This window comes from Taudactylus pleione, unplaced genomic scaffold, assembly GCF_031769625.1.
Source record: "Taudactylus pleione unplaced genomic scaffold, aTauple2 ptg000479l, whole genome shotgun sequence".
Lineage (NCBI taxonomy): Eukaryota > Metazoa > Chordata > Amphibia > Anura > Myobatrachidae > Taudactylus > Taudactylus pleione.
The window spans coordinates 2,404,310-2,476,398 of NW_028284881.1; the positions used below are offsets into that span (position 1 = coordinate 2,404,310).

Sequence of the window (72,089 nt, forward strand, 5' to 3'; positions counted from 1 at the left end):
CCTGTGGGGGGCAATGTGGCATAGTTGCTTTTTTCTGTGGGGGGCAATGTGACATAGTTGTTTTTTTCTGTGGGGAGAAATGTGACAGTTGTTTTTTTCTGTGGGGAGCAATGTGACATAGTTGCTTTTTTCTGTGGGGAGAAATGTGGCATAATTGTTTTTTTCTGTGGGGAGCAATGTGGCATAGTTGTTTTTTTCTGTGGGGAGCAATGTGACATAGTTGCTTTTTTCTGTGGGGAGCAATGTGGCATAGTTGTTTTTTTCTGTGGGGAGCAATGTGACATAGTTGTTTTTTTCTGTGGGGAGCAATGTGGCATAGTTGCTTTTTTCTGTGGGGGCAATGTGGCATAGTTGTTTTTTTCTGTGGGGAGCAATGTGACATAGTTGCTTTTTTCTGTGGGGAGCAATGTGGCATAGTTGCTTTTTTCTGTGGGGGCAATGTGGCAAAGTTGTTTTTTTTGTGGGGAGCAATGTGGCATAGTTGTTTTTTCTGTGGGGAGCAATGTGGCATAGTTGTTTTTTCTGTGGGGAGCAATGTGGCATAGTTGTTTTTTCTGTGGGGAGCAATGTGGCATAGTTGTTGTTTTTTCTGTGGTGACCTATGTGTGTGTTTCTGTGGAGGAGCAATGTGACATAGTTGTTTTTCTGTGGGGAGCAATGTGGCATAGTTGGTTTTTTCTGTGGAGAGCAATGTGGCATAGTTGTTTTTTTCTATGGGGAGCAATGTGGCATAGTTGTTTTTTTCTGTGGGGAGCAATGTGACATAGTTGTTTTTTCCTGTGGGGAGCAATGTGACATAGTTGCTTTTTTCTGTGGGGAGAAATGTGGCATAATTGTTTTTTTCTGTGGGGAGCAATGTGGCATAGTTGTTTTTTTCTGTGGGGAGCAATGTGACATAGTTGCTTTTTTCTGTGGGGAGCAATGTGGCATAGTTGTTTTTTTCTGTGGGGAGCAATGTGACATAGTTGCTTTTTTCTGTGGGGAGCAATGTGGCAAAGTTGTTTTTTTTGTGGGGAGCAATGTGGCATAGTTGTTTTTTCTGTGGGGAGCAATGTGGCATAGTTGTTTTTTCTGTGGGGAGCAATGTGGCATAGTTGTTTTTTCTGTGGGGAGCAATGTGGCATAGTTGTTGTTTTTTCTGTGGTGACCTATGTGTGTGTTTCTGTGGAGGAGCAATGTGACATAGTTGCTTTTTCTGTGGGGAGCAATGTGGCATAGTTGTTTTTCTGTGGGGAGCAATGTGGCATAGTTGGTTTTTTCTGTGGAGAGCAATGTGGCATAGTTCTTTTTTTCTATGGGGAGCAATGTGGCATAGTTCTTTTTTTCTGTGGGGAGCAATGTGGCATAGTTGTTTTTCTGTGGGAGCAATGTGACATAGTTGTTTTTTTCTGTGGGGAGCAATGTGGTATAGTTGTATTTTTCCTGTGGGGGGCAATGTGGCATAGTTGCTTTTTTCTGTGGGGAGCAATGTGGCATAATTGTTTTTTTCTGTGGGGAGCAATGTGGCATAGTTGTTTTTTTCTGTGGGGAGCAATGTGACATAGTTGCTTTTTTCTGTGGGGAGCAATGTGGCATAGTTGTTTTTTTCTGTGGGGAGCAATGTGACATAGTTGCTTTTTTTCTGTGGGGAGCAATGTGACATAGTTGCTTTTTTCTGGTGGGAGCAATGTGGCATAGTTGTTTTTTTTCCTGTGGGGAGCAATGTGGCATAGTTGCTTTTTTCTGTGGGGAGCAATGTGGCATAATTGTTTTTTCTGTGGGGAGCAATGTGGCATAGTTGTTTTTTTCTGTGGGGAGCAATGTGACATAGGGCCTGATTCAGACCCACTCGCGAGCGGCTGTCCGCTCGCAAGTGGGTCGATGGTGTGCACTGAGCATGCGCACGACGGAGGGAGCTCCGTCGTGCGCATGCGCCAGACGCGACGAGCGAAGGAAAGTCCTTCGCTCGTTGTGTCCGATCAAAGGGGGCGTGCTGTCAATGTTGATTGACAGCACGCCCCCTTTGGTGGGCGTGCCGGGGGCGTGCCTCCCTGACGGGGGCGTTCCTAAGGGAACGCCTCCCGTCAGAAGCCGGCCCACTGACATCACTAGTGATGTCAGTGGGAGTGATTTTGGCTCTGATAGAGCCAAAATCACTCCGGAGCTTGCGGTTGAAAACCTCAACCGCAGGCTCCGGCTCGCAAATTCGATGGTCGCGATGGTCTTGACCATCGCGACCATCACAATGCACGCTCGTATAGCCTGTGGGTGGTGACCCACAGCTATACGAGCGTCCAGGAGGACGCTCCATGAAAATGGAGCCCGGCCCTCATTCAGAGCGTGCGCTCTGCTCAGAGCGTACGGCTCTGAATGAGGGCCCTAGTTGCTTTTTTCTGTGGGGAGCAATGTGGCATAGTTGTTTTTTTTTCTGTGGGGAGCAATGTGACATAGTTGCTTTTTTTCTGTGGGGAGCAATGTGACATAGTTGCTTTTTTCTGTGGGGAGCAATGTGGCATAGTTGTTTTTTTTCCTGTGGGGAGCAATGTGGCATAGTTGTTGTTTTTTCTGTGGTGACCTATGTGTGTGTTTCTGTGGAGGAGCAATGTGACATAGTCGCTTTTTCTGTGGGGAGCAATGTGGCATAGTTGTTTTTTCTGTGGGGAGCAATGTGGCATAGTTGTTTTTTTCTGTGGAGAGCAATGTGGCATCGTTGTTTTTTTCTGTGGGGAGCAATGTGGCATAGTTGTTTTTTTCTGTGGGGAGCAATGTGGCATCGTTGTTTTTTTCTGTGGGGAGCAATGTGGCATAGTTGTTTTTTTCTGTGGGGAGCAATGTGACATAGTTGTTTTTTTCTGTGGGGAGCAATGTGGCATAGTTGTTTTTTTTCTGTGGTGACCTATGTGTGTGTTTTTTTTCCCCGTGGGGGACTGATGGTGTGCCTTGGCAATTTTAAAATCATGTTCAGTGTGCCGAGAGTTGAAAAAGGTTGAAAATCTCTGAAATAGCCATACGTTCACCTACATCAGCCCCACTGTGTGAATTTGTTTCCACTTTCTAATTCATTTTTTTCTGTGAATTAAATTTAACATGAATGATATAACTTTGGGGATAAAAGATCTTTCATGAGATTATATTTTTGAGATTATATTTTAAATAAAAGGGGCAGAATACATGGGACAATTATCTTTATTGTCTTTTTAAACTGGTGCTCGATTAATTAATAAGCGGTCATATGTTCTTGTAACGTCTACAGCAGACCTCAGTGGAGAATGCATAAAATTATTATTTTGCTCCTCTAAGTTTCTCTATGAACTCCAGTTGACATAGAGGTGCATTATAGATATGCTGACATAAGGGATTTTGCTACACTATGCACAATGCATTTTGATGCAAACAATGAAATACCAGTATAGATTTCTATATGCTAATATCCACAGCAGAAAAACTCTTCCTTCAGTGGTGGTGCTCTCCCAGTGTTGATTCCTGTAGTATCATTTCTCACTAGTGGTGGTGCACTTCTGCTGATGCTCCTAGCACCCCATGGTTTTTCTCTCAGCAACTGGAGGCAATTGGCTAGTGAGCTGCACCTGTTTCTCCTGCTTATTACCCAGCTTCTGCCAGATCATCAGTTCAAGTTATCTGAAGCAATCCTGTGCGTGGCTATCAGTTCAGCTCCCAGGCTGTTCAGAGTCTGCAATCTGTTATAGGTTCACACCGCCTCACAGGCTGGTCTGCACCCTTGCAATCCATGCTCCTCCAGTGAGTATCTGTGGCTGTTCTCATGTTTCTAGTGTTTGCCATGTTAATAGCTAGGGATGTGCGCCGGACCATTTTTGCCGTATTTGGTTCTAATTCGTCGTCTGGCTTTGGATTTGAATTTGGTTTTGCCAAACTGCGGTGACTGGATTTGGATTTTTTACAAAAATTGACATAAAAAGCTTAAATCACATAGAGTGTTATTTACCTCAATAACATTAATAATTTCCAGTCATTTACAGTCAATTTAGACCACCTCACAGCTGATAATATTGTTTTTATTGGCCAAGGGTTGCAGTGAGCTGACTGGTTACTAAGCGACAGAGTAGCAGCGCAGCGGCACAGACACCACAGTTTAAAGCACATCTATGAAACATTGCCACACAGCAGTGGCAGAAATGAAAGGTAGTGCAAGATGGAATGGTCCTTGGGAAGTGTGGTACAGCCAGCGGAGTCACAGTACTTGTTTACACAATCGGATACGGCCCAAGGAGTCACAGTGTCCACATTAGTGACCCTTATACACAAAGCCCACAGTAGTAATGCCCCTTATACAATGCCCACAGTAGTAGTGCCCCTTATACAAAGCCCACAGCAATAGTGTCCCTTACACAATGCCCCCAGCAGTGGTGTCCCTTACACAATGCCCTCAGTAGTAGTTCCCCCTATGCAGTGCCCTCAGTGGTATGCCCCCATTAGTAATGTCCCTAGTAGTATGCCTCCAGTAGTAGTGCCACTAGTAGTCTGCCCCCAGTAGTAGTGCCCCTAGTAGTATGCCCCCAGTAGTAGAAGCCCCTAGTATGCCCCCATTACAAGTGCCCCTAGTAGTATGCCCCCATTACAAGTGCCCCTAGGAGTATGACCCCACTAGTAGTGCCTCCAGTAGTAGTGTCCCTAGTAGTGTGCCCCCAGTAGGATGCCCCCAGTAGTAGTAGCCCCTAGTAGTATGCCCCCATTACAAGTGCCCCCATTAATTGTGCCCCTAGGAGTATGCCCCCATTACTTGTGCCCTTAGTAGTATGCCCCCATTACAAGTGCCCCTAGTAGTATGCCCTCATTACAAGTGCCCCTAGTAGTATGCCCTCATTACAAGTTCCCCTAGTAGTATGCCCCCATTACAAATGCCCCAATAGTATGCCCTCATTACCAGTGCCCCTAGTAGTATACCCCCATTACAAGTGCCCCTAGTACTTGTGCCCCTAGTAGTATGCCCCCATTACAAGTGCCCCTAGTAGTATGCCCCCATTACAAGTTCCCCTAGTAGTATGCCCCTATTACAAGTGCCCCTAGTAGTATGCCCCCATTAGTAGTGCCCCCAGTAGCGCCGCTTAACAGAAAAAAAACAAAACTTACCTGAATCCCCACTCCTGCTGTGACCACAGCCGTCCGATCCTCTCTGCATTATGGGAGAGACGTCATGACGTCTGTCTCATCACCCGCAGCAGGGGGAGCCGGAAGGCGGAGTTCATGAGTCATGACGTCTCATCCCCCAAGAAATTGACTAGGAGCAGCTGCAGGATGCTGGAATCGGATGCCTGTATTGCCTGGAGCACAGCAATTCATAATCCAGGAGGACAACTAACCCCAGTCAGCAGAGGTGGGAAGAGAAAATCATTAAATATATTATATAAGGTGTGTATGTTTGAGAGCGGAGAAACAAATTACATATATTATATAATGGGTGAGGTGGGACTGTGGGGCATGTTAATTCTGGGGGCATTGTATGGTATATTGGGGAAACATTAAGCGTATTATTGTGGGCAGAATATTAATACTGGAGGCATTGTGTGGCATACTGGGGGCATAGTGTGTCATAATTCTAGGGGCATTGTGTGGCATAACGTGGGCACTGTGGTATACTAGGAGGCACTGTGGGACACACTGGGCGCACTGTGTGGCATAATCTTTATACTGGGGGCAGTGTGGCATAACGTTTGCAATGGGGACAAAGTGTGGCATAATGCCATTTTATTGATAGGGGCCCCCACACACCTTAATCCGACCCTGTCCATGTGTTACTTCAGTCTGTATAACATAGTGAGAATCCCAGAGATAGTGAATAATATTTGTCATCCCAAGGAAACTTCATTGACTTGGCTGTATATTCTGTATGTTCTTCTTAGAATAACCATATTTTTTGTCATGGAAGAGTTCATTACTGTTCATGTATGTGTATATACAACATACATACATACATGAGCTCTGTAATCAATACACTGCTGTCTCTCAAAATATTAAAGTTCTTTCCAACACAATATTAATTTTATTAATTTTAGCATTAAAATACACAATTGTCTATACCTTAACACAAAATAATATCTAGCACTGGCAAACCTTTTGGCTCACTGCTGATTATAGGTGCACTTACTGTAGTTAAATGTAACAATATAAAGGATATACATGCACTTGTGTTGTATTGTGCACCATTTATAATGTATAAATATTTACTTGTGATGTATTGTGCGCCATTTACAATGTATAATATCTATTGGCCGCACAACTCTCTCCTCTAGCCCCAAGGTGCGCTGTCTTGGAGTTATCATTGACTCCTCCCTCTCCTTCAAACCACACATTCAGTATCTCTCGCACTCCTGCAGTTTCCATCTAAAAAATATTTCTAGGATAAGATCCTTTCTCTCCCTGGAGGCAACTAGACCCTCATCCACTCACTGGTCATCTCAAAAGTGGACTATTGTAACCTCCTATCTGGCCTCCCCTGACTCCCATCTCTCTCCAGTCTGTTCTCAATGCTGCTGCCAGGTTCATCTTCCTCTCCAAACAATCTACATCTGTCTCCCCTCTCCTACAAGTCCTACACTGGTTCCCCTTCCCCTTGAGAACCCAATTAAAGCTTCTCACACTTGCATACAAAACCCTCACCCAATCTTCTACCATTTACATCCCTGACCTTATCTCCCATCACACTCCAGCCTGTCCACTTCGCTCCTAATGCCATAAAAATAAATGATGATCATAATATAAACATTTACTTGTGATGTATTGTGTGCAGGGGCGCCGAGAGGGGGGGGGAGCGAGTACAATTTACCTGGGCCCGGGCTTCCACAGGGGCCCGGCGGGGGCCCGGGTCCAACGCGCCCCCCCCTTCCCCTCATCCCTCCTTCGCAGCAGTGGGAGATTGCTGTGGCTGCTAAACAGCAGCCACAGCAATTTCCTATGCCTGAGGGGGGGAGCGTTCACACTGATTGCACTGCCCCCTGGCTTTACGCCGGACTGATGGGCTCACAGTGCCCCCTCCCCAGCGCGCAGCAGCGCTGCAAAAGTATGTTTTGGGGGGTTTTCCTCAAGAGGGCGTGGCCATGCCTCCCGCAATTAAGCCATGCCCCCCTCTTTACCGGGGCCCAGCGGTGCTCTCTACGCCCCTGATTGTGTGCCATTTACAATGTATAAACATTTTGGGATGTGTTAAGATAAAACATTGCCAGGCTTGCAATAGCAATACATCATATGCTTTTAATGATGCACCATATGGTAACATAGAAATAACCAAGCAAACATAACAATAACAATTGTGCTAGTATAGTATCATATCCATTAAGTGAAAATCTTTGACAATTCTGTTAGAGAGATAGACATATTAGATTTTTGCAGATAATATCAATGGGTTTTTATAATGAAGAAAATGGAATCAAATGATGTCACTATTTATTTGTATTGGAAAACACTTGAAGGTGGAGCATTGCCTTTGTGACCGGGGGGCTAATTCAAGCCCGAGTATTTGTAAAAACTCCTCTGAGCCAGAGGTTCTCAAACTCTGTCCTCAGGACCCCAAACAGGTCACGTTTTCCAGGTCATCCACCAGGTGCACAGGTGTATTCATTACTCACTGAGGGGCCTATTCATTAACCGATAGATGGCCCGGTAACCATGCGGAAATGCTAGTTTCCGCATATTTAGGTTACCGGGCTATTCATCAGGGGTCCCAAATGGACCCCCTTATATTCAGCATACTCCGAAAACTGGAAGTTTTCAGAGTTTGCTTCCGAGAACAAGCACCATCTTCAGACTGCGCTTGTTCTCAGTTTTCCACTCCTTCGTATTGGAAGGAGCTCTGGGGATGCGAAGAGGGATCCGAGCAGATCCATCTGCCGCATCCTCACCACCTCCCAGGCGGCTGTGCACTTGCGTGATGCAATGCGTAGCTAGGACAACGGGGAGGAGGTAAGTAACGCAGCTACATCTGTAGCTGCGATACTAACCGAGGGGGCAGCTGCTTTTCGGAGCAGTTGTCCCCACTACGGAACAATGATGAATTGCTCTGATGTCACGTTTCCCCCGCTGAGAGTTGGATACTTAAGTATCCCTCGCAGCAAGTTCAATACTCCATCATTAGAGGCCATACAGCCTCCGATGATGAATAGACTCCTGAGACAGTTTAAAAGATCCACAGGTGGAGCTAATTATTTCACTTGTGATTATGTGAGGAGACCGGGAAAACATGCACTGCTGGGGGTCCTGAGGACCGAGTTGGAGAACCTGTGCTCTAAACAATATATGTAAACTCAGAATTCTGAGGTCATAACTTAGGAGAATGTACATACAGTATTATGCCCTACTGTAAATGATTACAGATATTTAAATTTTGCAAACTATATCGGTCGTGTCCTTTTATATTATTGCCAAAAACCTCACTGACTTCTATTAGATACCTCTTGTCATTTACAGCAGGGGGAGCAATATTCCATATATAATATGATATTGAATATATAAGAGAGCATTTATAAACATTTCTATACTATAACATCTATTACGCTGACCCCAAAATTATTAAATTCCATGTATAATGGAGCTGTGCGATGAGCACCATAGTATAAATGTATATTTATAGCATCAATAAAGAATATATTATACTCTGAAATAAAACCCTGCCTTGGTAATTATCACTCTACTCATCCTAGTCTTCATTAAGAGAGCTGTAGAAAATGATTAGTCTAATGATTTAATAATGTGCTACACTATAGTTACAAGCCAGGTAATATATATTTTTAAGTATTGATTTTTGTTTTCCTTATATATTAACCTTAATACTTGGTCAGTACTTGGGTTGGATTTATGTACTTAGTAAAATGTGTGTCATCCTATAGACATTCCATGTCCCCATTTGGAGTAAGGACAGTGAGGTTTCCTCGTGCATCCTGATCCTCTTCAATGGCTTGAAATAGAGACTTGAAATTGCCAGCACCAAAGCCCTGAAACAATACATGTAGAATCTTTGCTGTGGTTATGATCATAGGAACCAGCTCTTTGGGTGCTTGTCCAATCCCCTGCCATTATTTGTGCTGCCACAAGCCGTGCCTATACATGCCATTGTTCAGTTATATGGATTATGTACGGGGGCAGGGTAATGAGGGCACCCCATATTATTTATATTAGTTGGCACTTATGGATATGATAACTTACAGTAGAGGAATGTATTATAGAAAGATGGCTGGTGTTTCTGCACCCCTTCTGCTGGAGCATGGCTCATCTCTTACCTGATGATTATGACGTTGAATGACTTCGAGAAACAACGTGGGTCTGTCCTGGACTGGCTTGGTAAAAATCTGCAGCAAATATCCTTTCTCGTCAAAATCCACCAAGATTTTCAGCTCCTACAATGAGGTGATTACAGTTATCATAATATTATTGTAGGAGAGTGGCGATAATTACATTAACACGACACCTGTACCAACCTCCAGCTTGTCAATGTTTTCTTTAACTTGTATTTTTGCTGTCTGCAAATTTTCCCTCAGTGTCTGATAATATGTGGCCGGCACAGACATGAATTCCATGCCCCTTTCTTTCAAATTGGAAATCTGTAGAAAATATGATCATTTACAATGTATATTATAAAGCAGTGTTGGCTAACCTTGACATTCCAGCTGTTATGGAACTACATAACCCAGCATGCACTGCTACAGTTTTGCTATTAGGGCATGCTTAAACTGTGGCAGGGCATGCTGGGATATATAGTTCCACAACAGCTGGAGTGTCAAGGTTAGCCAACACTGATATAAAGGGTAAAAACATTTTTTATACTAATATAAAGTCGGTGTTTGATACGGAGTCACTCACTGCAGTGATGATATCAGAAGTGTTCAGGGCAATGTGCTGGACCCCCGGGCCGCCGTAATATTCAACATATTCCTAGGATGGGGAGAAGATAACAAATTGGTAAATTTGTAAATAATGCTTTTTATGCCTATAGATTTGTAAGCTTGTGAGCAGGAATACCCAGCCAAGATTTATTACGGTGTTTGTTCCCAATTGTAAAGCACTGCAGAGTATTCTAGTGCTATATAAAGAAATAATAATTATCTATATACAGTAGTATAAAATAAAGTCCCTGATAGGCGTCTGACAACCAGTGTATGTATGTTTCTCTGAAGTCTGAACTTTTGCCGATCTCCCCAAGTTCCACAGTTCCAGTGTCCTGCACCTATCTGTCTGATTAGTAATAACCTGTGGAATATACCCTGCTGCTGCCTGTGGCACTTTCATTCCAGAGTCCAGCCAAGCCGTGTCAGCATGCTTCCTGCCTGTGTTTCTGTCGTGCCTGAGTTCACCTGTCTGCCATATTGCTCCAGACACACCTCAGCCTGCATCTCATCTCGGCTGTCATAGCCGCACCACGGCCCGCAAGGCCGCATCATAGGCTGCATCTCATCTCGGCTGTCATAGCCACACCACAGGCCGCATTATAGCCTGCATCTCATCTCGGCTGTCATAGCCGCACCACAGCCCGCAGGGCCAAATCATAGCCTGCAGCTCATCTTGGCTGTCATAGCTGCACCTCAGCCCGTAGGCTGCTTCTTAGCCAAATATTACCCGGCTCTCAAAGGCGTATGTCAGCCAAAAGGCTGCAACTCAGCAAAGTGTCACTCGGCTCTCAAAGCCGCATCCCGGCTGTCTAAACTGCCCCACGGCCTCAAGGTCATCTAGTACCTTGTGTCTATGTTGTTGTGTCCGTCTAGTTCTTGTCTGTTTTTTGTCAGTCTTGTCATAGTCTATTCTTGTCTTGTCCAGTCCAGTCCAGGCTTGTCTGGAATCCTGCTACATATCAGTCCAGGTCACTCCTGGCCTGCAGCAATTAGTATTGTCATGCCACTCATTGCCTGACTACCCAGCTGCATCACTGTCCCTGGACATTCCTTAGACCCATTATCTGTCGCTTCTGGTGTATCCTGTCCATTACGCCTGTTTTAATACCATTACCTGCAGCCTCACTCCAGTTAGCCAGTTGTGGAAGGACTGCCACATCACCGTCCTGTCTTGTCCCTAGTCAGCAGTCCTGTGGTCTCTTGACAGTTGTGTAAGCCTCCACTGCTGGAGGCGTAAATCCAGACAGCCACCTAAGTACCGGTGTAAATAATTCACTAAGGGAGCAGCGGGTGGCGGTTTTTGTTGGAAGTTCCACTCCCTTGCTCTAGAGGTCTTACACAACCGTTCGTGAATAGTAACACTTTTGTTTAGGCTGTGTGGACGGGGGGGTTAGGTTTCGGCACTAGCAGGGAGGTTAGAGTTAGGTACCCCTAAGGGAGGGTTAGGGTTAGTTATACTTACCTAAATTCCCTGTCTGGATTTTCACTGCTTTCGGTCTGCCGGCATCGGGATTTGAACCGCCGGCCAATCATACTGATTCCATACCAGGGTACTATAATTATACCATTTTATACAAAGGTAAGGAATAATATCCTGCTGAAAAGATTACTATGAAAAGAGAACTCTATAGCACAGGGTCTCAAACTCTGTCCTCATGACCCCACACAGTGCATGTTTTCCAGGTCTCTTCACAGAATTAAAAGTTAAATAATTATAACCACCTGTGGATCTTTTAAAATGTGTCAGTTATGCTGGCCATACACGCTACAATTATCGGGGCGATCCACCTGATATAATTGTAGCGTGTGTGCGGGCGACCGAGGGTTAAATATTGCTCGGTCGGGCATGCCGGATTGTCCAGCATGCCCGTCCGTTGCGATATTTACCCGGTAAACTGTCGGCCGCATCGGGCAGCGTATGCCCAGCCGCGGCCGACAGACAGACATTTCCTGTGTTCCTTCCTCTGGAAGGATCAGGGAAATGTCTCCTCCCCCGGGGGCGGAGCGCGGATGTCGGGCTGATACACTGTGAGAGAAATCTCACAGTGTATGCCGGCGACATCTGCGGCTGGCAGCCGGACAGATAAAATGTCTGTTGGTCTGACAGACATTTTATCTGGCTGTGTATACCCAGCATTAGTAATGAATGCACCTGCTGGGTGACCTGGAAAATGTGAACTGTGTGGGGTCCTGAGGGCCGAGTTTGAGAACCACTGGTCTATAGAGTTGAGAGACCATTTAAGGCAGAAGAATGTGCGTTATCAATAGGAAAAGTGCTGGAAAAGCTTCCGACAGATCAGGTGAGTAAACTATAATTTGATCAGATTCTATGATGGCTAAAGTGATTCATTTTAAGGGAGAATTTAAACTCTTGGGGCTTGCGTCATTATGTTAATTCATCATTGCTCTGGCGCGGAGACAACTGATCCAAAAATCAGCTGTCTCCACGAGTCTTTTCACTGGTCCTTTCAGAGCAGTAAATATATTAGTGCGCATGCGTGACCTACAGGTCAAGTAGGCGCACAAAAGTCCCGGTGTCCAGTGGAAGGAGCCGGACAGGGGCAGAGGGATCTAAAAGGAACCCTCTTCGCAACCAGGGACTCCCCCTTCCATAGGTAAGTCAAGGGAGCAAACGCCATCTGAAGATGGCGAATGCTCCTGCAGTCAAGCTCCCAAAAATATTTTATTTGTGGAGCTCGATGCTGTGCCCATATTAGTGTATGGGGGCAGCAAGCCATTCCGGGAGAGAAAGGTAAGCAGGAGATATCTGTGATCTCTCCTGCATTACGTTTTTGATGAATGGCCCGAAAACTTAATGTTCATTATCACCTGCTTTTGTAGAAATTAAGTGATGATGAACAGAATCCTTGGAGAGTATCTGGTGCATAAGGAAGAGAGCTTCAGCAGCACATGAAAAATAGTGAAGATGTGAATGAAAAAGAGGATATATCGTTTATAGAACAGAGGTTACAACTGGGGGAATACCTGGAGATTAAAGAGGAACTGGTAGAGATGTGAGATTGCTGACTGCTATTAAAACTGGCTCCTGTGCATGATATGGAGCCAGTGTAGACAGAGCCGGCTTTAGACCTCATGGCGCCCTGTGCATATATTACAATAGGTGTCGCTGGAGCAAGATACACATATATGTAATATATGTGTATGTGTGTGTTCATTTAACACCCTGCATCTGTCACAACCCATGCAGTTCCTCTTTCCTACCTGGGGTTTCGCTCTCTGTTATGGTACTAGGAAAGAGGAAATGCATGGGTTGTGACAGGTGCAGGGTGCTAGAATGAACACTATGGGCCAAATGTAATAGGGTGAGAGTTTAGAAAATGTAGCAGTAAACGCTCACACTTTTTAAACTTGGCCAATGTAATAGTCTGAGAACTCGCATGTTTTTAGTCTAAAAAAACTCACGATTTAAACTCTCATCCAGATGTTTTCCCATTTTGAAGATAAAACTTGACCAATGTGAGCGTTTACTGCTATACTCTCACACCATTACATTTGGCCCTCTCTCTTTCTCTCTCTCTATATATATATTTTATATATGTGTGTGTGTGTATACTGTGTATATATATATATATATATATATATATACATACATACATACATACATACATACATACATACACCAGTCATATAAAAAATGCACTCACCAGGGATTCTCTTTTCAAGTTTTTTTTAGTGACAAAATGGAAAAAACCTACTTCTATTTTTCACTAAAAAGACTTGAAAAGAGAAGATCTGGTGAGTGCATGTTTTATATGACTGGATTATTAACTGGTGCCTCATGGTACCGTTGAATGGTCACTCCAGGCCACATTTTTTATTGCTTTAAGTGAGTGCTGACCCATATCTGTATATATATATATATATATATATATATATATATATATATATATATATATATATCTGTTCCAGTTAACTACTGTGTTTCAACCTACATGAAAATGATGATCATTATCATCTGTTTGGTATGATTGGATGCTGTTTAGAAAGCAAAGGGTGATCACACCAAATATTGTTTTGATTTACAGTTCTCTTCTGTTAATTCACTTAGTTTATGTGTTACCAATTAACAAAATACAATTAACAATTCTATTCTTGAAAGCATTCTTAACTTGCAGTATTTTTTCCACACCTGCCTAAAAATGTTGCACAGTACTGTGTGTGTGTGTGTGTGTGTGTGTGTGTGTGTGTGTGTGTGTGTGTGATATTGTTCTTAAACCACTGGATGGATTTTGATAGGTTTTTCACTATTCCACAGCATTGGTCGAGGAAGGTTTGGGTGTTCATCTGTGACAAAGGGGAGCTGAGCAGTGACGATTTAGTGAAATGACAGAAAATTATCTTGCACCAAGATGCTGTATAGGAGCAGGCCAGGTTGCTGAACCAGCAAGACAGCATCTGAAACTGAGGCTTGGAATGTAGCAAAACTGTTGTGCTGCGCATGTGACTGACTGCTGCTGCTGCCGGGCCGAGGGCTGCACTCTGATTGGCTCTCAGAGCCAGCAATGTGCCCTTTGCTTAGCAGCAGCTTAAAGAGGGGAGGGAGTCAGGGACTGAGCAGGGTCACGTCTGAGGCAGACAGAGAATGAGAGACAGCCTCCAACAAACCTATGAAGATGCCGTGATGCAGACACAGTAGCCAGGAAGAAGCCAGGGCAAGCATAGCTATCAGGAATTTAAAAAAAAAAAAACAACCATTGGAACACCATCAAACGATTTCCATTTGATGTTGGCAAGCATCAGACCGCACCAACACTTGGTAAAAACACTACCGTTGGAACAAAAATATGAATGGTTTGTAACCATCGGATTCCGATATCCATCCCTATGCTGAACCTGCAGGCGGACGCCACCACTCCGTCACCATGAAGTGCTGCCTCTCCAGCGTGATGTTTCCACAAAGCCACTTGCCCTCAATAAACAAGAGGCACCTCCCATGGAAGTCGGCGCTGTTCTCAGACAGGGGACCATGGTGAGGAAGCTCAACAGGAAGTCTAGGAAATACAGAGTACAATGTGCAAAGAGGATGTTGCTCATCGCGGTGGTCGGCAGCCGGGGACGGTTGTGCATGGAGTCTGCGGAAATGCACAGGTGCAGGGCAGCAGCTGGGGGGGGGGGTTTGTGGTGATACTAGTGAGATAGGGGCAGGAGTGGGAAGCAGAATCCTGTGATGTGATGCAGGGGGCTGTGGTAAGAAGCAGGAGAGAGAAGCAGGGGCTTGTAGTGAGAGGGGGCAGGGGGCAGTAGTGAGAGGCAGGAGTAAGAAGCAGGCAGCTATGGTGAGATGCAGGGGACTGTGGTGACATGGCATAGGTTGTTATGAGATGCAGAGGGCTGTGGTGAGATGAAATTGCTTCCATACAAAGCCAGGGCGAGTCACTAGTCAATATAATAAGCAAGAAATTGTGTATGTCTGTCCTTTATGTACGCCCAGATTTTTGTAGCTAGCTCCACCAAATTTGGCATCGTGGTGTAGTTTGACCAGGATTATGTTTTTGCATAGGTTTGCACTTCATCAGGGCCACACACTGTCACACAATCCCATAAAACCAGGACACTCTTAAATTACACAAGTTCTAGCAGCTCCACCATTTTGTGAGTGACTGCAATATCACTCTGTGAGAGTGCTGAATCTGCAGTTAACCACAGGGTGTGCTGGCATACCATATCTGTATTATGCAAGGAACATGTCCATTAAGGCGTCAGCCTTAATCATCATAATTTCATTGCTTTTTGAATTTTGAGTGGCAGAAATTCAATAGGTTTTGTGAAATTTCAGATCATGTCTAAGAAGCCTTAATGGTATATGTGAAACCGTAAGGTTTTTTTGTCTATGGAATTTCATTGTTCATTGTTTTTTTTAAATTTATTAACTACCAGGGTTTGGAGGAGCAAACCGGGCCACCTGCATGGGAGAAGTGCAACGAAATGGTACATTAGCGCAGGTGGAGGAGGGCCGGCACCCAGGAGGTGTTTTGGGGATGCACAGGGAGAGACTGCTACGGAAGCGGGCTGCAGGAGTGCGGGGCAGCAGTATGCGGACCAGTGGCAGAAGTGCACAGGGGCATCAGCGGGCGACAGAGGTGCTCATCAGCGCTGGGCAAGCATCTAAGAAAATAAAACACAGATGCATGGATGAATCAGTGAGATCCATCTATGCATCTGTGTTAAAATTTGAATTTGTGTAAAATAAAAAAAGGGACATTTTTCCTTCCCACCCCCCCAACACAACCAGCCCCGGGCTTTTCACCACCGGTCCTGGTTGTGAAAATATGGAGGACAAACGACGTAGAGGTCCCCCGTATTAAGCACAACCAGCACCAGGCTAATCAGAACCAGTCCTAGTTGCCAAAATATGGGGGTTAAATGATGTAGGGGTCCCCCGTATTCAGCGCAACCAGCACTGGGCTCTGAGCCGGTCCTGGTTTTGGAAATTCAGGGGGAAAAAATATTTTCCAGAACCAGCACCGGACTTGTTCTAGTGGGGGCTGATGCCACAGCCAGGGGAGCCCTTTCACCGGCCCCCCCAGCCGAAGCATTAACCCTGACCGCTAGTGGGCTAGGGATCCCTGGGGAGCTGGGGACCCTCTAATAAAGGTTTCACCCTCTCCAGGGTACACCAGGCCTAGGCTGATAGCCCGGGGCTATTCCCAGCACCCCTGGGGCGGTGGGTGCCAGGATGATAGTGTAATGTGGTGTAAGAAAATAGAAGTATAATATTGTCTTTTGCAGTAGAACTACAGGTCCCAGCAAGCCTCACCCACATGCTGGTACTTGGAGACCCACAAGTACCAGCAAGTGGGGCATTAATAGCCCGCTGGTACCTATAGTACCCCTGTAAAAGAAATATAAAAAAAAAAAAACAGACACCCGTTTGTTTCATTATTTTATTGTTCTGCACCTTCACTTGGGGGGCGGCAGCCTTTAAGCTCTTTTTCATGGCTGCCGCCTGCCCCAGGACTTCCACAGCGACTTCACCTGGAGGGCGCCGTCCATCCAGGACTTCCCCGATGTCTTCTGTCTTCAGCAGCTCTTCATTGCTGCCACCTGGCCGACGTACTGGCTGGACGGCGCCTCTTGCTGGCTTTATATAAGCCAGGCAAGGGGGCGGGGTGTTGACGTCGCGAGCCATGATTGGCTCGCAGTGGCCATCTTTGAATATCAAAAATGGCGCTTAGGCGCCATTTTTGAAATGGGCACGTGCGGTTCTCACCATTCAAGTCAACCGTTCTTTAGCTGAGAGGCGGAAGGCTCGCCTCTCTCAGCCAATGAGCGCTCAGCGAAAGTCAAATCCCAGCGCTAAGCTCTCATTTGTAGGACAGTACTAATGTCCGTGGGTCCGCGCTGTTAGTTTTTTTTTGTTTTGCCAACCAAGCCTGGGAATTGCCTACTTTGGGCCGAAGAGGACCGATCCACTCATAGGAGACGGTGAGTATGTTTTTCTTTTTTTTCAGGTACCCTATGGATTATCTACATGGAGAAGGGGACCGATGGCTACAGGGATACAAAGGTGAGTATGTGTACATGTGTGAGTGCATGCATGTTTAATAAACTTTTACTTTGTACGGTGTGTGTGTCCTGAGTTTGTTTTAATATTTCTTTTGCTGTAGAACTACAGGTACCAACGGGCCCGTAATGCCCCACATGCTGGTACTTGTGGTTCTCCGAATACCAGCATGCGGGGGAGGGGAGGTTTGCTGGGAACTGTAGTTCCACAGCAAAAGACAATATTTAACTTATATTTTTTACTCCACATTACACTATCAACTCAGCACCCACCGCCGCAGGGAGCCCGCGGCTATCAGCCTAGGCGTGCGGTGCCCTGGAGAGGGGCACCCCTTTATTGAGGCTTGAGGCTTTATTGAGGGATCCCTGGCCTGGGCTGACTAGCGGTCAGGGTTGATGCTTCGGCTGGGGGGCCCGGTGAAAGGGCTCCCCTGGCTGTCGCATCAGCCCCCCACTAGAAAAAGTCTGGTGCTGCTGGTTCTGGAAAATACAGGGGAACCCTACTCATTTTTTTCCCCCTGAATTTCCAGAACCAGGACCGGCTCAGAGCCCAGTGCTGGTTGCGCTGAATACGGGGGACACCTACGTAATTTGTCCCCCGTATTTTGCACAATCAGCACTGGGTCACTAAAAGCCCAGTGCTGGTTGCTCTTTTGGGGAGGGGCCACGTCGTTTTTATTTCTTTACACGTTACATTTTTTTTGCACGCAGATGCAGGCTTCACAAGCCTGCATCTGCTGCAGATGCCAGCTTCCTTCCTGGCTGCCGGTCCTGGCCCCCACTATCGCCTGCAGAGGACAGCCATCTTGCTGCACCCAAGTGAAGCCACAGTGAGTACACCTGCTGGAGGCTCCTACTGAGGCTGCGCAATTGAAAATCTTCTTATCTCTATAGTGGCGCAATTGTTAGGTAATAGTTTGAAAACTGTAACTTTCTCAATTACCTGAACCCCAAAAGGCCCTACCCTGGAACAATAGCTACCTAATAAAACAAACCCCAAGTCTAAACTCGCCCCTACCCTGAGTTATGCCTTCCCAAAAATCCCCCATAGAGAACAGCAGAAAAGTGGTCCTAACTGAGTGCCAGAAAAAAACTGAAAGTTGGAACTTTAGGTTACTCCCAAATCCTCATTTATTATTTTTTTGCCCTGAAATTTGGCATGTAGCACCGAGCGACCGTTCTACCCGCCCATGCCAAATTCAGCCCGGTACCTCCTATAGCATTTGAGGTGTAGCCCCTTAAACACCATGACCCCACTCCAGAATTCTCTATGGAGATTTCCATTTTTCCGATTCAGCCTCAATATAAGGGCACGACTGTGCCCTTATATATATATATATATATATATATATATATATATATATATATATATACTGTGTATATATTAGGGATGTGCAGGCTCGGATAGGTTCGAGTTTGCACGTGGAGTTCGGATTTTTCCCTCCAAAAAAACGGAACTCAGAACGAGGCAAAACGTCATCTTACATGGACGAACATCATCATTCCTGGTCTTTTGTCCAGGAATGATGATGTTCGTCCATGTAAGATGACGTTTTGCCTCGTTCTGAGTTCCGTTTTTTTGGAGGGAAAAATCCGAACTCCACGTGCAAACTCGAACCTATCCGAGCCTGCACATCCCTAGTATATATATATATTTTTTTCTTGACAGATACAGGTGATTGTATCATTCAGCTGTGGGCATGAGAGAACAATGAATTACTTAGTGTATTATAGTACTAGAACCTTATTGTTTCCAATGTATGGATTACACCATGTACCTGTATCTGGGATTTCCTCTTCCCTGAAGCAGGCTCATTAATGGGCATCTTGATGGTCTCTTCATAGTTGGTGACAACGATAGAACGGAGGGCACTGAACTCTGTGTGAAGTTGTTTGTCATCTACAGACCAGAAGCGGTGAAACAAGAGGGTCTTCTGGTACCTGCACAATGATGAATTGTACTGGAGTGGAGGATTTTTAATTTTTCAAAGTTAGATAAGTGGATAGGGAGGTGCAGGTAATGGGGCACAATAGTAAAGGGCAAGTAATATTTATAAAGGTTACTGTGTGTGTGTGCTTTATATACAGTATGAAATACAAGTTAGATAGTTGCATAAGCTAGCAGCTGCCTGACATCACATCTGGCATCACAACAAATAATATCATGTAGTGATATTTCACCCAGTGCTGCACAATAATGTATATAGAACTGTTATATACTCCAATCACAAACACACAAACTGGAACAATAGATAGAGAGGTCAGTGTGATCATACAAAGTTTATACATATTACATGTGATGAGACAAGAGGAATTACAGGAAAATGTAGATGCACAACAAAGAACAGATAAGGGGCAGAGAAATGGAGGCGAATGCACTTGACTCAGTGCAGAACAGATTCTACAAAACAAAGCGTAAACATGAAAGTGAGACACTATCAGTTGTTCAGGCTTTGCTCCCAGTAAACATATTTTTTAAGTTATACAAATGATATATTTACCAATCAACAACTGGGACCATTTCATCATCAGGCTGATTTCCCACCACATGATCAATGAAATGTAGTTTACAGCAAGGGCTGTGAAACAAACAAAAGAGCAGCATTAACATGAATCCTAAAGGTGCCATCCAAACTGCAATAAATGTATGACAGCTGGAGAGGGAAAGGAAATGAATGACATATTGCATGTGTCAGGGAATATTGGGACTGTGTTTAGGTTAAAATGCATGAAAAACTGTGCAGATATAAGGGATATATTCATGGGTATAACTACCATAGGAGCAAGCGTGCAGCTGCTATGGGGCCCAGAGCTGAGGGGGACCCATCTTCCTTGTCAAAGTTACATGTGTATATACAGTTTTCACCATTGGGTGGTACATAGGAGCCCTTACAAACTTTTACTATGGGGCCAAGTTCAAATACCTAGTTATATCCCTGGATATATTTGTTTTTATAACAACCACGTGAATGCTTGTCTGGTTGTGTAAATTTGTCTTTGTAAAACAACAAACAATGATATAATCTACAGAGTTATTACAGGTGAGGGGACAAGACCGATGACAGGGAACGGACAGTCCTGGAACAGACCAGTGACACCATGCTACTTCCTTTGTAAATCACCATTGCAATGTGACACTGCTTGTAAAATTTCAGTTCTATTTATAAAGTAAGTAGACATCTCAAAGGACAGTTGTCTCTTTGGGTAATAAGAAAAGTTAAAAATATAATAAAAACAAAACAAAAAACAAACTGGCATCATACTTGCATAGTCCGTATATTCCCCCACTACCCAGACAGGTACTTACAGCTTTGGCAGCAGGGGATCCTTAAACAGAGATGGATGAAATCCAGGTAAGAAAATACCAGTGTAGTCCAGATTCTCAACCAGTGTGTGAGTCGTGTCTCCATACTGAAGGCAGAGATGAAAGATCTTTCATTTTTTATATTGGTGGATATATAAAACCCATTTTTTTCGGGGACATGGGGGGGGGGTGGCGAGGACAGAGTGGACACCGGGGTGATGTTATGGGACACAGCAGCAGGGGGGAGGGGAGAGTAAATCAGGAGGGGGGACTGAGCGGACAACAGGGTAATGTTATGGGACACAGCAACAGGGGAAGGAGGGACGACACACATGACACTGGGGTGGGGAGGGGGTACACAAAGCAGTGGGGTCAGTGGTGGCATCAGATGTTGGCGGTTGCAAGTTGGGGGGGCACAGACACCGGCGATTCGGCAGTGAAATCCATAGGTACACAGCAGGTGTAGGGGGAAAAGTTTCACTTTTCTGAAAAGCTGACTCCGCAAAAAGAGCAGCTCTTCGGAAGTGATACTTTAGGTAGTGAGGCATGAGGAATGCCTCCAACCAGTTTTTTAAAACTCGCAGCGAGTTTAAAACCTAACGATCACAAGTGAAAATTATGTAATAATGAATAGACCCTTCTTTTCTGTAGGAGTAGATCAGTCTGGGTCCTGGAATGCTGCTGTGATCAGCATACAGAGATTTCAAAGCGGCACATTGTGTTTTCCTGCCTAAAGAAAGCCTTCCCAAATGCGTACCTATTTATACCTGTAATATGAACAGGAAAATATCTGGAATTGTAGAGTTTATATAGCAAGCATAAAAGTATAACCAAGTGAGTCATAAAATCTATATTGTTTCTTGGGTTTGTACAGGTTCCAGGATTAAATTATAAGATCTATGAGACAGTTACTTACAGTAACATATGTACATTTTCAGTACCATATAAAATGAATAGCTAAATAAAGCAGTAAATACCGTTTGAATTACTGCAAATTTCACTCTTCCATATTTGTCTTCTTCAATCCAAGGCTCCTTTACTATTGTCGCTCCTCTATCTCTGGCTTTCTGTCAAAAAAAGATTGCACAGTAATCATGCATCTTTATAGTATAGGAGTAAAACAAGTTTAAAGGGTTAGTTCACATATATATTATTATCCTTTATTTATATGGTGCCACCAGGGTTCCGCAGCGCATTACAAAGTACATAAATGAGCACACAAGAAAAGCATTTATTAACAGTACAAACATTGCAGGACAAATGCATGATTTATAAACATTGCTGCATAACATAACACTTAACCAAGCGTTAGGTGCTGTTGTTAATTAAAATATAAGTAAGGGAAGGAGAAGCACGTGAGAGAAGAGGGCCCTGCTCGTGAGAGCTCACGTTCTAAAGGTGAGTGGCAGACAAACAGGGGTGACACAGATGGGCTGGAGTGTGAGGAAGGAACATGGAGTGATGGGTTAGGATGAGCACTGGAAAGCTTTGAGGAAGAAAGGGGTCTTGGAAGCCCATTTGAAGATTAGGAGCCAGGAAGCAAAGTTATCAAGGAATTTTGAGCTAAGGCCAGGGGGACAGAAAAAGGCAGCTACTCAAAAAAGTTGGAATATTATACCCCTTTTACACCAGAGCAAAAACCCGGTTTTTGCTGGGTCTACCCGGGTTGCAGCTCAGTGTAACCATGTCTGAAAGCCCAGGTCGGACCTGGGTTTTTGGTGTAAAAGAGACATAAGTTTGGCTTTGAAAAATATATATTTTTTTATTCATAAAGCGGCTATTACAGTTAAATAATTCTAATAGCTATAACATTTACTCCAGAAAGCTTTCACTGACTGTGTATGACAGCCTAGAACTACATGGGTTATTGTTTAGCATGTCCTATTTCTTCAATGCAGGTAATGCCATATTATTGAAGCACTGTGATTTACTTTCAGTATTTAATGAATTGGACTACACATACTAGGACTGGGTGAATATGAATTATCTCAAATCACACCTATTTAATCAAGGCAAAAATATGCACAGACTTACAGTGTAAAATATAAATACTGAAGCCATCTCAAGAGATACCGTATACCATAGTGAGACACAACTGAAAATAGCAGAGTATACAGTATATGAAATCTGGCACCCCTTTTGATAGTGCCACAACAAAGGCAGAAAAAGTAGCTTTACCTGAGCATGGAAAAGATCCCTATAGTCTGAAATCAGATAGCAAATAATTTGCTAAGATTCTTGCTAACCGTTTAGCAAAGATCATTCCAACTTTAATTCACTCTGACCAATTGGGACTTATTCTGGGTCACCAGGCTTGCAATCTATTGATCTTATTCACTATTCCAATCTTGCGGGTACCCCTTCCATGGAAATGCGCTCAATGCCAAATATGCTTTGATACGGTCTCATGGACTTTAATGAGATGGACTCCATTATGGGTTCTATGGACATTTCCTGATGGGATTCGGATCACTCTATGATAATACGACGACCCCAGTTTGGGCCAACAGTCTTGCTTCTCTGACTTTTTCAATATTCACATTGTTGCCTTTAATTTTTGCCCTTATGATTGACTGAAGTCCAAAATTCTATGTAATCCAGATATTTTGAGCTGATCAGAGTCTCCTTGTCGTTGGCTTGCTTTGTACAACAGAAAAAAAGCCTCAAATACCTTGGGGTTTATCTAACTAGGCAATATATGCAACTCTATTATGCTAATTATCCTAAACTCAAAGGGCGTATTAAGAATGAAGATGGCCTGTGTGCAGTCTCTGTCCGGAGCCTCCTTCTCTCTCCTCGGTGACCCGCAGCCCACTGAGCGCAGCAGTAGACTCTGGGCACTAGTCTGTGTCCAAAGTCTTCGGTGCATACGCAGGTCACCGGGGAAATTGTGTGGTAGACATCTTCCCGGCGATTTCCTTACTGCGCATGCGCAAAATACCGGGTAAGTGCCCGCAATGGCCATTTTCCAGGTGATTTGTTCAACGCTGATACCGCTGACATGGGATTCCGGAGAGGTAAGTATTAAAAATCTGGGTGCAGGATGTGCGGTGTGGGTCCCACGCACACCCTGCACCCATTATAGATACGCCCCTGCCTAAACTCTTCCGCGCCATCGCAGGGGACCTTACTAAATGGACTGAGCAAATCATCTCATGGATTGGTAGAGAGAATGCTATTAAAATGAACATATTATCTTCAATGCTTATTGATTTTCAGGCACTTTCAGAACATGTCCCCTACTAGACCCTACAAGACTCTCCCTTACCTTCAGCATAATTATCTTACTTTTCATGGTCCAAAAAGAGACTTTGGGTAAAAATTTGGATTTTCCACAAACCCGCAAAAGAGGGCGGACTCTGTGTGCTTAATGCACAACTTTATTTCACCTCACACAAGGAGTAATTTGGCATTCTGTGCCTAGATCTTAGCTGTGGGTAACACATGGAGGTACAAGTATTCTGAGCCTAGGTCTCGACTGAGCCTAGGTCTCCTTGCTATGGACTCTACAGACTCAGTCGCCCTCAACTTTGAATTCCCCACTATAGCATTCATTTCTGCCATCCTTGAACATGTTACATGTTCTCTTTCGCTCTTGTTATTTCCCCTCTCTTTTCCCACTATGGGACAACCCAAGCTTACCACCGTGATCTTTTCCCTATTTCACCGTCTCTATCAATATTTTCAATTGTGTCATTTTTTTTATTCTGTTAAGAACACTAATGGCCTAAACGCGCTCCATTTTGGAGTCACGCTGGGCCTGATTCAGCAAGGAACGCAGTTGCTAATACGCACGCAATCGGTCGATTAATTTGCACTGCACATGCGCGAGCCAGATGATGCGGTCAGAACTGCGTACACAGAGGCTATGCAGATGAACGACAGAATGGTTGACAGGAAGTGCCGTTTGTGGGTGGTGATGAGGGGCTGGCCGTACGAATGCAGACATGCCAGTGCGTTTCAACGCCATTGCATGGGCGTGAATAACTTATCCACTGCGATACCAGACTCCTGCTGAGGTCTCATAGCGTGCGCAGAAGTTAGCAATTCCTGAGTGGGGTTTGGGCTTCCTTAACTGTGCGTCTGGGACCGATGTTACTAGATGTTACCAATTATATCGCTATGTAGGCCAAGTGTATAGATGTGAGCAACGGGAAGTGGGTGTCCTTATGTCAGGCTGCGTTCGCAATGCGAATGCAAACATTTAAATATCACTGCTGATATTAGCAACACAATTGCGTGTGTATAAGCAGTATAGCGATCCATGCTGAATCAGTCCCTCTGTTACTTACGCTCTCCAGCTAGAGGATTATTATCTACTATTTGCTGACTTTTGCTCTCCCATGGTTCCCTCCTTATAAAGACCCATGAACTTGTGTGGGATTAAGACACAGGGTAGACCCTTGGGGCATCGAAAATTTACTTTCGGTGGTACATGGTCTCACAATGCTTACAGAAATGTTTCTCATCCTACTCTGGATTATGTTGTAGATGATATAGGATAAGATAGGAGGGACATTTTACTGGCAATTTGGGCCAGTCAGGAAGTTGAACCTTTAGGACTGAGCTGGTCTGGGAGCAGCGCTCTGAGTTGTGGAGGACAGTCAGGTGACTGAGTCCAACATGGCTGCACCCATACTGAGGTTTGGAGGGAACTCTGGTGTGCTGCCTGAGTACAAGCATGCTGTGGAAGTGTAGAGAGAATAGCAGGCACTGAGAGCAAATGCATCTTTATGATCAAATTCAAGTCCAGCACTATTATTTGGATCGCAAACTCTATTCTAATCATGAATCTGCAGACTTCACAGACAGAAGAACTCTCAGGTGAATAATCAGCCTGGAATGAATAGCACAGTCTCATGCTCACACTGGAGGGGTTGCAGCATGCATACTGAGTAGACTGCCCAGACAAATAAATATATCCTGACCCACAGGACAGGTGGCAGAGGTAATTCACAAGACAAACTAATAGCATATGAGAAATTAGTCAGGATCATGACACCCTTATCCAAGATGGCCACCAAAATCTCTACTGAACATGTACAAGGGCCATCTTGTTTTTACCCTGCACTGTGAAGAGTGACATGGTGGGAGACAGAAGTCTCCTACTTACCTTCCAGCACCCCTGCACCATTACTCGCAAGCAGCTTTCACTCAACGACTGGTGAGCTGTATGGAACCCGGCTCTGCTCCACCACTAGTGTGCATGTTACAGCGAGTACTGTTATACCTACTGTCTATCAATAAACCAAGACCACTGGATAAGTAACTGTTCATAGTTTGAGATATCCGCTGCTATGTGCCTATATATCTCTGCAGTATTGACACCTGCACACACACAATTTCCAAAATATAGTAGATATAGATCAAATAATTTCTTCACTATCTGGTCTGCTTGGTTAACGTATGATAATACTATGTCACTTGAATTGTGATTTTATTGCTCTCATCTTGGGCTCTTTTTTATTGATATACTGTTGTACTACTGAATGGTTTATGACTATTCTGCCTTTTAGATGTTAATCCCTCTGTTCCCTTCCCCTTCCTCTCCTACTTGCCTTCGGTCTCCCCTCCCCCTCTATATTGCTTAAGTATGTGAGAATACTTTAATTACAAAAAAGAAAATGCAGAAGAGATGTGATGTATGTATCAAAATTGGATGATCTATTTTCCTTATAAAATGACACTATGTATTTAGGTGACCTTTAGGCTCATGGTGTAGAGGGTGTACATGCACACATGGCACTGCTGGCCATGCCCACACAGCTCTGGTCACAGCTCCTCCGCTTCTCACTACAGTTTGCTGTTAGAATCATCGGCACACTGAATGCCCTGCAGCCACACACTATGGATCTTTGGGCACGATTCAGAGCCGGATGCAACGCGGCGTTTGCTCGTAGCTGGTCGATTTTCGCATTCTGCACATGCATATAAGCCGCAGTGTGCAAGCCAGTCTTAGCGATTGGGCGCTGGAAGTACACAGACTGAGTGCTAATTTGAGTGACAGTGCCATTTGTGGGTGGTGTCAGGGGAAGGTCTATGAAAACGGGGGTGTGGATGTGTGAATGCAGACGTGCCTGTGTGATCTAGCGGTGCTTTACGGGCGTGCATAATTTGCATGGAGGCGTCACTGTACACGTCACCTGGTTGTATTTCAGCCTGCAGTGCTTGCGGCAGGGTAGGGTCTACCTCAAGGTCTACGAGCAGCTCCGATGGCTCTCGATGTTACTGATATTGCATACATTTCCTGGAGATGACGTGTGCTGCGAAAGAAAAGTGGGCGTCTTTAGACGTTCGCTCTGTCGTCACTCTCTAAGACATAGAGGGTGTCCTTAAGCCTTGCCGTGCGATTGCGGAATTTGCATACCCTGCCCCTGATGGCTGCGAAAAGTGCGCTGCGTGTGGGTCTGAATCGCCCCCTTTGTTCTCTTATCTCCCACTTTCACTGTATGCAAGTGTAGAGTTTGTTATCTTCTGTTACTACCGGTATACAGCTCAGTGTAGTATTATAATGCTTAAATGTAATATAGCTATAGTTACCTGAACAAGAGCATCACAGTCTATAACTTCAAATGCTACATCTTTAACACCATCGCCGTGTTTCTTTAAATGGGCTCCGATTTCTGTAGCAACAAGAAAAGATGAAATTCTCTGGTGAACCCGTAATTAGAATTCTATACTGCATGTGCATTTATGAATACTTATCAATAACAAGAGCATCTTTAGGGCAAACAGTCTTTTTTTTTTATTATTGTCTCGAAAAACACATAGTATAAAAGGCAAATTTTACTTATAATAATGCTCAAGTACATCAGAGTTGAAGTAAGCAAGCATATAGCAACTGTTCTACTCAGATCACCGCACGGTCAGGCAGTTCTGTACCACGTCAGGTGTTAGGCAATCCCGGTCACAGTAACCCCGATTTCAGGGGCAATCTCCAGCCACTGGATACGATGACGTCATGCCAACCTACTTTTCAAGTTACGTCCTATGTGTTTCGTCACTAGGTAGAATTCTACCCACTGACGAAGTCCACTGTATTGTACTTATGATATGCCAAGGTAAACTGTTACTCCTGTATGCACAATATTAATAATGAACACAATGATCTATTTACTAAGCCTTGTATGGAGACAAAGTGAACAGAGATAAAGTACCAGTCAGTCAGCTCCTAACTGCCATGTCACAGACTGTATTTGAAAAATGACAGTTAGGAGCTAGTTGGCTGGTACTTTATGTCTGTTCACTTTTATCTCCATCCAAGGCTTAATAAATAGACCATTTAGTTTTTACTTATTCATTCTCCAATTTGTCAGTTGGAGTAAAAACTGTCTGGAGGCGCACTGCTTATCCTTACTCATTCATCTTGCGGTCACCTGTCTCAGAGAATTACCTGAACCTTATTGGGGCCAGTCCTGTGTATTTATTATAAGAGCAGCAGACCGTTTATCACCTCATAGCAGATTTGCTCGCACCATTGACTTAATTTCTGGTTCAAAACTCCCTAAGGGCACAGTTTATTCCCTCTCATCTCCTGAAAATAAAGCAATGGAGGAGTATATTTAGGAGAATTACAGAATGGATGTATCAGACCCCCATATCACCTGCAGGATTTTTTGATCTAAAAAAACTTAGGGTTATGCCCTTGCATAGACTATACTCCCTGTGATCTCCAAACTAATCAACCAGATTATAGTGGCTTTGAGGGGAGCCTATAATGTTATTCAGATTAGGGAAGGAGATAAATTGAAAACGCATTTCATACATATAACTGACATTATGAATATCTAGACAAAACAGCCTTTGGAATTTGTAATGCAAGTTTTCTCCAGGATTCAATTATTGATATCTTTAGATATTTTTTGATGGGTCGGGCGAATGCAGTCAAAATGAATCTAGGATTGTTCATGTTTTTCAGGCCCTCTCAATGCGTTCCCTCCAATGTCCTTCAACGTAAGGTTTCCCAATTTTTTTGTGGTCTGGAAAAAGGCTCTACGTCAAAATGGGGGACATTTTTAAATATGTGAGGGAAAACGGTCTGGGTATTCCTAATCTACAATCATATTTTCTCGCTGCTCTGGGTCTGCGATACCAACAGAGGCTCAGACTTTAAAATTCCCACAATAGCTCCCTCCCTCAGTGTGTGGGATCAAGCTGTGTGAGATTTCTCGCTCTGATCCTCCTCTGCATAACTCCCCTTACTTGGTACAATCCAGACTTCCCTCCTGAATAAGATCAAGGTGCTCTTCTACCTTGGATCAAATGTGACCTCATCTTCCTTATGGGGGGCATCCACTAGACTATTTTATCCCTGTCCAACCTCTTAACGATTTTCCCTTGAAGTTTCCCTTGAAATGTGATCTTCCACTCTAAACAATTTGCAAAAGATCTATCAATAAACTATGTTGTTTTAATCTGTGATTGAGAGCTTTCAGCTATAGTGGGCAGATAGTGGTTCATTGTTTGATCGTTCAGCGTGAACGATGTGTAAACGATGTGTAAACAATGTGTAAACGATGTGTAAGCAATCAAGTGAAATTGACCTGCATGTTCAGTCGATGGAGGAGACGATCAAACGACCAGCAGGAGCGCGCATCGTACATCGTTAGAAACAATTACTGCACGATTTGCAAACGATGTTCAAACGATGTTTGAACGATTATCAAACGATTTTATCATAATAGTTCAACTTTATCGTCTAGTGGATACTCCCCTTTACAAAAACAGGACCATCCTGGAGATTCCTCACTTATACCAAAGTTAGAGATAGATATTCTCTTCCTTTATGCTTTTAATCGGTATGATTCAGAGTTGTACACTATACCGAAGTTTTTTCGTAATGGAGCAAACTTTTGTCACTGTGCATGCATCGGAGTCGCACTGTGCATTTGGGGGAGGCAAAGTGTAGTGTCTGCTAAAAACACAGGCATGTCTCGACCATTTCAGGGCATGTCACATGCTGCGCCTTCGATCCCATACGCAGGAAACATGGCTTCAGTGTGTCAGCTACGGCGAAGGAGTCAATGTTTGCATGAACTGCGTCCGATGCTGTGTATGTGTACGCAGTTATGGAACAGCTGCGATGGCTCAGGTGGGTGTCTTAAGTTCGTCCACTGTTGCAAGTTTTCCACTGTAAGAGGACTCTTTTCTACCATTTATCACCTTTTACTCTCACATACAGCAATCTTAAAACATAAATTAAATTGGGTACGTGATACGGGGGAACCCTTGGTAACAAATTTGTGTCAATCTTGTTTCTATAGCTTCTTCAGTCCATATCAACGAAACTGAGATACTTGGTATCTGGTCCTGCAGCATTTCCACATAATATTTCCTTTCTGCTCTCAATTTTGTTAGAGAGGATGCAGTCAGGAAAGCACACTGTCCCGCTGTCCCATATATTTACATTCATAAAACCAGCGCATGCGCAGCACTGCCTACAACTGTGGTAATTTTGTGTGTCCCCATTCCGCATACCTCCCCTCCCTGTCCCCGACTTACCTGCCCGCTACAGCACCTCTGGCGCCGGTGTCTGCTCGGACACTGGGGGTCATTCAGACCCACTCACGAGCGGCTATCCGCTCGCAAGTGGGTCGATGGTCCCCAATGCGCATGCGCACGACGGAGGTTGTGTGGCTGATACTTTCAAACACACCGTAACATCATTGTGTTTAACCACTTTTGGTACATTGAATAATGTATAATGTTCAAATGTTTGTAATTTTAATGAAGTATTTAATCCAAAAAATTTTTTTCTGTCAACAGATCTAACCCACATCCTGAGGCAAATAAGGGAGTGGCTATTTAATGCAGGCCTACTGCTGCCTCCAAAGAATTGTGGGGAGTTTGGAGGATTTATAGTTATTTTGGTTTCATATTTTTCCTTTTTTCATTAAAAAAAAATATTACAATAAAGTTTTTGTGGTTCAAACATTTGTCCTCTTTTTTTGCCACACATTAAAGGGTGTAATTCTGCATTTTAAAAACTTTGTGAACAAAGGTGGGTGCCTTTCCATAGTGTAAGAACTGCAAAAATGTATTAGTAAACCTTAAGAACATTTGCAGTAATGTTGTATATTTTTTTTTAGGGGTTGGCATACATTATCCACCTCAAAATGGCTTTCATTTAAAAAACAAACAAACACCATTTGTATTTATTTGAAAAAATGTATTAAATAACAAACATGTTGCCAACAGGCTATTACTCGTAAAAAGAATTTCATTACAGATTCACACATAACAAATGTCCTCAGGGTTTGGCCAAAGAACACATCTGGCTTAGTCAGACATAAACAACTATAGTAAAAACCAAACAGATTTTTGAATGGAAAACATACACATTAATAAAACAAAAGGCAAATTAACTAAACATGTTGGGGTATATCCGTGCTAACTGTGTTAGTTGTCCAAAAACATACAGGATATTGCCAATGGGTTCCATTATTTTTGCAGGTTTTGGAAAGTGTTGTGATTTGGTTGGTAGGAAAAGAAAACAAAATAAAAAGGTACACATTAAAATACATTTGCAATAAGTGTTTTGCTAAAAAAAACAAGTAAATATTCCTACCTAAAAAACGTGAAACAACATAATTGCGTCTGGCCCCCCCGACAGCATCACAACACCTTCCTCCGGGGGGCCATCCTCTGGCAAGGCCTCCTCTGGCTGCATGGGTACTCGACTCCTTATTGCAATGTTGTGTAAAATCCCACACAGGACCACAATGCGAGAAACCATATCCGGCGAGTACATGAGTGCACCACCAGAGTGATGGAGACACCGGAACCGGCCCTTTAAAAGGCTGATACAGCGCTCCACCACCTGCCTGTTGGCAGTAAACGCGGCATTATAGTGAGTTTGGGGCCCTGGTGTGGGAGTCAAATAAGGAGTCAGCAGCCAGGGCGTGCAAGGATATCCACTGTCACCTGATGGAAATGGGACACCAAAAGATACATACATTTACCATGAAAACATGTTTACACTATTACTATAGATACATACTGGATTTTTACTTACCAAGAATCCACGCATCACCAGCTTGCAGTGTGCTTAATTTTGGCCAAATCCCTGAATGCTGGATCACATACGCATCATTGCTGCAGCCTGGGAATTTGGCATTCAGGGAGAGGATCTGGAGGGAGGCATCACATAGCACCATTACATTTAGGGAATGGAAATGTTTTCGGTTCCTATATATTTGTTCCCTGCATGCAGGGGGCTGAAGTGCTATGTGAGTGCCATCCACTACCCCTATGACGTGTGGAAAGCCTGCAATTTCAAAAAACTTCTGCTTTACCACATCAAGGGCTTCCGTATCCAAAGGCATACTAATAAAATGTGCTAGATGATTGAAAAATGCATCTAGCACACGCCTCAGGATCCGTGAAAATGAGGGCTGGGAGAGGCCACCCACCAGCCCCACAGTGGTTTGGAAGGACCCTGAGGCGCAGAAATGTAACACCGCCAACAACTGTGTAAGTGGTGAGATTGCTGTTGGAATGTGAATCTGACTTTCTAGATCATTCTTTATTATTGAAAGAGTGTCTAGGATAATATTTGGAGGCAGGCGATAAGTGGTTACAACCACATCATCAGGCATTCCAAAAAGGGTGACATGTGTTCTATATATCTTGGCCCTTGCACGCCTCCTATGCCTACGCCCAGGAGGAGGCTGAGGAAGGTTGGCGGGGGGCAACATGGCCACTATTAGCTGTCCAACATCGCTCTGTAAAGTTAAATTTATATTTAAAATTGGTTCTACAGAGTGTTTTTTGATTATTTGTTCAAAAATACTTAGCTTTATAATAATGGTGCATATTCTTACAGGGTCGGGAAGTACCATCTTCGGAAATCCCTACATGTGTATTTGTTGTACGGTTGTTGTTTTTAGGGAAGACAAAACATTTTTAGATTTTTTTTTTAGTCCAAACCAATACTACTACTATTATTGTTAAAACAAAGCTTAACTTTTAAATTGGGCAACATGAATTGTTGTTAAATGTACGAATTTACATTTACCAAATATAAAAAAAAAACATTATTAAAAGAAAAAAGTATTAAAAAAAACAAAACATAATTGTAGGTTTGAATAAATAGAGACTTACCTGATTCAACTACAAAATGGACTGTTAAACACCTTTAATAAATTTTAAAATACAAAAGAAAATTAGTAACCAAAAATGTGATTTTTTTAGGATTGTAGAACAAAAAGAAAATAAACAAAAAATGCAGTAGGCTGGCAATAACATTGTTTTTTTAAGGCTACAAAAGCCCAGCCACCCAAACAGAACAAGTAACCAGCTCAAACACAACAAGTAAAAGGGTTTTGAAAATATCTGCACCAAACAAATTTGAAAACCAAAAACCACCACCAAAAAAATAACACTAAAAAAAACCACCACCAAAAATAAAAGAACAAAAAACCAGCACAAAAAATAAAGGAAAAAAAAAACACCCACCAAAAATAAAGGAACAAAAAAAAACACCCACCAAAAATAAAGGAACACAAAAAACATCCACCACAAATAAAGGAACACAAAAAACACCCACCAAAAATAAAGGAACACAAAAAACACCCACCAAAAATAAAGGAACACAAAAAACACCCACAACCAAAAAAAAAAAACAAGACACAACCAACACACAAATAACACTCACAAGCAACACTCCAAAAACACACAAGCAACACTCAAACAACTCACACAAGCACCTCTCAAACAACTCACACAAGCACCTCTCAAACAACTCCAAACAATGTAACCACTAACAATCCCTTCCTGCACCACAAATCACTCCAACTACAACCCCCAAGTAAGGGAACATTTGGCTTTGCCTTAAATAAAGAAATAAAACCCCAATTATTGAATCATGCAGGAAAGGTGTGCATATGTAGTTAGGTAATTAAGGATGCACGGGTAACCAATCCAGGGATGCGCTCACATCTAGCACAACCCACGCAGTGATTACGGAATGCAGGACAGGTGTGCATTTGTAGTTAGGCAAATAGGGATGCACAGGTAACCAATCCAGGGATGCACTCACATCTAGCACAACCCACGCAGTGATTACGGAATGCAGGAAAGGTGTGCATTTGTAGTTAGGCGAATAGGGATGCACGGGTAACCAATCCAGGGATGCGCTCACATCTATTAAAAAGTCTGCACAAGCAGTATTCTTCATGCTCTCTCACAGGTTAGCAAAATGTCAAGCGAGGAGCATGGTGAGCAGATGCCAACTGAGGCAGGTAAGTGCGAATCACATTTTTTCAACAACACAAGAACTGTTCATATTTCCCTTAAAAAATGTTTATAATTGTATCTAATTTAAACAATGTTGTAGGTGCTGGGAATCAAATTCCACCAGTAGAGGAGGAGGAGGCGGGCCCAAGCGGGCCAAGGCCAAGAAACCCTCCGTTTCCACAGATCGAGCTTGAGACATTGGTGACCATGACAATGGAGAACCTTGTCAATGCCCCAAGAAATATGGGGGCTGGAGCCAAAGACAGGATTTGGGAGGAGATATCCAGGGCTGTTAATGCTGTCGGGACAACCTACAGAACCATGAAAGTCATTAAAAAACGGTAAGAAAATGATATTGTGAGTGTACTGAAGTCCAAAGCTTGATCTTATTTAAATAAACTAACCCTTAAAATTTCCAAAATCACATTGACAGATGGACGGATTTCAAGTACCAACTGAAGAAGAAGCTACGGAGTAGGGTGGACCATGCTGCGGGGACAGGTGGTGGTCCCATCCCTGAGGAGCTGGCCTTGACGAGGTTGGAGACGTTGGCTCAGGTATGTGTGACGGAAGAGGAGATAGTCGGCGTGTCCACTATGGACACTGACATGGCCGACTTCAACGCTCCACATGTGCAAGAAGGTAATTTTTTTTTGGTAGCCAAAAAGTATAAAGCTCAAACGTCTATGCGATTTTTTATTAAAACAAATACAAATTTTTTTTTTTATATTCCAGACTCAGAGGAGGTAGTGCCTGCTCCTGAGGTCAGGTCTGGGTCCAGCACAGATGGAGACTCTGCAGGGGAGGATCCAAGTACTCCATCTGGGGACCCTGTGGAGTCTACTCCAGGGCAACCATCAGACCGAGCAGTGCCTCTCCTCACCAGGTTGGTCTCCCAAACTCAGGAGAACAGATATGTTCTTCTGAGGATGGAGACCACTCTGGTGAGGGTAGCGGTGGCCCTGGAGACCATTGCTGGGGCCCTAGATCGTTTGGCCAATACCCAGGAGCAGGCCAACCCACCTGCCATGATGGAGCGAGACTCAACAGCCACCCCCTGCAAGTATGGAGAGCCCTATGCTTATGCCAGAGGAAATCCCATCTACCTCTGGCCAGGCCAGTCGGCGCATTACACGCCAGTCGGTTGTCCGTAGCTTACCTCTTCCTCCGAGCCGGCCCAAACGATGAAAGTAGCCCTGGATATCTCCTCCCTCACCTGTTGTCCAGTCCCCATATTTCTTGTCACCAATGTCTCAAGCTTTTTTTTTATTTTAAATTTTTTATTTTTTTTTATATTTTTATTTGAATTATATGCAAATGTCACAATTAATATTTAAATTGTGCTGAAAGGCAAATTTCAAATAATAATAAAAAAATTACAACAAAAATGTATATCTTTAACTATATCAATGTATACAAGGTTTAAAAAGTATGGTATCTAAAAAGGCTGCTATGCAAAACACAATGCTAGATGTTTTCAAAACTGTTTTCCCCAAAATTTTTAAAAAAAGCACAAATAAACATTTGTGTTACGAATTCCCTAATGCACACGCAAGTGAAATCAGTTACAACGTAATCAGCAGTGTTAATAGTTACAATGCAGCAATCTTAGCTGCTTGGTTTGTGTGGTTCAAAATAGAAACATCGCAGGTAACATCAGATTAACGATTGTACTGTTGTGGCTTACGAACGCTTCTTGCCTACCTTAGCCTGGACGATCATCCTGTTCGTAGAGTGACGTTGTCATGCATCTGCAATTCTTGGTCGTACGAAGCAGGTAATTTATGCACTCCCCTAAAACGCCAGGAAACGCTGAAGAACGCCTCTGTTTGCAGACCACCACCCCCGTATACTCCCACAAACGGTCTTACCTGTCAATCAACTTTAGCAATCCACTTCCGTGTCGGAAGCCCTACGACCGTCAGTATTTTTCATCGGTAGAGCTCGTACGCACATGCGCACTGCTAGCCGTGCGCAGGCGCAGAAAGAAAAACATCGTATGCGTACGACCGTGCGGCCGCAACGACGGACTCTGAATGAGGTCCACAGTGTCCGAGCAGACACCGGAGCCAGAGGAGGGACCAAAGCGCCGGAGGAAGATGCCGGGGGACCTGCTGACGCTGACACAGGTAAGTGTCACCTGCTATTTGCCACCTCACAGTGGCGGATAGTAACTCCATCAAATTCCAAAAATACATAAATTTTCGGAATTTGATGAATAGCATAATTTCCATATCCCCATACTAATGTATGATTGAGTGTGGACATTAACGCAGGGAGACTTAACCAGGAGATATCAGTGATATCTCCTGTGTTAAGTCTATTCATGAATACTAAAATAATGGTAATTACGGAAAATGTCCTTAAAAACGTTATTTTAGTGTTGATGAATAGGCCCCCAAGTCTCTAGCTTACTCCAAAGTCCTAAACACACTTATATTACTTATATGGCATAAAGTATATTAAATGCTACAAAGTGCTTCCGATTTGTTCTTGCAAGGAAGACCTCCAATATTCACATTTACACACAATACAGTTGTTTCTTCTGATCCTCATATTTATCGGTCCTAGTAATCGGAAGATAAGATTGTGGACCTCATTCAGAGTCGGTCGAAGCGGCCGCACGGTCGTACGCCACCGATGTTCGCTATACTGCGCATGCGTAAAGTTCGCAATGCGCGTGCGCAAACTAGCCGCTACGATTAGAAATTTCTCTTTCCTTGAACACAGCCAGGTCGGTAGTTTGAGTGACAGATGGAGGCGTTTGTGGGTGGTAACGGGAAGGTGCTTGAAAACGGGGGAGTGGAGATCCGAACGCAGGCGTGCCTCATTATGCGAACGGCATTTTATGGGAGTGCATACGGATTATGGGAGTGCATAATTAACAAAGTAGCGTCATGGCACATGTGACATGGGAGGTTTTTACACTGACATGATCGTAGAGCTTAAGAGAGGGTATGGTCAACCTTAAGCTCTACGACCAGTGCCGATGGTTCCCGATGGTCTCAATTAATCCTTATATGCCCGGAGATGACGTGCAAAGCGTACGAGAAGGGGGCGTATTTTTTTGTCTTCCGACCGCTTCCTCCCCTTGGTCGGCCAACTACCGATCCGAACTTAGGGACGCAACTTGCGAGGGAATCATTTGAATATCCGGCCCCTTTTTCCGTACGACCGTGCGGCCGCTTCGACCGACTCTGAATGAGGTCCTGTGTCCCTGTACACACTGCACAGATTATCTGTATAATGGGCGCCTAATAAAAAATCAAAAAATGTTTTGCCAGATCAGTCGTCAGCACGTACACCCTGCACAATGTTTACAATACAGTGACCAGATTTATTGCATCCTAGAAGATGCAATCATGCGATCAGACTGATTTATCTGAGATAAATGGAGATAGTATGTACATACATATTATACAATCCTCTGTCAGATCATAACATTCTCAGATGATCTGACAGATAATTGTGCAGTGTGTACCCAGCTTTAGACTGGAGTGTAGGGTATTTCTCTGCCTAGGTTATCTAACAATATCTTGTCAGTGAGATCTTCTCTGTATTGTTTTGATTCATTGATATCATACAGTGTTTGTTTCTTTACTGGCTACTTGCCATATGCTGCTCGATGTTTATGTACGGTTTCCTCTTTACACTCCTCAACTTGATTTTCTTTATTATCTACCCCTCTTTCCATATATACTACCAACAAACTCCCACAATCAACAACATGCCAAATTTGTAGTAGGTTATATTGATGATATTCTATTTTTTCTCCTGTTTCTAAACATCACAGATATTGAAAATTGTTTTAGGGGCCTTGGCTAACAGCTGAAGACATTGGTTGCACTCCTGTAGAGCTCTGCTCATCTATTGCAGACTCCTCTTAGAATCGTGGTCTGCAGACACCAGTTATCTTCCTCTCCACTGGTGTCTGCTTCCCGACTTCCTACTCTAGGGCCCCTCCACTCAGCTCCGCACTTGCTCCTACCCCCAGATGTAGAGGCTCCACATACCAGCATTTAGCAGGAGGGTGTTTTCCTGGGCCTGGTAGAGTTTCCAGCCCATCAGCTGGATTCTCTTTATCTCCCAACCCAATCTGTTCAGTGACCACTGATTGTCTGACCTGTTAAAGCTCTGTGGCCACATTCCATGGCCTAAACACATGCAGCAGCCATGGAGTGTGCTGGGAGGATCCTCTGTATGGCCCTTTTTGTAGCAGCTTCCTCCTTCTACCTGGGGCCTTGTCGACTCACCATTTCCCAGCTGGATAATGAGAAGCTTCCATTGGTGTAGCATCCTGCTTGCTTGTCTGCATCTTCAGCATGCCACCTCCATTTCTAGCAGACCTACAGGCTGTGGCTTTGGGGTGAGTAAAACACTGTTACGGAACCTCTCCACGCTTGTTATATTTTTGACACTCTTTCCAGTGATGTATCTGCTTGCTGTTTACTCTCAATGCTTGGTCTGAGGAATAATGTTAAAGTCCATCGGATTCTAGACTCCGTTCCAAATTCTGTACTTAAAGAATATGCAATAGATTTGTTACAGCACCTTCAGAAAGAAAACCTTTATTGAGCTGCCAGACTATGGAGAACATTTAGGGGCACTGCAGTTGTTTCCTGACCTTTCTATGTTCCCTATCATCAAGAGATGTTCTTTTTCCTCAATGACTATGGCACTAAAAGCCAGCTCTATACCATATAGATGGGACTTCCCTGTTAAATTGCTCAAACAGCGTGAAGGATCTACTGATGTCATCTCCTCTATTGATGCAAGTGTAAAGCTACTTACAGAATGGAAAATCTCAGTGTATAATTTTAATGAGGGATTTACCCTCTAGTATTACTTCCCGTGCACTTTTTCTTAGTGGTGATACCCTTAGGTTTACATTTATTGTGATTTGGGAACATAACTATAGAAATAGGGTTTCTTATAATATCCCCTTAATCATGGACACATGAATTACATTTCTGTGGCTGGCTAATTTCAAGCCCGCATTTTTACCTGGTTTTAATCAGTCACAGAACCTGTGTAATTCATGTGTGTCCCTGTTTAAGGGGAAATTATAGCAACACTAATAGTAAGATTAAGGCTCTTTCATAAATATTCCTTGCAAGTATATTATGTGTAATCCATATAGGTTGTTGCCAGGTTGCTTATTACTTTGTGTTGGAACCGCTACCTGGTGGCGGGTCTGTTGGGCAGTGGCATTTGTGGCGGTGGTTTCTCTGCTTAGTGTTCTGTTATTGTTTACTCTGTGTACCTGGGAGTACATATGGTTGCTATCCCTTCATATATTAACCAACCTTTTGCATGGGTCCTGTTTCCTTAGTCTACACTCTGCTCCTCATGGTTTTTGTTTATTTTTTTGCTTCTTCTCTATCCTCTAGTACTTAGGGTTACATTTTTCTCCTTAAATGTTATGAGACTACACTCTCCTAACAAGCACAGTGTGACCCTTAAAATATTTCATTATAATAAGTCGGCTGTGGTAGCTCTGCAAAAAAGTAATTTTTCATCTAAGGCCCCTCCCAATTTCAGACCTTATATATCCCATATGTTATACTGCCAGTGACCCCTTCAAACGCCACAAAATGGCAATTCTCCTATATGCCAACATTGGCCCTGATTCAGAGCCGGACGCTCTGATCAGAGCGCTCACTCTGAATCAGGGCCCACCTCCAATAATATGGAGCATCCTCCTGGACGCTCGTATAGCCGTGGGTCACCACCCACAGCATATACGAGCGTGCAAAAAGATGGTCGTGATGGTCTTGACCATCGCGACCATCGGAACTGCGAGTGAAAGCCTGCGGTTGGGTTTTTCAACCGCAAGGCCAGGAGTGATTTTGGCTCTATCAGAGCCAAAATCACTCCCACTGACATCACTAGTGATGTCAGTGGGGCCGGCTTCAGAAGGTAGGCGTTTCCTTGGGAACGCCTCCGTCTGGCAGGCACGCCCCCGACACGCCCACCAAAGGGGGTGTGCTGTCAGTCACCATCGACAGCATGCCCCCTTTGATGAGACACTCCGAGCGAAGGAAAGTCCTTCGCTCGTCGGGTCTCGCGCATGCGCACGACGGAGCTCCCTCCGTCGTGCGCATGCGCAGTGGGGACCATCGACCCACTTGCGAGCGGACAGCTGCTCGCGAGTGGGTCTGAATGACCCCCATTGTTTTCACTCTGTTAACTATGGTTTCTGATAAAAATTTAAGAAATCTGACCTCACTGGTTCATTAGGACACTGTGACATCATACTGGTATCCCTGTATGACCTTGATTGCTGCTAGTTGCCATTTCTCAAAGATGCTCTACTTATTTTTCTGCCGTTCATAACTCTTACCCTAGTATTGATTTAGTGTTGCCATATAAATGGATATTACTGTACAACACTCCCAATCTCTTCAAATACTTCCTATTACATGGTTTGACCATGTGCCTTTGGTGTGGTCATGGGCTCATTGTTTCAGCACCCCCTCCCCCACTGAGACCTTAGCAATTTCCATCATAGCTCCAATCTACCGTGGAAGCCCAGGAGGCTCTGAAGGGGGCTTTATCCTCTCTTTTTTTTTTACAAATAAATAAGCCTGATGACACATACATTTTCACCTATTGATGTACACTCAAAGCACCCAGGTGGAGGCCATGTAAAAGACAAGATATATATAGATCCAGGCAGATTTAGAAATCAAATTGCCCCTTTTAGTGCCCCAAAATCCTTCTAAGCTGATGTCACTCTCTCAAAGCTCAGTGAGGAAGTCCTCAATGCACCATGGACATTAGAGGAAGTCCAGATTGCCAAATTACCATTTACAAGGGCTAAAGCCTTTTATTTGGCCTTACACAATGATCTTTGACCATATTTTGATAACTCTCTTTAAAAAGACCATGACAGTTGGATACTGTTCCTAAGAAAAATTGGAAGCCAATATTCTAGCCTTTGCCAAGCCTGGTAAAGATCCTTCAGAATCTAAAAATTACAGACCTATTGCTTTATTAAATACAGATGAAAAGATATTTGCTAAATTGCTTGTATCTTACATTAGTCTCATTAGCACATTCTGATCAGATGGTCTTTGTAGAGGACTGCCAGGTCCTAATGATACTAGATGAGTCTTTGAGTATTGCAAATCCACTCACTGGCCACGTGTTTGGAGTAAGTAGCAGAGGCTGCCGAGTGTCAGATAAACTGTCTGTGGAATGAGGTAGAATAGTAATAGAGGATCAGAGCAGCTCAGAAGACGTGGCAGTCTGGACGTCCTTTGAAAATAACAATGAGATTGGTTGCTTTGCAAAACTGACTAACGTATTACTTGGTGGCCATAGGAGGCTCCAAAAACTTTTACAGTGTGTTTGAAGGGTAAACTTAAAGAATATTTTACCAGACTCTGGGCCTGATTCAGAGCCGCTCGTAAGCGGCCGCTCGTTCGCTCCGAGTGATGTTCGCACATCTGCGCATACGTATGGGTCGTAATGCGCATGCGCCAACCAGTCATTGCAGTCGGAAATCGTGCGCTCGCAAAACAGCGAGGGCCTGCTAATTTGAATGACAGAATGAGGCGTTTGTGGGTGGTAACAGGGGAAGGTGCTTGAAAATGGGGAGTGGAGATCCGAACGCAGGCGTGCCAAACGGTCAAAATGGGCGTTTAATGGGTGTGCATAATTAACAAAGCAGCGTCATCGACCACGTCACTTGGTTGTCTTTTAGCCTGAACTGCTCGCAGTGATTGCGGGAAGTAAAACCTACCACAAGCACTGCGAGCAGTTCAGACGCCTTTCGATGTACTCGATTAATCTAATAAATAGCGGAGATGAAGTATGATGCGAACGGCCAGGGGGCGTCTTTACAAAATAGCGAGCGCATGTTTCGTTCGCTCAGACATAGAGGCGTCAACAGACCGCAAAGAGCGAGCACTCAATTTAAATAGCCGGCCCTTTATTCTGAACGACCGTTCGCAAATAGCGTCCGGCTCTGAATCAGGCCCTCTGTTTGGGTCCATATAGTAGAAGAGCATCTGCCAGCCTTAAGAAATGCGATAGCTTGCAATGAGTATGTGGCATTTTTCTATCCTGATCTCAACAGGGATAAAAGTATCGTCTGGCAAATGCCCTGAAAGTAAATGTTTTCAGATAAATTGTTTCTGATCAAGTTCTTTTTGGGAGTTACTGTGTATTTAGTAATCAGAGAGGCTTGGTATATCCTAAAACATCAATGGAAGACCAGGATGAATAATCTGCTCTACTCTAGGTCACCATGTTGATTGGTACAGTTAATCAAGACAGTGAGTTGATTGCTTCATAAATGGTTGTCAATAACTGGTGTGCTTTCTGTAGTCTGGCTACAACAAGCACAAAACTCTTAGTCATAAAAAGTGTATTTAAACTTAGTGATGCTCAGCCAAGCACAATTGCCACCAGCATGATAGACTCCGTCATTGACAGTTTAACCTGAATGGTGCATCCAACCTGGTAACAGTCAGCTGCTCCTCTTACTATAATTACATTCATAAGATGAAGAGGAAATTATTGCTATATATTCTTTAGTCTGAATCTATACATTATATCTGTTCTGAAATAATTTTATATCTAATATCTACTTGTTGTGACAACAACAAATGTCAAGCTCTTTAATGCACCAATGTATGCCTAAATAGCGTTTGATCGCCTACAATAGTCTTATATGCAGTATTGTCCACTTTTGGCTTTGGTGGTGCTATCTTTGATTTCATCATGGCACTATATAGAGGTCCTTCACCTCGGGTATTCAGCAATTACTTCCTCTCCAATTTACTGAACATTTCGAATGGCACAAGGCAAGGCTGCCCCCTAAACTCTCCACTCCAATGTACTTGCAGCTAGAGCAGTTTCAGAATGTCTGACAGAAAGAAATGTATTCCTGAGGGAAAGTCTGCATAAAGCCACAAAGCAAAGTGAATCTTTGGAGAGAGAGCTTAACCTTGCCCATGGCAGGGCTTGGAAGTTGCAAGAACAGAGTGAGACCCTTGAGAAGTGTCTGCTAAGTACACAGGACCATTTGCAAAAGTTCCATGTGGAGAGGAATACCAGAGAAATGGAGTTGCAATGTGAATTAAACGTGGCACAGGGGCCTATTCATTAAACATAAAAATTCAATGGAGATAATTAGCTTTAGAACTGTCATGGAGTTCTAGCTAATTATAGGTGGAATTCATCATTCCACCTCTCCATAAGTATCTATTCCGAAAAGCTGTCATTTTTGCGATGACATCTTTTCGGGAAATAGATACTTTTCCCTGCCTACACTACCTTATCGCGTCTGGAAACAGTGCTGCGCATGTGCTGTTACATCTGTAAAACCAGCGCATGCGCAGCACTGCCTACAGATGCGTTAAGTTTCAAACCCCCCCGATCCCCCCCACCCCCCTTCCCCCATCCGCTCACCTTCCCCCCCCCCCGACTTACCTGTCCGCGCAGCAGCCTCCGGCTCCGTCCTGCTGGTCTGTCGTGGTTTCCCAGCAGACCACATGACAGATTAGAAAAAAAAATTATTTTTTTTCTTTTTCTAAACTTTCTTGTGCTCTGCTGGGGAGCACACATGACAGACCAGCCTCCGGAGCCTGAGGACGGAGCAGAGCGCTGGAGGGACTCGTCGGGGGACCTGCACACGCGGATACAGGTAAGTGGATTCTGCTATTCGCCACCTCACAGTGGCGAATAGTAACTGCATCAAATTCCGAAAATTGATAATTTTCGGAATTTGATGAATACCATAATTTCCACATCCCCATACTAATGTATGGGGAGTGTGGAAATTAACGCAGGGGAACTTAGCAAGGAGATATCTGTGATATCTCCTGTGCTAAGTCTGTTCATGAATACCAAAATAACGTTATTTAAGGAAAATGTCCTTAAAAACGTTATTTTAGTGTTGATGAATAGGCCCCACAGTCTGAAATAATTGTACAAAAGTTGAGACTTGCTGAACATGAAATTGTGGAGCGCAATCTACTGCAATCTGAGAGCAAGTTGGAAAGCGCCATGGTGAAAATTGCCCAGCTGGAAGAGCAGCTGTCTATGGCTCAGAAAAAGTTCCACATGGTAGTGGGAAAATCAGAAAAGGAAAAGAAGTTAAATAACATTCTGAAGTTGGATTCTGGACCCAAAATGGCGTCCGATGTCTTCGCTGAACCCAGTGTGGCAGAAGTACATAAACACAAGCAGCAATTGGTTCAGGTTGATCCTGAAAAGGCTGGCACGCAGAGTGATATGCTACCAGTACAGAGTGTCTTGTGTGATAAGCAGTGGACAAACAGTGAATTGCGGGAACTAAGTAAGATGTTCCAGAGTTATATCTTTCAGCAGCAGTCAGACCATAGAGATGTCCTCATTAACGATACCAGTGTACAAGAAGGGACAGAAGTATCGGAGTTGGGAAATCCCCTAAAGGTCCGTCTTGGAAAAGTGGATGAGATTCCTTGCAGTGACTTTCAGTTTACAGTGATAGCTGAGGGTATGAAGTTTTCCAAAAGGGGCACAGGTCCAGATTGCAAAACTGTGTCCAAAGTAGATAAAAAAGAATGGACGTATACAGATGGTGGTCGCATGGCCTGTGAAGTAAAGGTACAGGATGCACAAAATTCTACGAAGATAGTGATGGCTTCAAAGGATGACTGTTCAGAGTGATGACAATGTGACTCAGGGGCCTATTCATTAAACCTAAAAATTTGATGGAGATAATTAGGTTTAGAACTCGCATGGAGTTCTACCTAATTATAGGTGGAATTCATCATTCCACCTCTCCATAAGTATCTATTCCGAAAAGCTGTCATTTTTGCGATGACAGCTTTTCAGGAAATAGATACTTTTCCCTGCCTACACTACCTTATCGCATCTGGAAACAGTGCTGCGCATGCACTGTTACATCTGTAAAACCAGCGCATACGCAGCACTGCCTACAGATGCGTTAAGTTTGTGTACCCCCCGGCCCCCCCATCCCCCTCCCCCCTCCGCTCACCTCCCCCCCCCCCCGACTTACCTGTCCGCGCAGCAGCCTCCGGCTCCGTCCTGCTGGTCTGTCAAGTGGTTTCCCAGCAGATCACATGACAGATTAGAAAAAAATATATATATTTTTTTCTTTTTCTAAACTTTCTTGTGCTCTGCTGGGGAGCACACATGTCCGACCAGCCTCTGGAGCCTGAGGACAGAGCAGAGCGCCGGAGGGACTCGTCGGGGGACCTGCACACGCGGATACATGTAAGTCGATTCTGCTATTCGCCACCTCACAGTGGCGAATAGTTACTGCATCAAATTCCGAAAATTCATAATTTTCTGAATTTGATGAATACCACAATTTCCACATCCCCATACTAATGTATGGGGAGTGTGGAAATTAACGCAGGGGAACTTAGCAAGGAGATATCTGCTAAGTCTGTTCATGAATACCAAAATATCGTTATTTAAGGAAAATGTCCTTAAAAATGTTATTTTAGTGTTGATGAATAGGCCCCTCAATCACACAGTTTTGCAGGGCAAAGCAGAAGCTTGTAGAAAGTTAATTCTGAGGGGCCTATTCATCATTAGTAAACTTTCCCTGGAGGTAATTAGGTTTAGAACTCGCATGGAGTTCTATCTAATTACCAGAGGAATTCATCATTCCTCCTCCCTATAACTATCTATTCCGAAAAGCTGTAATTTTTGCGATGACAGCTTTTGAGGAAATAGATAGTTATCCCTGTCTACACTACCTTACCGCAGCTGGAAACAGTGCTGCGCATGCGCTGTTAAATTAGTTAACCCAGCGCATGCGCAGCACTGCCTACACATGCGGTAAGTTTGTGTCCCCCCCTCTGCTCACCTGCCCCCCTTCCCCCCCGCTCACCTCCCCCCACCTTCAGCACTTACCTGTCCACGCAGCTGCCTCCGGCTCCGTCCTGCTGGTCTGTCACATGGTCGCCCAGCAGACCACAGTACAGATTAGAAAAAAAAAAGGTTTTTTTTCTAATCTTTAATTGTGTTCTGCTGGGAGAACACAGTGTCCGACCAGCCTCCGGAGCCGGAGGATGCACCAGACCGCCGGAGGAAGTCACCGGGGGACCTGTCCAGCTGGAAGCCGGTAAGTGTCACCTGCTATTCGCCACCTCACAGTGACGGATAGTGCCTCCATCAAATTCCGAAAATTCATAATTTTTGGAATTTGATGAATACCACAATTTCCACATCCCCATACTAATGTATGGGGTGTGTGGAAATTAACGCAGGGGGACTTAGCAAGGAGATATCAGTGATAAGTGGCTTCATGAATACTAAAATAACGTTATTTAAGGAAAATGTCCTTAAAAACGTTAATTTAGTGTTGATGAATAGGCCCCTGAGAGTCTTGTGAAAAATAATACTCATGTATGTAAAACAATGCCTTCATGCAAGCAGGATGGAATTTGCAGTACTGCTGGATTTATCTGTGAGGATGTGAAGTGGTCTCAAATTACAAAGCTTGAAGGAAAATGTCCAGCTAAAGTGAATTGGAAAATAAAGACCTCTGTGGAGAGTGAACTTCAACCTGTGCTGTTGGAACATGTTGAAATTGTTCATCATATTTTCAAAGCTCAAAAATCGGGAGCACAAGAAAGTCCAAGAGATCTATGCCTTAATGAAGTGGCAGATAGCCATCAAAGCCGTGAGATAAATTATGTGGATCAATGGAGTAAATATTCAAGTATCCTATGTGGACACGGGAGTCCGGAATCTGAGGGTGACTGTGCCAGTACGTTGTCTGTTGACATAAAGCCAAGGTCCAGAATTTGTGATGCTGATGACGCTCAAGATACTGATAGCTCATCTTCTTTCAAAGGGCCATCAGTGAAGTATGCCAGTAGCCAATAAAGGGCTTTTAGGAAGAAGATTAAAGATGTGACAAGTAGAAGTTGGCCAAAAGATGTGCCTTTAATAGGTTTAAGTGGCAAGAGTAAAGATGAAGTATGTCGCTTTAAGGAAAAGTAACTACAAGTAAGTTCTTGATGCCTGATGTAGTACCCAGGGATGACCCTCAAGTACTGCATAAAGAAAGCAAGAAGTACCATTGCTACCATAAAGTGAGGAATAAAGTTCAGAGGAAAATAAATTCTGGAATCTGGAGGATGAGACCCCCAGAGATCGCAAGAGTTTATATGACCATGGATGTGGTGGATTTCCTTCATGAGAAGAATGAGGAGGGACATCGTCATGAGAATGCCTCGTCCCATGTCACTGAACCCAGGGGTTTCAAGCTGGGGAGGGGGATATGTGGCAGTATCACCAGACATGGCACTGGTGAGCAGCAGATTCTGTGTGGGGCAGGAGAGATCCGCCCACACAGAGAAGAAAAGGATTCTGGGAAGATGTGTAAGGGCTGCCCTTTGCACAGAGCCCAGGAGGGGATGAAGCAGTCAGACAATCCAGGAGGACTGCAGTCAGAGTGAAACAGGCCGAGTGGCCAGGGTCAGATCTGAAGGATGCAGGGAGATCTCTAAAACCTCTGACAAGAACCTTGTAGAGCTGTGGCAGCCAGCTAAGCCAGGCCAGAGCCTGTGTTACCCTGAAAGGAAGCAGGGCTGAGCATGAAATTGTAAGTGGGCCAGAAGGCCAGTCCAGATCTGCATGTGGCAGAGGGGAGCTACCAAGATTTGGACATTTCATGTGAGAAAGAACTTGCATGTTCAGATTAGCTGTGTTCTGGTAGTAAGGGTTCAAGAAGTGAGTTAGTTGCCCTGATTGGGCTAAGCATTTGTTATTTTTGTTTCCCAATTATGCTGACATTAAAGTACCATTTTCATTTATTTTACCTGGAAAAGCTGCATCGGCCCTCATTTGAGCACTAAACACTGCACAACTGACACCCATCTACTGAGCTAATTACCCCCAAGTTATCACAAATATATATATATATTAAGGGATGTGCAGGCTCGGATAGGTTCGAGTTTGCACGTGGAGTTCGGATTTTTCCCTCCAAAAAAACGGAACTCAGAAAGAGGCAAAACGTCATCTTGCATGGACGAACATCATCATTCCTGGACTTTTGTCCAGGCCAGTTGACGCCATTATCTGTATCCAGTACCTCTTTGATTTGGGATATAGGGCCTGATTCAGAGCCGTTCGCTATTTGTGGTCGTTCGTTCAAAAACAAGGGGTGGCTATTCAAATGATCCGTTCGCAAATTGCAGTCTGTTCCCACCTCTAAGTCTGAACGAGCGAGCAAAACATACGCTCGTTTATTTGATAAAAACGCCCCCTGGCCGCACGCACCATACGTCATGTCCGCTATTTATTAGATTAATCGAGTACATCGTACAGCGTATGAACTGCTCGCTATTCTTGTGGTTGGTGTTTTCAACCGCTATTTTGCGAGCAGTTCTGAGTTAAAAAAAACCAAGTGACGTGGTCAATGACGCTGCTTTGTTAATTATGCACACCCATTAAACGCCCGTTTTGACCGTTTGGCACGCCTGCGTTCGGATCTCCACTCCCCGTTTTCAAGCACCTTCCCCTGTTACCACCCACATACGCCTCATTCTGTCACTCAAAATAGCAGGCCCTCGCTATATTGCGTACCAACGATTTTCGGCCGCACTGACTGGTTCGTGCATGCGTACTAAAAACCGTACGCATGCGCAGATGTGCAAACATCGCTCGGAACGAGCGTACTGCCGCTAGCGAGTGGCTCTGAATGAGGGCCTTAGTTACTATATGCAGCATCCCGGCTGAAGAAATCCTGGCGCCGGAATGCCACTACCCTGCTACAAGACCGGCACCGGAATACCGACAGTAGGTGACATCCCGACGCCAGAATCCCAGCCAGGATGCCAAACGTGAGTATAGCGGGGCTGGTTGGGACTTAGCCGTGGGGAGGGGGGGGTTAGGTTTAGGCGTCACGTAGGGGTTGGGGGAGGGTTTGGGTTAGGCTAGGTGAGGGGGAGGTTAGGGTTAGGTACTTCCAGGGGTGGGGTAGGGTTAGGCACCACTGGGGGGGGGGTTAGGTGTAGCCAGTAAGGGAGGACTGTTAGGTTTAGGCACCAAGGGGGGAGGCTTAGGTTTAGGCACTAATAGGGAGAGTTAGGGTTAGATTGGGTGGGGTGAGAGTTAGAGTTAACGGAGCGGGGGCATTTTTGCCTAGCATTCCCGGAAACGGGGGAGTATAGCCCTGTTCGGTGATTTTTTTGTTCGGTCGCGATTGTGATCCGAGGCAGCGTCTACGGATGCTGCACTTGGATTGCAGAGTCAGTAAGGCGATGTCTATTTCCTACAGACGCCTCCTGATGCATTTGCATTAGAGTTGGACGGTCTTGCACAGCTGCTTCCTGCGCAATACTGTCCATCTCTGAATCAGGCCCAGTGTACATACCAGAGTTTTTAGCTTCATTGCTGTCTTCTATCATCTTCCTGGTACTATAGCCAGCACTTGTAAACAGTGATTTCTACTTTTATTGTACGTTTTAGACAATGCACATATAAAAGCGCTCAACTATAGCAACACTACCTTATTTTCATTAAATAGCCACATTATGAAAGTGTGATCAGTGTACAATTATACATTTCATCAATGCTTTAAAGGTTTTGCCTTAGAAAAGTGGGTAAGGATTACATTTCAATAGCGTTTACCTAATTTATGTCTTGGCACATGGCTAATTATCAAATATACATACAAATATACATTACCTTCATTATCAGGGGTAAGAGCAGAAACGAAGAGGAATATTATCTGTATGGAAGCATAAAATATACATTATTACCCTAATTTTAGACCTGCACTAATCAAGATATTATAGGTATGACTGCAAGCTGTATACCTTGTCTTGTTTCACAACATGGGTTACCAGCTCCCTGCTACCAGTCTCTAGACCCTTGTATGCCAATGGTTCACATCCCATTTTATTGCAGTAAAAGGAGGCAGCCTATGATAAAGAAAATACATTTTCAAATTAATTACAATTCAGCTTATGTTGCTAAGCAGGAAGTACCTGTACATGGTAAATGCCAAAATACATGCTTACAATGTAGACCGATCCATATGCCTGTGAACTCTTTGGAGATAGCAAAACTGTTGGACATGAAAATATCAAAATAAAGTTCTTGCTGCCAGATGCAGCTTTTTATTTCACTCATCCTTAGATGGAATCACATTGTAATCATGATTGTAGACGCAATCTCCTTTCCGTCTGCAGATAAATGTAATACAGTGTATCCAGAAAGTATGCACAACTTTGCACTTTTTCCACATTTTGTTATGTTACAGCCTTATTCCAAAATGGAATACATTTTTGTTCTCAAAATTCTACACACAATGGGCCAGAGTCAGAGCCGCACGCTGCTGGCGGCCGCTCGCAGGGAATGTGGGCGTATGTTTTTTGTTTTGTTTTTTCTCCGGCCGCTCGCAAAGCTGTGGGAGACCACCCACAGCTTGTGCGAGCGGCCAGGAGACCCTTGCGATAATCACGACCATCGGTTGTGTGACGAGACCCTGGGGTAGGGTCTAGCTTCTGCAAGGCCGAGTGGACTTCCTGCTCTAATAGAGCAGGAAGTCCACTACTGACATCAGTAGTGATGTAAGTTAGTCCGCCCTACAAATGCCAGGTGTTCCTAAGGGAACGCCTGCGTTTGTGCAGCCACCCCCCCTACCCGCCCACCATCGACAGCCGCACCATCTTGTTGCGAGCCCCGTAGCAACTGAACTTCAGTCACTCAGCGGGGCTCGCGCATGCGCACGCCGGACGCGGCGCATGTGCAGTTCATTAACATTGGGCCGCTTGCGAGCAACTTTGAATCGGGCCCAATACCCCATAATGACAACGTGTAAAAAGTTTTTTTGAGATTTTTTCAAATTTAATTAAAAAAAACAAAAAAACTAAGAAATCACACGTACATAAGTATTCACAACCTTTGCTTACTACTTTATTGATGCACCTTTGGCAGCAATTACAGCCTCAAGTCTTTTTGAATATGATGCCACAAGCTTGGCACACCTATCTTTGGCAGTTTCGCCCATTCCTCTTTGCAGCACCTCTCAAGCTCCATCAGGTTCAATGGGAAGCGTCGGTGCACAGCCATTTTCAGATCTCTCCAGAGATGTTCAATCGGATTCAAGTCTGGGCTCTGGCTGGGCCACTCAAGGACATTCACAGAGTTGTCCTGAAGCCACTCCTTTGATATCTTGGCTGTGTGCTTAGGGTCGTTGTCCTGCTGAAAGATGAACAGTCGTCCCAGTCTGAGGGCAAGAGCGCTTTGGAGCAGTTTTTCATCCAGGATGTCTCTATATATTGCTGCATTCATCTTTCCCTCTATCCTGACTAGTCTCCCAATTCCTGCACTGAAAAACATCCCCACAGCATGATGCTGCCACCACCATGCTTCACTGTAGGGATGGTATTGGCTTGGTGATGAGCGGTGCCTGTTTTCCTCCAAACATAATGCCTGGCATTCACGCCAGAGAGTTCAATCTTTGTCTCTCATGGTCTGAGAGTCCTTCAGGTGCATTTTGGCAAACTCCAGGCGTGCTTCCATGTGCTTTTTACTAAGGAGTGGCTTCCGTCTGGCCACTCTACCATACAGGCCTGACTGGTGGATTGCCGCAGAGATGGTTGTCTTTCTGGAAGGTTCTCCTCTCTCCACAGAGGAATGCTGTAGCTCTGACAGAGTGACCATCAGGTTCTTGGACACCTCCCTGACTAGGGCCATTCTCCCCTGATCACTCAGTTTAGATGGCCGGCCAACTCTAGGAAGTGTCCTGGTGGTTCCAAACTTCTTCCATTTACATATGAGGGAGGGCACTGTGCTCATTGGAACAATGAAAGCAGCAGATATTTTTCTGTACCCTTCCCCAGAATTGTTCCTCGAGACAATCCTGTCTTGTAGGTCTACAGACAATTCCTTGGACTTCATGCTTGGTTTGTGCTCTGACATGCACTGTCAAGTGTGGGACCTTATATAGACAGGTGTATGCCGTTCAAAATCATGTCCAAACAACTGAATTTACCACAGGTGGACTCTAATTAAGCTCAAGAATGATCAGTGGAAACAGGATGCACCTGAGCTCAATTTTGAGCTTCATGGCAAAGGCCGTAAATACTTATGTACATGTGATTTCTTAGTGGTTTTTTTTTTTTTATTAAATTTGCAAAAATCTCAAAAAGTTTTTTACACGTCATTATGGGGTATTGTGTGTAGAATTTTGAGGACAAAATTTAGTTTATTCCATTTTGGAAGAAGGCTGTAACGTAACAGCAAAATGTGGAAAAAGTGAAGCGCTGTGAATACTTTCCAGATGCACTGTATATATTACACTTTCTAAGGCCTGGCCCAGCATTGCATGCAAATCAGCATCAGATGTGGCGGCATGGCGTGTGCAGAAATAAATGCGGATCTTTGCTTGTACTTTAGAATTTGGCCCCATCTATTTAACCGGACTGCCTCCATCCATCCGCTTGTGAAAGTAGACGTCATCACTATCAGCGTGCATTTACACCAGCCCTATTCTTAGGGGTAAATGTACTAAGATTGGAGTTCTATTAAGAAGGGATGTTGCCCATAGCAACCAATCAGATTCCAGGTATTATATTCTAGAAGGTGCTAGATAAATGAAAAGTAGAATCTGATTGGTTGCTGTGGGCAATATCACTTCTTAATAGAACTATCTTAGTAAATTTACTCCTTGGTGTCTAAAATCAGATGGATATCTGAATAGCCGGCAATTCCAACTACATGCCAATAATAATACATCCTTAGAATATTAAGCCTACATGTAAGTTACACCTATGACCCAGGTGTAGATATGGCTACAACTCTAAATTGCCCATAGTTGCATGCATAGTGGCATATTTATTACAATATATTTGTCAGGCCATAATTAGTATTTAGAGTTATAAGACAACTGCCATGCATTCTCAGATATAAATGTACATACACATCAGTATATGGCATCACATAAAACACGTGGCATGTATAACACACAAATTGTGAACAAGTTCAGACACAAAAATACAACTGTAATTCGTCTCCTACTCCAAAGACCTTACATTCTATTTAGCTAAATAAAGGCATATACTACAGACTGATCACCAAACATGTCTGGTATAGAGTACCAGTCAAAAGTTTGGACACACCTTCTCATTCAATGGTTGTTTATTCAAAGTATTTTCAACATAGTAGATTAATACTGAAGACATCAAAACTATGGAAGAACACATATGGAATTATATTGTAAACAAAAAAGTGTTAAATCAAAACATGTTTTATATTTTAGATTCCTCAAGTAACCCCCTTCTGCTTTGATGACAGCTTTGCACACTCTTGGCATTCTCTCAATCAGCTTCATGAGGTAGTCTCCTGGAATGGTTTTCCAACAGTCTTGAAGGAGTTCCCAGAGGTGCTCAGCACTTGTTGGCTGCTTTTCCTTCATTCTGCGGTCCAACTCATCCCAAACCAGCTCAATTGGGTTTAGGACGGGTGATTGTGGAGGCCAGGTCATCTGATGCAGCACTCCATCACTTTCCTTCTTGGTCAAGTAGCCCTTACATAGCCTGGAGGTGTGTTTGGGGTCATTGTCTTGTTGAAAAACAAATGATGGTCCCAGTAAGCGCAAACCAGATGGAATGGCATGGCGCTACAGAATGTTGTGGTAGCCATGCTGGTTAAGTGTGCCTTGAATTTTGAATAAATCACCCACAGTGTCACCAGCAAAGCACCCCCAAACCATCACACCTCCTCCTCCAAGCTTCACAGTGGGAACCACACATGCAGAAACCATCCTCTCACCTTCTCTGCGTCTCACAAAGACATGGCGGTAGGAACCAAAAATCTCAAATTTGGACTCCTCAGACCAAAGTTCAGATTTCCACTGGTCTAATGTCCATTCCTTGTGTTTCTTGGCCCAAACAATTCTTTTCTTCTTGTTGTTCATCCTCAGTAGTGGTTTCTTCACAGCAATACGACCATGAAGGCCTGATTCACGCAGTCTCCTCTGAACAGTTGATGTTGATATTTGTCTGCTACTTGAACTCTGTGAAGACTTTGTGTAGTCTCTAATCTGAGGTGCTGTTAAGTAGCACGGTTTCTGAGGCTCGTAACTCTAAAGAACTTATCCTCTGCAGCAGAGGTAACTCTTGGTCTTCCTTTCCTGGGGCGGTCCTCATGAGAGCCAGTTTCATCATATAGTTTGATGGTTTTTGCAACTGCACTTGAAGATACATTCAAAGTTCTTGAAATTTTCCGCATCGACTGACCTTCATGTCTTAAAGTAATGATGGCCTATTTCTCTTTACTGAGTTGAGTGGTTGGTGCCATAATATGGATTACAACAGTAGTCAAATAGTAGTGTCCACTGTCTACTAACCCTACCTCTGTACAACACAACTGATGGTCTCAAACACGTAAAGAAGGCAAGTAATTCCACAGATTGACTCTTGACAATGCACACCTCTTAATTCAAAATCATTCCAGGAGACTAAATCATGCAAAGCTGTCATCCAAGCAAAAGGGGGCTACTTTGAGGAATCTAAAATATAAAACATATTTTGATTTGTTTAACACTTTGTTTACAACATAATTTCATATGTGTTCTTTCATAGTTTTGATGTCTTAAGTATTAATCTACTATGTTGAAAATATTTTAACTAAACAAAAACCATTGAATGAGAAGGTGTGTCCAAACTTTTGACTGGTACTGTATATTCATGAATTAGGGGGAGATCTTGGGCAAACTGTTTCATTGATTTACATTCACCCCAGTGAGCACCAAAAGGAAGGGGTAAGATGTCATAATAAAGAAAATTTGGCAAATATGGTTTGGTTATTACATCATATTATAAGAAAATAGGATTGGTCTGTAGTTTATTTCACTGGCCATATTCATAGTAGAACTATATGGCTTGCAGTATAAAGGGTGCCCTATAGCTCACCATTAAACAAAATATAGACTACACAACATATCTCTGACTCTTAAGGCGCACATCCACATGCCGATATTACTGAGTGATTGCACGATTACAACATCGTAATCGTGCAATCGCTCAGTAATTGTGCACAAATTGTGCACTTTTATGTCGGAAACGACCAGCGATGCGCGCTCCCGCTGGTCGGTTCTAACATCAATCATCGGGTGAACATGCCGTTCTATCTGTCGATAATGACAGATTGGCCATGTTCACAGATGATGGAGGGTGCCTACACTGAACGATCAATCATTCAGCACAGACTGTGAAACGAATGCACGCTTACAATGTCGTAATCGTGCAGTCGTTTTTGGGTCTGCTAGTGGATGTGCTGCATTACAGAGGCTGCTGGGCTCAGTAAATTCAAATCCTCTTATCTTCTCATATATCTACATCATAAACTGCGATACATGGTTAGTAACTTTTTATACATTGTGACCTTAAGAAGTCTATGTGACACATTCCAGTGTCTTTCTCTGAACATTGCAGAATGTGTTCCTGTTACAAGCACCAGATGTGGCACACATCATAAGTGGAAACAGATTGTGGGGGGGACACTGGACCCTCCCCTTCACTAACCAATCATAGGCTGCAGCTCCAACTGGGAACACACAAAAAAAAGAATTATCTCCTCTCCATTTAACTCATTTTGTACCACAAACACTTACCTGCTTTGCATTGCTCACCCACAGTGTTATGGAATGAAACCTGAGAAATTGCCCTTGTTCATGCTGAGTTCAAGGGGCAAAAAGAAGTATATAATATTATTACTGAAACACTTACAAATAATGACCACTAAAAAACTAATATAAAGTATGTTGTAATATAATACAAAGGTTAAATATAATGACAAAACAATTTATTGCAAAATCTAAATAACTACATCCGAATATTATATTTATTAATACATTTATTAATATTTATGATGGGATTATCTACACTGAATGATGCCACATCCCCAGCTATGTGTTCTATTAGTTATGTCATTCTCTGAAGACTGTGGGTTCCTTATGCAGGTTCTGCAATGTGATATATACAACAATTTCTAAGGCTGTAATGTATGCTTACAGAATGTATACTTAACATATGCGGTACCAAATTGCATAAAAAAATACATTTATATATATTTAAATATATTTGATTTAAGGATTAAATATTATTTGTAAGGAAATACATTGTTCTACCAAATGGGAAATAGTGACGCTCTACATTACAAGCTCTGTCAGTTCACAACCACATTATCATGACACAACTCAAGTTTTGTGGCTGTTTAACATGCACTGCTGGTGTCAGTAGAGGTCAGGATTAAAGACTATTGCTCTAGTAAAGTTAAAGTATACATTTGATTCCCTACTTAAAATAAATGGAATATATGTAAACTGGTCACACAGACTCAATCCATCAGTGAATTCCTACTTACACATACAATTAGAATTACATTAGGTTCCAATATATACATATTTATATTAAACTTTAAAATGATTATATTTTTTAGATGTACTACACAGTGTTAATACTATTTTTTTAACGTATATTTATGTATGGTTTGATTTATGAGTACATAAAACATAACTCACTTCTGCTAATAAGATTTTATTTTATATGCTGTATGCATAAAGTATCTCTATTTGTTTTACCTGTTGATAGTTGCCTATGACAAGATGTATACAAAGGATAGCCGGGCAGTTAATAATAGAATATGCTAATAGCAAATTCAAGCAATATTTCAATGTGCTGACACCAATGTATATCTTCTAAGATGCAAATGAAAAATGTTATTTGCAATGGATATATATATATATATATATATATCAAATCTTATTTAACTTCAATTACAGAGCTCTACAAATATTTGCTAAGAATAATTCAGTAATGTAGAACAATTATACCTTTTCTCCTTTTTCAGTATATGATGTCTAGAAAAAAGTAGAAAACAATGCACATATTACATGCATAGAAAATAAATCTAAAATATTTGCAAATAAAATAAGTGAAGCAAACTATACTACAATGTATTTCATTTGAATCACTGTCATAGAATTGGAACATGCTGAGGACTTACCATGTTTAGCAGGCTCAGTACTATCAGTGAAGAAAGCTGATCAGTCAGGGTTGTGATGCTGGAAGCACCTCATATAGAACTTGAGAGTTGGGACGTCCCATTTGTGCTCCTCCTAATTCTTTGTAGAATGAGGCAACATTATCTCCGCAAATAATATTGCACAATGTCATTTTTTTAGCTATGGTTAGGTACAAATTACAGCACATGCAACTCATGATTCACATATTTGGAATAATGTAAATAGGAAATTAGAAGAATGATCTTTCAACAATGAGCAAATCTTATTAAAGGTTAAAAAAACAAAAAAAAAAAAATCAAACAAACAAATCTGGCCACCTATAGACAACAAATCGCAAGTACTGAAGTTCCACCTCATTAAAGCCTTCTAGGGGCACAGAAGTTATTTTGGAATGGTAATGATAATGCAATGGTAATGATGACATTAATAAATAGAATCTGTAATGCCAAACCATAAGACAGTTGTTCCCAAACTGTGCGCTGTGGCATCCTGGGGTGCCTTGCCTTGGTACACTTGCAGGTGTGCCTCAGGTTGGTGGTCCAGCACCAAATTAAATTATTTATGGTCAATGTAATGTAAATATGTGAACAAACAGAAGTGCAAACTTGTCCTTCACCACATAACAGGTTCACTAAGGATGACAGGTAAGCACAATTTACTGCACTTTACTATCTTACTACATTATTTTCAGAATTTCTCAATAACAAAAATAAATTTAGGGGTGCCGTGAAAACAATGCTGATATTAAAGGGCGCCGTGATTCCAAAAAGTTTGGGAACCACTGCCATAAGAGCATTATGTCAGGACAACATGCCTGTCTGCAACTATCCACAAAAACACCTTCTTTGTTGTTGCTCTGGGTCCCACTTATTGATGCCAGTCTTGCTGCTTGCCATTCGGTTGGATATGACTGAGCGTAGCTGGCGTGGGATGCTCTCTCACCCCTTTTCTGTTCTATGAATAGGAACTTTGTAGCTCTGAAAACAGTTGAGCATTAAGTTGGACCTGAACCCCACTATATCCTCCAAGTCACAACCATGGTGCTAGGAGCAAGCACATTCTACTCTCCCCGGTTCTGAAGTGTGTCTGGGAACTTGGCCTAGCCAGCATGGATGGGCAAGTTGCCAGTGAAAATAAAAAAAATAGCAGGGCAGTATTAGACTAGGGCATTAAATGATCCATAGGGGTTGTGCAGTAGGGCCCATGAAAATTCACAATGTCACACCTCTGAAGGGGCATGACCTGTCATCAAAAGGGGATGGTAAGCCCAAATATTAATGCCGTCAGAGTAATTTCTGGCACAAATTATTAAAATCAGAATTATTTTGAGAGGCACAGGAGAAAATGTGCGGTGGGGGATAGAGGGATAAAGAGTGACAAACATACATACAAAAGGTAAGGGATAGAGCACAGTCACACATTAAGAGGAGATAGATACACACTGGAAGGTGATGGAAACATATACACTGGGGAGGAAACATGCAGACAGCCAGGAAAGTAAAGCTGGGTACACGCCAGGGCCGTAACTAGGGTGGTGCGACCTGTGCCATTGCACAGGGCATCTCAGGGCAGGGGGTGCTGTTTGGGCCTGTCAATTTTCCTGTTTATTATCATTCTCACTTGTAGCTTCCTCTTCTTTTATCCCCAGCATCTCCTGGCCTCCCTTATTTCTTCCCTGGCCCTTCCCCATGAGGCAATGCCCTTTTTCGGATGCACTATTTTATGTACCGATTTGAAAAATGGGGGGGCGGCGCCAATGCTCTCTGCCACAGGGCACCAAAAAGTCTAGTTACAGCTTTGGTACACACTATACAATATATTGTTCCAACGCAGATCAGAATGATATATTGTAGGCATCGTATAGTGGGGGTGATTCAACTTGGGATGGAATTGCAAAGCTGCACACAAGCAGCCTTGCAATTCCGGCTTTGCAAACATGCAAATGCAGCAGGTGGTGTATGGCACCATAAATGCCTCTGCCTGTCAATCAGAGGCATAGAATGAGCTGTGTGCGATCACGCAGGACCCATTCTGCACATTCGCAGAACGGGTCCTGCACACGTGCAGATTCCCAGTAATCGTGAATCTGCATTCAGCATTGCACGCAATTAGCCTCAGTGTGTATGTTTGATATTTCGTTCACAGCATCGTCCCATCTGCTGTTCTGCAGATGCAATGCAATGAACAACACAATGCAGTTACATGCAGCATGTACACACTACGCCATCGTATACAGGATCATGCAGTGTGTATGGCACACATGATGTATCGTTACATCGCATCACACCGTCATTGGGTTGTACATCTTATAGTGTGTACCCAGGTCAAGGGAAGCGGGGATCAGGGAGCACCAAGTGGAGAAGAAGCTGTTGTCAATGGGAGTAGCAGAGTTCAGAGAGCACATGTGTAGGAAGAGCTGCACCCTCCTAGGGAAACATTAGGTGGATGTATTTGGCAATTTGTACACAGGAGTGGGGACAGTTCTTGCAGTCAATTAAAAAAAAAATCTGGGGAGTGGCATGATGGTTACACTGTGCAGTCGCACTTTGAGGAGGCTCACATAGCAATCTGCCTAGCAGAGTTTCCTAGTCAGATTATTAATCTGTTGTTTAGCAACTTCAGCCTTATTTGGAGTCCTTTATTGTTTGTGTCACGCTCCGGACTATTACAACCACTTTCTTACCGCTCCGGTGCCTGTCCATGATTTAACAGAGGTCTGCTGAAGCTGCATATCACTCCCGGTTAGTGCTGAGGTCTGTCTGTGCTGCTCATGTTACTGAGATGGCTTTCCGCAGCCCCATGCACACAGCGTGTCTTCCCAGCATGATGGCACACAGGCTGCACGCCAGAGTTTCCTCCTACACAGAATAAAGCAGCCATGTTGGACTCTATCCCAGACCAGCTGATCGCAGCATCCAATCCCTGGGGATCCTCCCCTATAAGTTCAATTTCCTGACTGGCCTCTGTTTCCAGTACAACGTCGCTTCTGCTGAAGTTGCAGCTCTCTGCTGAGCTCCCAGGTACTCTGTATCTGAATGGTTCCAGCCCGTATGATTCCAGTTCCAAGTTTGGTTGCAAGTCTCCATTCCATCTGTGCTCCAGTCTAGGTTATCCATTGAGACTTGTTCCTAACTACAACCATTGGTCCCAGCCGATATCTCCAACCATCAGTCCCAGCTGATATCTCCAACCATCGGTTACAAACCAATCCAGTGCTGCAATTCATCATCATCCTTTCGAAACCGATTCAGTACTTCAATTCATCATCATCGGTTCCAAACTGATCCAGTACTGCAATTCATCATCATCATCGGACCCTTATCAATTAATATACAGAAAATAAGAGAAGGCCACTCAGCGCTGCTCTGAAAAACAATTATTTGTTAAAAAGATTAATAAAATATATTATGAAAGGTTCTTCTGTCCGATAACACCAATCCAAGTCCTTAGGGAACTTCAAGCAATCGATGTCAACTGATATATCCCAATGAGAGTATGCTCACCTCAAAATGGTGAAAAATGTGCACATAAAGGTATCTTTAAGGAGATCTTCTAGATTTATTCAGGGATAACCTTTGTCCTACTGTAATCGATGTTCCATGGACCCTCAAATAGAATCACAGAGAGCGCACTCCCATCGTGTAAAGCAGTAAAGCAATTTATTCACAATAAACACGTAACAAACAGCACAGGACAAAAAGATATGTATAATAATAATAATTTTAAAAATCCCCCTTCGGGGTATCCTGCGTACCGGAATGGGCCTAGAGATAGGCACTGTAAAGAACGTGGGTGGATAGATGTTAACCCGGGTACATCTCCTCCCTGATCAGTCCAGAGAAAATCCTTTCCTAGGTCCAGCCAGGCAGCAGTAATTTCTCCCACACCACCAACGCGTTTCGGAAACCTGTTCCTTCCTCCCTTGACACCTTGAGGAAGGAACAGGTTTCCGAAACGCGTTGGTGGTGTGGGAGAAATTACTGCTGCCTGGCTGGACCTAGGAAAGGATTTTCTCTGGACTGATCGGGGAGGAGATGTACCCGGGTTAACATCTATCCACCCACGTTCTTTACAGTGCCTATCTCTAGGCCCATTCCGGTACGCAGGATACCCCGAAGGGGGATTTTTAAAATTATTATTATTATAGATATCTTTTTGTCCTGTGCTGTTTGTTACGTGTTTATTGTGAATAAATTGCTTTACTGCTTTACACGATGGGAGTGCGCTCTCTGTGATTCCATTTGAGGGTCCATGGAACATCGATTACAGTAGGACAAAGGTTATCCCTGAATAAATCTAGAAGATCTTCTTAAAGATACCTTTATGTGCACATTTTTCACCATTTTGAGGTGAGCATACTCTCATTGGGATATATCAGTTGACATCGATTGCTTGAAGTTCCCTAAGGACTTGGATTGGTGTTATCGGACAGAAGAACCTTTCATAATATATTTTATTAATCTTTTTAACAAATAATTGTTTTTCAGAGCAGCGCTGAGTGGCCTTCTCTTATTTTCTGTATATGTTTTGCAAGGTTAAGAGCTGGTGATTCTGTGGGTTGGACCCCGGCTGCCGTTCTTTTAGCGCAAGTCACATACCTTTTTTCTTTGTTTTCTTCTTATCAATTAAGTTATTCAATTTATCAACATCGGTCCCAACCGATCAAGTTCATCAACATCAGATTCAAATCCATCAAGTTCTTAAATTCTTAAACATCGGTCTCAAACCGATCCAGCTCTCAATCCAGCATCATCGGACCCAATCCGATTTTACCTATTCCTTCAGTATTATATATCCAGTCCCATTCCAACCTGCTGTTCAATAAAGACATTCTATTCCTGTCCTCGCATTCAGGCCCATTATCCACTGCCGTATCTCTATCTCCCCTTCAGCCTCCTACGCCTGTTCCTACCCAAACCAACCCTCAGGTGTGACAGTCTGGCTCCACACCACAGCTTGCTTGCTCCACATCGGGAATTGAGTTGGCAGACCCTGCCTCCAGTCGGCTGCTGAACAACTGCCGATATTCCTTTTCAACCAGTTAAACAGGCTTTCCCAACCCAACGCCAAGATCCAGCCACGTTCAATGGGTGCAATCAACCCACCGACTGGGACACAGAGCTATCTAGCCTGCCACGTTCAATGGGTGCAATCAACCCACCGACTGGGACACAGAGCTATCTAGTCTGCCTAGGGAGCACTCTTTATCCCGCCCTGCAGTCAACACATCTAACTCAGATGACATTGAAAGCCAAACTAGCAGGAGCTCGCTGAAGGACCGTGACTAGCCTTTGAGTGTGATCGTCATCAACTGGAAGGGAGTTGCCACAAAGAACATGGCATAATTTTATGAACCCTTAGGGGCATATCCATTTGCAGACGTGCTTTAAAAAAAAAAACTGCACCTATTCAATAAGGTGTCTGAAAATGGGATGCAGTGATTTCTATAGAAATCACTGCATCTTTTTTCTCGCAATTCCAGAGCAAGTCTGATTCTTCCTAAAATCGTTAATTTTAGGAAAAATCATCAGGACTTGCTCTGGGAGCCCGGCCCCAACCCAGAGGTCTAATTAAGCTATTGGAAGTTTCCAGTTAGCTTAATGAGTCCTTACTTATTTACCACCTGAAGAGGTGTCTTCTGCATCCAGCGTCGGGAGCTGGGTCTTTCTGTAGCAGGGTGAGTATGTGAGTGTTTGTAAGTGTGTATGAGTGAGTGACCCCCGATGTGTGTGACCCCCCCCTCCGTGTAAGTGTATAACCCCCGTAACGGGCACTGGCAAAACTACATCTTCCAGCACCCCTTGCACCTCTCAGTACCCCCGGAGCCTTCCAGCAGCCACCTCCCCAGTGACAAAATGAAGGAGAGGCCACCGGGAGCTGCAGAGACTATCGTAAGTTTTTTTTTTTTCACGCGTCGTGGGGTTTTCAGCCCTGAAAACCCCGCGACCACTTTTTTTTTATTGGATACCATGGGTATAGGTAGCGTGTATACCTAAAGTAATCCAAGATTGGGCATCAGGGGCGCAAGGTTTGTTACCTCGCTAAACCTCGGACCCAATTGAATAAGTCCCTTAGATTCACAAACACAGCTCAGCTCTGCTTTGTAAAGATGCGCTGGAATCTGTGTGCTCAAGACCCACACCACTCAACATGTGCAAACCAAGACAAAGACACAGGGCCTGATTAATTAAAGATCGCTATTACGATCGCAGCTCCGTAATAGCACACAGATCACTGTGAAAATATGCTAATGAATGCTATCCAGTACCAGATTAAGGTCCACATGGACCTGGAGCTGAAATTTATGAAGGACCTATTGTGTGCAGCCGCAGGAGATATATATATATATACATATACACACAGCAGGTAAAATAAGTATTGAACACATAAACATTTTTCTCAGTAAATATATTTGTAATGGGGCTATTGTTATGAAATGTTCACCAAATGTCAGCAACAGCCCATGCAATCCACGCATGCAAAGAAATCAAACCATAGATGTCCATAAATTGAGTTATGTGGACTAATGTGAAATAACTAGGGGTGTGCACCGGCTACTTTTCGTGTTTTGTGTTTTGGTTTTGGATCTGGATCTTTCTTCGTGTTTTGGATCTGGATTGGTTTTGCCAAAACCACCCTTCCGTGTTTTGGGTTCTGGGTTTTGTGTTTTGGATCTGTATTTTTTTGAAAAAAAGCATAAAAACAGCTAAAATCACAGAATTTGTAGGTTTTTCTGCTCCTATGCTATTATTAACCTCAATAACCTTAATTTCCACTAATTTCCAGTCTATTCTGAACACCTCACAATAGTGTTTTTATGTCCAAAAGGTTGCACCGAGGTAGCTGGATGACTATGCTAAGCGACACGAGTGGGCGGCACAAACATGTGACCCATCTAGGCGTGATACTGCAGTGGCAGACAGGATGGCAGTTTGAAAAACTAGGCCCCAAACTGTACATAATGCAAAGAAAAAAAAGAGGTGCAAGATGGAATTGTCCTTGGGCCCTCCCACCCACCCTTATTTTGTATAAACAGGACATGCACACTTTAACAAACCAATCATTTCAGCGCCAGGGTCTGCCACACAACTGTGGCTGTAAAAGAAAAAATATGGGGAATAAAATTTGCGCAGTGAACAAATGGGGTGCAGCTTACTTCCTCATAGAAAATAGATTATACACCATAATCAGCGAAACTAAAAACCAAAAAATATCTATGAGACTGATAGCGCTCCCACTTGATAGATGTATAGTGTGTTGTACCACACAGTATATAACACCTTGGAATCACACATGAGGTATGTGGCTGAAATGATTGGTTCGTTTGGGCCCCCACAAAACAAGCTGGCAATTAATGTGTCCCTGCACAAACTGGCTCTACGGAGGCAAGATGTCATCCCCATCCTCCTCATCCACCGATTCCTCACCCTCTTCAGTGTGTACATCCTCATCCTCAGAAAGTATTAACTCGTCCCCACTTGAATCCACCACCACAGGTCCCTCTGTATGTTCTGGAGGCTGGTCTCCCTGGAAGAGCTGATAATTAATTTTGATGAACATCACCTTCTCCACATTCTGTGGAAGCAACCTCCTACGCCTTTCGCTGACAAGGTTCCCGGCTGCACTAAACACTCTTTCGGAGTACACACTGGAGGGGGGGCAACTCAGGTAAAATAGAGCCAGTTTGTACAGGGGCCTCCAAATTGCCTCTTTTTCCTGCCAGTACAGGTATGGACTGTCTGACATGCCTACTTGGATGCTGTCACCGATGTAATCCTCCACCATTCTGTCAATGGTGACAGTATCATATGCAGTGACAGTAGACATGTCAGAAATTGTTGCCAGGTCCTTCAGTCCAGACCAGATGTCCAAACTTGGTCCTGCCTGCCCTGCATCACCGCCAGTGGGTTGCTTAGGATACCTAAGTTTTTTCCTGGCAGCCCCAGTTGCGGGAGAAAATGAAGGAGCTGTTGACGTGTCACGTTCCGCTTCAGCTGACAGTGTGTTCACCAGCAGGTCTTTGCACCTCTGCAGGCTTGTGTCGGCCGGAAAGAGAGACACCACATAGGCTTTAAACCTAGGATCGAGCACGGTGGCCAAAATGTAGTGGTCTGATTTCAACAGATTGACCACCCTGGAATCCTGCCAAAGCGAATGAAGGGCTTCATCCACAAGTCCCACATGCCGAGCGGAATCGCTCCGTCTTAGCTCCTCCTTCACTTTCTTCAGCTGCTTCTGCAAAAGCCTGATGAGGGGAATGACCTGACTCAAGCTGGCAGTGTCTGAACTGACTTCACGTGTGGCAAGTTCGAAGGGCTGGAGAACCTTGCACAACACGGAAATCATTCTCCACTGCGCTTGAGTCAGGTGCATACCCCCTCCTTTGCCTATGTCATAGGTGGATGTATAGGCTTGAATGGCCTTTTGCTGCTCCTCCATCCTCTGAAGCATATAGAGGGTTAAGTTCCACCGCGTCACAACCTCTTGCTTCAGGTGATGGCAGGGCAGGTTCAAGAGTGTTTGCTGGCGCTCCAGTCTTCGGCACGCAGTCGCTGAATGGCGAAAGTGGCCTGAAATTTTTCGGGCCACCCAAAGTGTCTCCTGCACGCCCCTGTCGCTTTTCAGAAAATTCTGCACCACCAAGTTTATTGTGTGAGCAAAACATGGGACGTGCTGGAATTTGCCCAGATGTAATGCCCGCACAATATTGGTGGCGTTGTCAGATATCACAAATCCCCAGGAGAGTCTAAGTGGGGTAAGCCACTGGGCGATGATTTCCCTCAGTTTCTTTAAGAGGTTGTCGGCGGTGTGCCTCTTACTGAAACCGGTGATACACAGCGTAGCCAGCCTTGGAACGAGCTTCTGAGATGCTGCGACTGGTGACGCTGCTGCTGTTGCTGCGTAAGGTGATACATCTACCCAGTGGGCTGTCACAGTCATATAGTCCTTAGTCTGCCCTGTTCCACTTGTCCACATGTCCGTGGTTAAGTGGACATTGGGTACAACGGCATTTTTCAGGACACTGAGGACACTTTTTCTGACGTTTCTGTACAGTCTCGGTATCGCAAGCCTAGTGAAGTGGAATCTAGACGGGATTTGGAACAGGGGACACACTACCTCCAGCAATTGTCTAAATCCCACTGCACTAATGGCAGATACCGGACGCACGTCTAACACCAACATAGCAGTCAAGGCCTCAGTTATACGTTTTGCTTCAGGATGACTGCTGTCGTACTTCATCCTCCTCGCTAAGGACTGTTGGAGGGTAAATTGTTTAGTAAAAGTAGTGGTTTTCCTACTTCCTCTCTGGGATGATGAATGACTCCCAGCAGCAGCAACAGCAGCAGCGGCAGCAGGAGGCGTAGCAATGCAGAATCCTCCGGAGGAATCCCGGATAGGAGAGTCAGTCATGCCAGTGACATGGCCTGCAGGACTACTTCCGATCCTGACTAAGGAGGAAATTGACGAGGAGGGAGTTGACGGTGTGGTTTGCAGGCGCTTGGATACAACAGGACAACGGGATTTAGGTGTCCCTGGACTGCTTACGGTCTTAGCCAAAGTTTCTGAACTTGACAGTATCTTATTATGAACGCGCTGCAGGTGCCGTATAAGGGAGGATGTTCCTAGGTGGTTAACGTCCCTACCCCTACTTATTCCACCTTTACATAAGGTACATATGGCAAGACAGTTGTTGTACGGATTTGGATAGAAATATTGCCAGACCAAAGAGGTGGAATGTTTGGTCTTCTGCCCAGGCATGACCGTGATGGGCTTTTTCATCCCACGGACAACAACTGTCTCCCCCGGAGCCTGATTTAAACAAACCACATCACCATCAGAATCCTCCTCTCCAACTTCCTCCTCAGCGCCAGCTACACCAGTATCCTCATCCTGTTGTACTTCAACAGTGACATCTTCAATTTGCATATCAGCAAGTGGACTGTGGGTGCTCCTTACAGCACTTGCAGGGGGCGTGCAAATGGTGGAAAGAGCCACCTCTTCCCGTCCAGTGCTGGGAAGGTCAGGCATCGCAACCACCACCACACTTGGACTCTCCTTGGGGATTTGTGATATCTTCTTAGAAAGCACAGTTCTTCGCTGTGCTTTTGCCAGCTTAACTCTTTTGATTTTTTTAGTGGGAGGAGGGCTTCCATCGTCATGTGAAGCTGAACCACTAGTCATGAACATACTAGGGATCGACCTTAGCCGTTCCTTGCCACTCCGTGTCGTAAATGGCATATTGGCAAGTTTACGTTTCTCTTCAGCTGATTTAAATGTTTTTTTCAAGGTCATTTTCCTGAACTTTGTCATTTGGGATTGTATGTGCCCTCTATTATGACATTGGGCATCGGCCTTGGCAGACGACGTTGATGGCATGTTATCGTCTATGTCATGACTAGTGGCAGCAGCTTCAGCACTAGGAGGAAGTGGTTCTTGATCTTTCTCTATTTTATTTTTATCGGAGAAAGTTTGGTCCTCCATTTATGTTATATCGATTTGATATATACGTGCGGCTAAACACAGAAAATATTTTTTTATTTTTGCTGGAGAGTAGTGCACTTTGTGGGTTACACCAGCCTTTAAGAAATGAGCCAGTCGGCTCTTTACTTATGGGACACAGGCGCACGCTTGGCGCTGCTCCTTTGTTGATGCACGTGCGGCTACTGCGCACACAATTCACAAACACAGAAAATAATTTTTTTTTTGGTTTGGACTGGAGTGTACTTTGGGGGTTACAGCACCCTTTAACGGTCAAGCCAGCCGGCCCTTTACTTATGACACAGGCGCACGCTTGGCACTACTTTGTTGATGCACGTGCGGCTACTGCGCACACAATTCACAAACACAGAAAATAATTTTTTTTTTAGTTTGGACTGGAGTGTACTTTGGGGGTTACAGCACCCTTTAACGGTCAAGCCAGCCGGCCCTTTACTTATGACACAGGCGCACGCTTGGCACTACTTTGTTGATGCACGTGCGGCTACTGCGCACACAATTCACAAACACAGAAAATATATTATTTTTTTAGCACTTGGGGGGAGCACCCCTGATGGACAGAGCACCCCCTGGACAACACTACAGCACCCCTTTAGGACTGGGACACTGCACAGGACTTTGGAGTGGACACAGCCCCTATGGGGAACTGACTGCACAACACAGTCCAGCCAGCCCCTATGGACTTTGAAGTAGTGGACACAGCCCCTATTAACAACAGCAGCACAGCACAACACAGCCAGCCCCTATGGACTTTGAAGTAGTGGACAACAGCAGCACTACACTACACTACACTACACAGCCCAGCCAGCCCTAACTCCCACCCTCCCTCTTCACTGTCCACAGCCGAGTGAGAAAATGGCGCCGACGCGGGTACCTTATATAGGATCCAAAACCCGCGAGATTCGGAAGGCGGGATGATGAAGTTTTGCCTCGATTTCAGATCCGAGTCAGGCGGGAAAAGTCGAGCCTGACTCGGATCGGACTCGGATCGGGGGGGCTCGGGGGGGTTCGGATTTCAGAAATCCGAACCCGCTCACCCCTAGAAATAACACAGGGTAAAAGTATTGAACACGTGAAGAAAGGGAGGTGCAAAAAGGCATGGAAAGCCAAGACACCAGCTGAAATCTATCTATAATTAGAAAGCAATCCTGCCCCTTGTCAGTGCAAATTAATATAAGCTGGTTCAGTCCCAACTGGTGGCCTATAAAAAGGTGTCTCATTACCAAGGTGTCACACAAGAAACATCTCATGATGGGTAAAAGCAAAGAGCTCTCTCAAGACCTTTGCAACCTTATTGTTGCATTTCTGGGAGGCACTTGCAGTGGCAAACGCAGGATTTTGAAAGGGGGGTTTCCAAATTCTTGGTTACTGAAAAAACATCTAGCCACAAATAAATATATAGATGCCCGCAGTAATGCCCCTTATACAGTGCCCCCTATGTAGTGCCCGCAGTAGTGATGCCCCTATGCAGTGTCCCAGTAGTGCCCCTTATACAGTGCCCCCAGTAGTAGTCCCGCCTATGCAGTGCTCCCAGTAGTGCCCCCTATACAGTGCCCTCCAGTAGTGCCCCTTATATAGTACCCCTCTATGTAGTGCCCGCAGTAGTCGTGCCCCTATGCAGTGGCCCTTATATAGTACTCCCTATGCAGTACCCCCAGTAGTGCTCCTTATATAATGCCCCCTGTAGTAGTCCCTAATACTAACACTTTTATAATAAATTGCTCTACAGTGTACATACTCCTAGAAGTCCTGATCTGAATCTCTTGCCATGCTTTTCTCACTCCCCTCCCTTAGCCTACACACACACACACACACAGACAGATACATACACACAGACACACACACACACTGACAGACACACTCATGCACATAAACACATACACTAACACAGACACACACTGCAGCGCAGCCAGTGCTTACCTAAGAACATGAATACAGACTTAGCCAAATAAATACTGTCTGGCACCACCCCCGCCCGCCCACTCAACCCCCCCCTCCCCACGCACCTCCACCCACGGTGTGCGGCTACGGGACTCAACAGCGCTGGCAACAGTGGATTACACACTTTGTCACCCAGCAGCAGGCGCGCTCATCCTCAGATGCCGGTCACGATGGTGCCCCTATGCGGGAACTGACTGGGAGGGGCTTGCGCGCTGAGCTCCCCCTACAGCCAGCCCAGGCAGTCGGGACTCTGGAAAAAAAAAGAAAGAAAAATTGCTCAACCGCTCGGGCCAGTGGCGAATGGAGCACAACGGGCAGGGGGGGTTTCTAGGTACTCGGAACCCCCCCCTGCGTGCGCGTGTGACTTCTGTCGTGATGTTGTGCCGATGTAGAAAAGTCCACAGGGGCATCTAATGTAGTACACTAGGTCCGGCAAAAGATTCTATATCAAATTTCCACTTCATGCTCAAGTCGATACATAGTGTACTACATTAGATGCCCTTGCAGACTTTTCTACATTGGCAAAACATCACGACAGATGAAGGAAAGGATGGCATTACATCGTTCCAATATCAGAGCTGCCCTGGAGGGTAAAAGCTTGGACCAACCTGTAGCCAAACATTTCAGCGATTTCCAACCTAGCGAATCTTCCATTAAATACAAAATGATTGACTGGGTCCCGCCAGACCCCAGAGGTGGGGATAGGGACCTCATCCTCTTACAGAAGGAAGCGAGGTGGATATTCACCTTGCAAACAGTACAACCCATAGGATTGAATTATATGCTGTCCCTGTCTTGTTTTCTCTAGTCTATTGTAGCTATAGTTTTTTATTCTTGTTTTTCCCATTTATCATACACCGTATTTATTGGGTTTAATTGATGCTGGATGATTATTGTCTCTATATGTTCTACATTATTTATCTTAAATATCTTGATTGTTTGGGGAGATAGCAAGTCGTTATTTCAGATGTGGGTCACATGTTCCCTTGTTCTTTTCTTTCCTCTCCATGATGAGACCTATTTAGTATATCTGTTTTAGATTAGTATACTGTGTTTTCTTTTGCATTCTACAGGCATGTTTTACATTGTGATGTGTTGCGCTATGGTTACTAGCGACTTCTATCACTTGGTTATGGGCACACAACATGACCACGCCACTAGTGAGATACCGACCGCCGGCGAGTCGCACGCCAATGACATCATCGTGTCTAAGACAGGACTGCATGGAGCAGCGATGTCACGGTGGTGTATCACACAGGTATTTAAATGTTTTGTTTGTCTGTTATTTGATATGTCTTGATAAAAGGGCCAACTGCCCTGAAACGTCGACTCTACATGCATCTTTTCATTATTTTCGTGGTTGTATAGACTCTGAGTGCCGTTCATCATTCTACCTATATATATACAGTCAGGTCCATAAATATTGGGACATTGACAGAATTTTCATATTTTGGCCTCTATTCACCACCACAATGGTTTTGAAATGAAGCAAACAAGATGTGCTTTAACTGCAGACTTTCAGATTTAATTTGGGGGTAATTACATCCAAATCAGGTGAACGGTGTAGGAATTACAACGGTTTCTATATGTGCCTCCCACTTTTTAAGGGGCCAAAAGTAATGGGACAAACTAAACAATCCTAAATCTAACTTTCACTTTTTAATACTTTGTTGCAAATCCTTTGCAGGTAATTACAGCCTGAAGTCTGGAACGCATAGACATCACCAGACGCTGGGTTTCATCCCTGGTGATGCTCTGCCAGGCCTCTACTGCAAATGTCTTCAGTTCCTGCTTGTTCTTGGGGCATTTTCCCTTAAGTTTTGTCTTCATCAAGTGAAATGCATGCTCAATCGGATTCAGGTCAGGGGATTGACTTGGCCATTGCATAACATTCCACTTTTTAGCCTTAAAAAACTCTTTGGTTGCTTTTGCAGTATGCTTCTGGTCATTGTCCATCTGCACTGTGAAGCGCCGTCCAATGAGTTCTGAAGCATTTGACTGAATATGAGCATATAATATTGCCCGTAACACTTCAGAATTCATTCTGCTGCTTTTGTTAGCAGTCACATCATCAATAAATACAAGGGAACCAGTTCCATTGGCAGCCATACATGCCCACGCCATGACACTACCACCACCATGCTTCACTGATGAGGTGGTATGTTTTGGATCATGAGCAGTTCCTTTCCTTCTCCATACTCTTCTCTTCCCTTCACTCTGATACAAGTTGATATTTGTCTCATCTGTCCATAGGATGTTGTTCCAGAACTGTAATGGCTTTTTTAGATGTTGTTTGGCAAACTCTAATCTGGTCTTCCTGTTTTTGTGGCTCACCAATGGTTTACATCTTGTGGTGAGCCCTCTATATTCACTCTTGTGAAGACTTCTCTTGATTGTTGACTTTGACACATATACACCTACCTCCTGGAGAGTGTTCTTGATTTGGCCAACTGTTGTGAAGGGGTTTTTCTTCACCAGGGAAATAATTCTTCTGTCATCCACCACAGTTGTTTTCCGTGGTCTTCCAGGTCTTTTGGTGTTGCTGAGCTCTCTGATGCGTTCTTTCTTTTTAAGAATGTTCCAAACAGTTCATTTGGCCACACCTAATGTTTTTGCTATGTCTCTGATGGGTTTGTTTTGATTTTTTAGCCTAATGATGGCTTTCTTCACTGATAGTGACAGCTCTTTGGATCTCATATTGAGAGTCGACAGCAACTGATTCCAAATGCAAATGTCACAC

The 72,089-nt window shown here is 43.9% G+C and overlaps 1 protein-coding gene and 1 long non-coding RNA gene across 2 annotated transcripts; both read right to left on the reverse strand.

The window, feature by feature from the left end:
• Positions 1 to 7,186: 7,186 nt before the first annotated feature.
• On the reverse strand, positions 7,187 to 56,944 carry HPD (4-hydroxyphenylpyruvate dioxygenase). Its single transcript, XM_088449160.1, has 14 exons — positions 56,893 to 56,944; positions 56,720 to 56,746; positions 55,499 to 55,561; positions 49,695 to 49,799; positions 49,564 to 49,606; positions 27,202 to 27,284; positions 21,639 to 21,728; positions 20,665 to 20,768; positions 19,859 to 19,936; positions 19,136 to 19,298; positions 9,808 to 9,879; positions 9,426 to 9,548; positions 9,228 to 9,344; positions 7,187 to 8,942 (listed from the first exon to the last, which is right to left on the reverse strand). The coding sequence occupies exons 1-14, from the start codon at positions 56,893 to 56,895 to the stop codon at positions 8,832 to 8,834; spliced, it is 1,182 nt and encodes a 393-aa protein (XP_088305286.1). The 5' UTR covers positions 56,896 to 56,944; the 3' UTR covers positions 7,187 to 8,831.
• LOC148502904 (uncharacterized) lies at positions 30,809 to 31,319 on the reverse strand. Its single transcript, XR_015869950.1, has 2 exons — positions 31,229 to 31,319; positions 30,809 to 31,054 (listed from the first exon to the last, which is right to left on the reverse strand). It is a non-coding gene; the product is annotated as an uncharacterized LOC148502904 (long non-coding RNA).
• Positions 56,945 to 72,089: the final 15,145 nt, after the last annotated feature.

Coding starts and splice junctions, on each gene's coding strand:
- HPD (XM_088449160.1), bottom strand. Junction 27,285..49,563: donor TCTTACCCCTGATAATGAAG/GTAATGTATATT, acceptor TTGTTGCTACAG/AAATCGGAGCCCATTTAAAG. Junction 19,299..19,858: donor ATGGTCCCAGTTGTTGATTG/GTAAATATATCA, acceptor ATCATTGTGCAG/GTACCAGAAGACCCTCTTGT.